This window comes from Salvelinus sp. IW2-2015, linkage group LG20 (genome assembly GCF_002910315.2).
Source record: "Salvelinus sp. IW2-2015 linkage group LG20, ASM291031v2, whole genome shotgun sequence".
Classification (NCBI taxonomy): domain Eukaryota; kingdom Metazoa; phylum Chordata; class Actinopteri; order Salmoniformes; family Salmonidae; genus Salvelinus; species Salvelinus sp. IW2-2015.
In genome coordinates this window covers 34,115,213-34,187,301 of record NC_036860.1, presented here as the reverse complement: position 1 = coordinate 34,187,301, position 72,089 = coordinate 34,115,213, and the positions used below count along the sequence as shown (strand labels likewise).

At 42.3% G+C, this 72,089-nt stretch overlaps 1 protein-coding gene across 1 annotated transcript; it reads left to right on the top strand.

Annotated features, from left to right (window-relative positions):
- Positions 1-19,131: 19,131 nt before the first annotated feature.
- Positions 19,132-70,429, top strand: LOC111982081 (junctional adhesion molecule 3B-like). The gene is made up of 9 exons (XM_024013630.2): positions 19,132-19,238; positions 66,682-66,750; positions 66,923-67,036; positions 67,275-67,427; positions 68,223-68,425; positions 69,083-69,182; positions 69,328-69,451; positions 69,676-69,730; positions 69,829-70,429. Exons 1-9 carry the CDS (start codon positions 19,154-19,156, stop codon positions 69,862-69,864), a joined length of 939 nt encoding a protein of 312 aa, XP_023869398.1. The 5' UTR covers positions 19,132-19,153; the 3' UTR covers positions 69,865-70,429.
- Positions 70,430-72,089: the final 1,660 nt, after the last annotated feature.

Here is a 72,089-nt window from a genome sequence, read left to right as displayed (position 1 = left end):
GACGATTTACGATTAAGACTATCCTACCAACAGGACATTAAAAACTGCAATATCTTATGTTTCACCGAGACGTGGCTGAACGACAACACGGATAACATAGAGCTGGCTGGCTTCTCCGTGCATCTGCAGGACAGAGCAGCTACGTCTGMTAAGACGAMGGGCGGGGTGTGTGTCTATTTCTCAATAACTGTTGGTGCACAATGTCTAAAATTAAAGAAGTCTCGAGGTATTGCTCGCCTGAGGTAGAATACCTCATGATAATCTGTAGACCACACTATCTACCAAGAGAGTTCACATGTATATTATTCYTAGCCATCTATTTACCACCACAAACCGATGCTGGCACTAAGACGGCACTCAACGATCTGTATAAGCCATAAATAAACAAGAAAATGCTCATCCAGAAGTGGGGCTCCTAGTGCCCGGGGACTTTAATGTAGGCAAACTTAAATCCGTTTTTCCTCATTTCTACCAGCATGTCACATGTGCAACCAGAGGGGGAAAAAACTAGACCACCTTTACTCCACACACAGAGACGCATACAAAGCTTTCCCTCGCCCTCCATTTGGCAAATCTGACCATAATTATATCCTCCTGATTCCGGCTGACAAGCAAAAACTAAAGCTGGAAGTACCAGTGATTCGCTCAATACGGAAGTGGTCAGATGATGCGGATGCTTTGCTAGAGGACTGTTTTGTTAGCACAGACTGGAATAGGTTACAGGATTCATCCAATGGCATTGAGGAGTATACCACCTCAGTCTCCGGCTTCATCAATAAGTGCATCGACAACGTCGTCCCCGCAGTGACCATACGTACATATCCCAACCAGAAGCCATGGATTACAGGCAACATCAGTACCATTGGATATGGCAGGGCTTGAAAACTATTACGGACTACAAATGGAAACCCAGCCGCGAGATGACCAGTGACYCGAGCCTACCAGACGAGCTAAATGCCATTTATGCTCGCTTTGAGGTAAGCAACACTGAAGCATGCATGAGAGCAGCAGCTGTTCCGGACACGCTCTCCGTAGCCGAAGTGAGCAAGACCTTTTGCCTAGATGATTACCGACCCGTAGCACACACGTCGGTAGCCATGAAGTGCTTGAAAGGCTGGTCATGGCTCACATCAACACTCATCAACCCTCTACAACCACTGTGATTATTATTATTATTATTATTTGACCCTGCTGGTCATCAATGAATGTTTGAACATTCATGGCCATGTACTGTTATAATCTCAACCCAGCACAGTCAGAAGAGGACTGGCCACCCCTCAGAGCCTAGATCCTCTCTAGGTTTCTTCCTAGGTTCCTGCCTTTCTAGGGAGTTTTTCATTGCCACCGTGTTTCTACATCTGCATTGCTTGCTGTTTGGTGTAATAGGCTGGGTTTCTGTATAGCACTTTGTGACATCGGCTGATGTAAAAAGGGCTTTATAAATACATTTGATTGATTGATTGAGTGGTAGGCCTGATCACGACAARGATGAGACAGCCTATAGGGAGGAGGTCAGCGACCTGGCAGTGTGGTGCCAGGATAACAACCTCTCCCTCTATTTGAGCAAGACAAAGGAGCTGATCGTGGACTACAGGAAAAGGAGGGTCAAACAGGCCCCCATTAATATCGACGTGGCTGAAGTGGAGCTGGTCGAGAGTTTCAAGTTCCTTGGAGTCCACATCACCAACGAACTATCAGGGTCCAAACACACCAAGGCAGTTGTGAAGACTGCACGACAACACCTTTTTCCCCTCAGGAGACTGAAAAGATTTGCCATGGGTCCCCAGATCCTCAAAAAGTTCTACAGCTGCACCATCTAGAGCATRCTGACCGGTTGCATTTTCGCCTGGTATGGCAACTGCTCGGCATCTGACCAGAAGGCGCTACAGAGGGTWGTGCGTACGGCCCAGTACATCACTGGGGCCAAGCTTCCTGACATCCAGGACCTATATACTAGGCAGTGTCAGGAAGGCCCAAAAAATTGTTAAAGACCCCTTTCACCCAAGTCAWAGACTGTTCTCTCTGCTACCGCACGGCAAGTGGTACCGGAGCGCCATGTCTAGGATCGAGAGGCTTCTAAACAGCTTCTACCCCCAAGCCATAAGACTACTGAACAATTAATCAAATGGCCACTTGGACTAAATACATTTACATTTGTTTTTACCGTGCTGCATAGTCACTTTACAAATTACCTCGACTAACTTGTACCCCCGCACATTGACTCGGTATTGGTACCACCTGTATATAGCCTCATTATTGTTATGTAATTTTCTTCTCTTACTTTTTGCTAAATTTTTTATTTATTAACTTTAGTTAATTTAGTAAATATTTTCTTAACTCTACTTCTTGATCTGCGTGGTTGGTTAACGGCTTGTAAGTAAGCATTTCACAGTAAAGTCTACTACACCCYTTGTATTCGGCACATGTGACATAAAAAAAAATACGAACAATTGGAGGAAAACCTGATATGAGAAAGACTCATAAATGGGCCAAAAACATTGGTACAGCTTCTTTTGACACAAGGCAGGATGGTTTGAGGAGGTTATGAGGCTGATTCTCCCTTTATATTTCCTCTCCATMAACATGTTTCCTTCTCCTTAACAGGAACAAGTTTGTCTATCTCTATGGGCGCAGAATGATGTCATGTTTGGCATAAAACGGATTGGGTGATTGTTGGAGACGCTTGAAAAACTCAGAGGAAACTGAGGCCATTTCTCTTATGGCTAGAGAGACAAGATTGCCTTAGTGGGGAACAATCATATTATGGATAGCTAAGTTAAGTGATTTACAGTGTTGCCTTGACCAGATAAAGTGATTCCATCCTGATAGTGTACAGTTAAAGTAATAGGATMGTGACTGATATTTGACACTTTGGTTTGCAGAAAGAATAWATGTGTGACCTGTTGTGATGAGACCAAGTGACCTACAGACTCTGGCAAAAGAAGAAAACACCATCTCATTTAAAGTTCACCCAATACAATGTGTCTTCTCTTTTCATTGAGATAGGCCTAAACTGCCACTATATCAATGAAATTAACTGTAAATAATGCCTCAGCAAAACTCAAATCTCTGACAATATCCCCGAAAAGGAWTTTCTTAATTATAACTTCCAAAGTGTAGCTTAATAGCTAAAAACATCTGTCTGATAATAAGATATATACAAAACACACCTCAAAGACCACTTCCTGAGATCTGTGAAAAACATGTTGTTTCCAATGGAAGGGAAGTTGGAGCTTTCGCTTGTGCCAGTGAGGAAGTCCATGTCGTTAGCCTTCTTGGATAGGTGTCCCTTCAGAAAAGCAGGAACGACTGCACGAGAGAAGGCATACCAAAACAAGGGCATGCCCCCCGTCCCCATCCACCCCATCTGTGCAAACAAACCCCTCAAGGGTTACAGGATGCAAGATACAGCAAAACAGACCCTTACCCAGTAATAAATGCATACATCCGGACAGAATCCAACGGCTGATTATGTGCGGGCAAAGCGCTCGCCTCAGCAGAAAGAAATTAATCACTTGTGTATTAGCCAGACATCTGTTGCCATTATTCAATGAATGTATTCATCAACCAGTTAGGGACCACTGTCCTGACTATCATTACAACAGCATAATTCCTTTAAAAAGCCATTCAGCTAAAATTAGCCACATGGCACTGGCAGTATGTTACAATAAGGAGTGATTTCAGTATGTCATATTATAGTTTAGTGAAGGATAGCATATTAACATGTTAGCATAATGGTTTTYGTAAAGGTGGGCTGATAGCCTACTGAAGTAACTTGACATGGTTGAAAAACGTTACAAAAAATCTGAAAAATAAGATTAAAAAAGCGTATTTCATGAATAGATTATCCCTTTTATCAGCTTTMAAGGTGTTCTGCCTTTTTTCAAGACTTAAAATACTCTTCACGAACACACCATTTATGTAAGATTCTTTCTATTTACGTCTACCAAACAATATATTTTTTTTTGTCAGTACATGGTAGTTACTAAGCCAATAGACAAGTTCAGTGTAACCATAGTGTAGGTACAAATTGTAGTTTGTTTGAGCTCCATTCTATGACTAAGAACACTAACCTTTGTAAGTCGCTCTGGATAAGAGCGTCTGCTAAATGACTTAAATGTAAATGTATATATCCTGTAAGGGCACCCTTGCAACCAGCTTCCTTCCTCTTCTTTCCTGCCTTTTAAAAAAAAACACCACCTGCTCCCCCCTGTTCAGATGACACCTTTATCAATATACTTTCTGTTTCACTAGTTATATATTATTTTGCCTGTTGAAAAGAAGATCCTCCCCTGCTTTTGCTGCGATGAGGATCTCTTGAGTAAGGGTTTGTGGATGTCTGCTGGGGTGATCTTACTCTCTTGGGGGATGGGGGTTCACCCATRCTTTCTCTCCAGGGCCCACCTCGCTGAGCACCTACCCAGAGTGCCATTTGATCAAGTTTTCACAAGTTTTATTAGTCATATGTACAGGATACACATGGTATACACTGTCCAACTAAATGCTTACMTGTAGCTTCCTTCTCGACAACGCAWCAACAATAGGAAKTTCTAAAAGATAAGAATACGAAAACATAAAGTAAATAGCTAAGCTAAAATTTTAGCATGAGTATAATACATGAAAGCACAATTTACAGTCCAATATTTAGACATTTATCAGGAAATGGGGGATTGGGCAGCAGGTGTTTAAATTGTGCAGTATTAGCAATAGTAAGAGACTGGTAGCAGCAGTTGTGATGTTGTTTGTAACATGAATGTGCTGTATATGCACAGTGTGTGTGTGTATGTCTGTGCGTGTCTGAGTGAGAGCATGTGTGCTAAGGTGCGAAGAGTCATTGCAGGTGCTCAGTCCAGTTCAAGTGTTCAGCAGTCTGATGGCTTAGATAGAAACTGTCTCTGAGCCTGTTGGTATCAGACCTCATGCTCCAACACGGTCTCCCCGACGGTAAGAGAGAGACCAGCTCGTGGCTGGGGTTGTGTGGGGTCCTTGATGATGCTGCGGGACTTCCTCAGGCACKGTTTCAACTAGATGTCCTGGATGGGTGTTTTGAGTGCAAATATTTTCGTATTTGATCRGTTTTCTTTTATGTTTGATTGTGTGTGAAGCACTGAAACGCTTCCCCACTATTCACCTCGTGAGCACCTTGTGCCGTGCACCAGTACTTATGATTTATTAAATCAATAATTTATCCATCTCTGGTTTTTGTCTGTTTTGTATTTGGTCTGTTTTTTTTCATCATATGCACCAACAGACAAACAAACAACTAATGGGTGGATTCTATAACAGCTTTTTCTGTTAGTGTACGATCAAATCATGCTCAATGCCTGGATGTTTTAATCAAATCAATTCAAATTGATTTGACACACACACATGGTTAGCAGGTGTTTGCAAGTGTAGCGAATGCTTGTGCTTTAGTTCCGACCATGCAGTTGTAACGGATGTGAAATGGCTAGCTAGTTAGCGGTGGTGCGAGCTAGCAGCCTTTCAGTCGGTTACGTCACTTGCTCTGAAACTTAGAAGTAGTGGTTCCCTTTGCTCTGCAAGGGCGGCCTTTGTGGAGCGTGTGGTAACGATGCTTCGTGGGCGACCGTTGTTGATGTGTGCAGAGGGTCTGGTTCGCTGCCCGAGGTCGGGGCGAGGGGACGTACTAAAATTATACTGTTACACAGTAATATCTAAACAAGTAATATAACCTATCAATTTCACAACAACTACCTTATACAACACAAGTGTAAAGGAATGATACGAATATGTATAAAAATATAAATGAATGAGTGATGGTATAGAACGGCAAAGGCAAGATGCGTAGATGGTATAGAGTACAGTATATACATATGAGATGAGTAATGTAGGGTATTGAAAACATTATATGAGTGGCATTGTTTAAGTGGCTAGTGACACATTTACAATCGATTTTTTCCATATTAAAGTGGCTTGGAGTCTGAGTCAGTAAATAGTGGCAGCAGCTCTCAATGTTAGTGATGGCTGTTCAAACAGCTGATGGCTTGAGATAAGCAAGCTGTTTTTTCAGTCTCTGTCCGCCTTTGGATGCACTGTACTGAATCGCCTTCTGGGAATGATAGCAGGGTGACAGGGCAGTGGCTCGGGTGGTTTGTTGTGCCTTGATGAATCTTTTTTGGCCTTCTGTGACATCGGGGTGTAGGTTGGTTTGCACGGTGATGCGTTGTGCAGACGTCCTACCATCTGGAGAGCTTCTGGTTTATGGCGGAGGCAAGCTGCCGTACCAGGCGGGTGATACAGCACGCCAGGAATGCTCTCGATTGTGCAATCTGTAAAAGTTTGTGAGTGCTTTGTGACAGCGGATTTCTTCCAGCCTCCTGAGTTGAAGAGGCGGCTGCGGCCTTCTTCACACGCTGTCTGTGTGGGTGAACATTTCAGTTTGTCCGTGATGTGTAGGCGAGAACTTAAAACTCTGCCACTGCTCCACTACTGCTCCCTCTGCTGTTTCTGAAGTCACGATCATCCTCCATTTGTTTTGTTGACATTGAGTGGTGAGGTTAATTTTCCTGACACACCTCCGAGGGCCTCACTCTCTGTAGGCGTCTCGTCGTTGTTGGTATACAAGGCCTTTACCATGCAAGTGTCGTGCAAACTTGATGATTGAGTTGGGGCGTGCATGTCCATAGCAGTTGTGGGTGAACAGGGAGTACAGGAGAGGGTCAGAGCCCTTGTGGGCCGCCAGGTTTGAGGATCAGCGGGGTGGAGATGTTGTTACTCCTGACGACCTGGGTGGCCCGTCAGGAGTCCAGGACCAGTTGGCAAGCGGGCGGGGTGAGAACAGGGTTCTCGGCTTAATGACGAGTTTGGAGGTATTGGTCGTTTAAATGTTGAGCTGTAATGTGAACAGCATTCTTACATAGGTATTCTTTGTCAGATGTGGGCAGTATGATGCGATTAGTCGTGTGTGACTATTGAGGGGTAAGAATTGGAGTGGGTTAGGGTGTCAAGGCAGGGTGGAGGTGATATGGTAGTTGATAGTTTTCAAAGCACTTCATGATGACGGACAGTGAGTGTACAGGCGGTAGTCATTTAGCTTCAGTTATTAGCTTTTCTTGGAACAGGGACAATGGTGGATCTTGAAAGCTGTGGTGACAGAGACTGGATAGAGGTTATTGATTGAGATTGTTTGTAAACCAGCCAGCCAGCTGGTCTGCCGATGGCTTGAGGCGCGGCCGGGGATGCGTCTGGGCTGCGCTTGCGAGGGTTACACGGTTTAAATGTTTTACTCACGTGGCGTTCAGTGAAGGAGAGCCGCAGGTTTTGGTAGCAGGCCCGTGTCAGTGGCACTGTATTGTCCTCCAAGGCGATGCAAAATGTGTTTAGCTCTGTCTGGGAGCAAGACATAGTGGTCCTCGGAAGGGTGGTTTTCTTTTTGTAGGTCGTGATTGACTGTGAACAGCCAATACGTCTCGTCTTGAGCGTTGCATTGGACTCTACTTGTTCTTATACTGAAGCTTAGCTTGTTTGATTGCGATTGCGGAGGGGAAGTACACTGTTTGTATTCGGTCATGTTTCCGGTCACCTTGCCCTGATTAAAAGCAGTGGTTCGCACATTCAGTTTTGCGCGAATGCTGCCATCAATCCACGGTTTCTGGTTGGGGAATGTTTTAATAGAGCTGTGGGTACAACATCACCGATGCACTTGTTAATAAAATGAATCAGCGTATTCGTCAATGTTGTTGTTCGCCGCAATGCGGAACATATCCCAGTCCACGTGATCGAAGCAATCTTGAAGCGTGGAATCRGATTGGTCAGACCAGCGTTGAACAGACCTGAGCGCGGGAGCTTCCTGTTTTAGTTTCTGTCTATAGGCTGGGAGCAACAAAATGGAGTCGGGGTCAGCTTTTCCGAAGGGAGGGCGGGGGAGYGCCTTATATGCGTCGTGGAAGTTAGAATAACAGTGGTCTAGGGTTTTGCCAGCCCTGGTAGCACAATCGAGATGCTGATAGAATTTGGGGAGCCTTGTCTTCAGATTAGCCTTGTTAAAATCCCTGGCTACAATAAATGTGGTTTCCAGTTTACATAGAGTCCAATGAAGTTCTTTCAGGGCCGTCGATGTGTCTGCTTGGGGGGGGGATATACACGACTGTGATCATGATCGAAGAGAATTCTCTTGGTAGATAATGCGGTCGGCATTTGATTGTGAGGAATTCTAAGTCAGGTGAACAAAAGGACTTGAGTTCCTGTATGTTGTTATGATCACACCCCGTCTCGTTAATCATAAGGCATACACCCCCGCCCTTCTTCTTACCAGAGAGATGCTTGTTTCTGTCGGCGCGATGCGTGAAGAAACCAGGTAGCTGTACCGACTCAGATAGCGTGTCTCGAGTGAGCCATGTTTCCGTGAAACAAAGAACGTTACAGTCTCGGATGTCTCTCTGGAATGCTACCCTTGCTCGGATTTCGTCTATCTTGTTGTCAAGAGACTGGACATTGGCGAGTAGTATGCTCGGGAGCGGTGCACGATGTGCCCGTCTACGGAGCCTGACCAGAAGACTGCTCCGTCTGCCCCTTCTARGGCGTCGTTGTTTTGGGTCGCCGGCTGGGATCCGATCCATTGTCCTGGGTGGTAGGCCAAACAGAGGATCCGCTTCGGGAAAGTCGTATTCCTGGTCGTAATGTTGGTGAGCTGACGTTGCTCTTATATCCAATAGTTCCTCCCGACTGTATGTAATAAAACCTAAGATTACCTGGGGTAACAATGTCGGCGTCGGAKGTCAAGTGGAATGTGTATTCTCCTATAGTTCTGAACTAATTTATTGTAAGTATTCACCTGGTTAAATAAAGGTTAAATAAAACGAATAAATAAATACATTTGTTAAKGTTACTCACCGTTTTATACACGATTTGCACAATTACAACTTTAGGGTTCCTCTGTTAATCAAGGCACAGCTTCAGCAGCGCAACTAAATAAAACAAATTAGAAAAAAGACATTTGTGAATTCCTACTCTGATGTGTGTAAGGCTTCKACACTTAACAGTAATTTTGTTCGTCAAACTTTAGCAGCGACTTGTGCTTTGTTTCCTCTAAGGTTTGTGCTATATGGGTTTGCTGTGAGTATTTAGTGATAGCAGGGAGAATACCTACAGTGCTATTAAGCACTATGTGCCTGGGAGTTGAGGGWCATTCCAAGTTAAACTGTAATGATAACTGTATGGTAGCATCCTCAATATGCCCGTGACAGATTGCCAGAGCATAATAAGTGATTACTTGCAACACATCGCATCCCCTTAGGAAAGAATTCRCCATTTATTTCATCTGGATTCTCAATCGCTTTCTATTTTTTTCCTCAATCCTTTTACTCCCTTAAGCCAGTTCCAAGTGGAAATTGTAAACGAGCATGAAAGGAGGAAAATATTACAGACCATTTCATCAAAAATATCATTTTCTGGACGCTAGTGTTTTTTRACAACTATTTTCTTTCYGTAACACTTTACTTGACACCCKGCGTCATAATACATTATGACAAGGTCATYACCATGTCATGATATGACATAACAGCTGACATAACTTGTCATAACCTGTCATAATATGGTAATAAATGCACTGTCAACACATATATTTAGAACTATTGTGACATATATTGCATCTATTTATGGCTGTTATGACCCATATAAGAGTGTCAAAACCACAAAACCTACCACACAGGCAAACCTCTCCATTACACCAAGCCAACATGTCAACAGTATGTTTATGATATCTATATATTTGTTTTAAATTGACCATATGAAACTATCATTATAGTTCCGCACAATAATGTCAGACATGCACCTACCCAATGCTCTGTGGCTGAGACTGGGATGAATGCAGAGACAGATTTCAGGCTGAGGACAAGACACCCTCTTTTTGACTGAAGACTGACATAAGGTCATGTACGTGATAGGCCATTCTGCTTATAAACTCAGCAAAAAAAGAAAGTCCTCTCACTGTCAACTGCGTTTATTTTCAGAAAACTTAACATGTGTAAATATTTGTATGAACATAACAAGATTAAAAACTGAGACAAAAACTAAACAAGTTCCACAAACATGTGACGAACAGAAATGGAATAATGTGTCCCTGAACAAACGGTGGGTCAAAACAAAAGTAACAGTCAGTATCTGGTGTGGCCACCAGCTGCATAAGTACTGCAGTGCATCCTCCTCATGGACTGCACCAGATTGCCAGTTCTTGCTGTGAGATGTTACCCACTCTTCCACCAGGCACCTGCAAGTTCCTGGACATTTTGGGGGGAATGGCCCTAGCCCTCACCCTCCGATCAACAGGTCCAGACGTGCTCAATGGGATTGAGATCCGGGCTCTTCGCTGACCATGGCAAAACACTGACATTCCTGTCTTGCAGGAAATCACCACAGAATGAGCAGTATGGCTGTCGCATTGTCATGCTGGAGGTCATGTCAGGATGAGCCTGCAGGAAGGGTATCACATGAGGGAGGAGGATGTCTTCCCTGTAACGCACAGCGTTGAGATTGCTGCAATGACAACAAGCTCTGTGCTGATGATGCTGTGACACACCGCCCAGACCATGACGGACCCTCCACTCCAATCGATCCCGCTCCAGAGTACAGGCCTCGATGTAACACTCATTCCTTCGACGATAAACGCTTGTAGGGCCTGGCCTTGACAGGCAGGCCTACAAGCCCTCAGTCCAGCCTCTCTCAGTCTTTTGTGGACAGTCTGAGCACTGATGGAGGGATTGTGCGTTCCTGGTGTAACTCGGCAGTTGTTGTTGCCATCCTGTACGTGTCTCGCAGGTGTTCGGATGTACCGATCCTGTGCAGGTGTTGTTACACGTGGTTTGCTACTGCAAGGACGATCCGCTGTCCGTCCTGTCTCCCTGTAGCGCTGTCTAGGGCGTCTCACAGTACGGACATTGCAATTTATTGCCCTGACCACATCTGCAGTCCTCATGCCTCCTTGCAGCATGCTTAAGGCACGTTCACGCAGATGAGCAGGGACCCTGGGCATCTTTTTTCTGGTGTTTTTCAGAGTCAGTAGAAAGCCTCTTTAGTCTCCTAAGTTTTCATAACTGTGACCTAAATTGCCTACCATCTGTAAGCTGTTAGTGTCTTAACGACCGTTCCACAGGTGCATGCTCATTAATTGTTTATGGTTCATTGAACAAGCATGGGAAACAGTGTTTAAACCCTTTACAATGAAGATCTGGTGAATTATTTGGATTTTATACGAATTATCTTTGAAGACAGGGTCCTGAAAAAGGGACGTTTCTTTTTTTGCTGAGTTTATGATTATGATGGTCATAATGCTTCTTGACAGTGTCAAAAAGTGTATTTTGTTAGTCCAAGTAAAGTGACACATATGGTCATAATGCTTCTTGACAGTTAAAGTGTATTTTCTAAAAGTTATTTAAAATATGATGAAAAAAATTACTGTAAAGAATTCATTACAACAACAACTAATGATTTAATTAAGAAACAAACTTTCAAACGAAAGGAAAGTTCTTGGCGGGGATTTTTTTTTTTTTTGACTAAACGTGGGTTTTGACACTTATTTAGGAGTCATAACCGGCCATAAAATAACGGAATATATGTTACAACAGGTGTAAAGATATGTGTTATAACAGTGTTATGACCATATTATGACAGGTTAGGATAAGTTATGTCAGTTGTTATGACATATTATGACATGATTATGACCGTGTCATAACGTGTTATGACACTGGGTGTCAAGTAAAGTGTTACCTTTTGTTCTATACGAGATGCCTGAAGATAATTTGGATGACAAAAGCTTTCAGTTGTCCTGTCTATCACATTCTAAATATAACACATGAAACATCAGGGATATAAATACATTGACTGACTTGATACCCTTTTCTTCACCCTTCGCCAATCAAGTGTCACATTGGGCCCTGATTGCGTGCCTGCTTCCCCAGCCCCTTGTGGAGACTGGAGATCCGTCTGAGTACTGAGTGTTGTGACGGTTTTCAGATTTCTCCTTTGAGCGTCCTTGACTCTGATAAAGGCTTCAAATGACGAAAGCCTGTAACGTTCGCACATCAGCAGGGTAATGTAATGGCTTTGCTGCTGAACCCCAAGACCGAGGGGACAAYTGATTTATATATACACTAGATGYATTACAGGGGCCACTGTTTTGAAGCCACTGCACCTCCATCTTGGCACTCCCCCACCGTTGTAAAACATATTTTGGAAGCTATAGAAATGCATTTAMAAATGTCTACATTTGTTTTTGTAATGTTCTATTACAGACACCYTAGTGCATACTTTTAAATTATATTATMTGAGCTAAACATAAAACATTTCCCTAAAAGTATAATTTTTTAAAATTACTAATGTTACTGTCACCACTGCAACAAGAAAATACTTAAYCACCATGGGACCACACAGCCGTCTTACCGCTCAGGAAGGAGACGCATTCTGTCTCCTAGAGATGAACGTACTTTGGTGCGAAAAGTGCAAATCAATCCCAGAACAACAGCAAAGGACCTTGTGAAGATGCTGGAGAAAACMGGTACAAAAGTATCTGTATCCACAGTAAAACGAGTCCTACATCGACATAACCTGAATGTCCGCTCAGCAAGGAAGAAGCCACTGCTCCAAAACCGCCATAAAAAAAGCCAGACTTTGGTTTGCAATTGCACATGGGGACAAATATCATACTTTTCAAGGACAAAATTACATACATTTAAATGAAACACTGTAGAATTCCATTCATTCCTATGGAAGACTGCTTTTCTGAGGAGTGCCAATATGGCTGACCGGTGACTTCAAAGCCTCTCATTGGCCAATACATAGCAATACAGGGTTTATATATATCATTGGAGGGGACAGATATGGCCCTTTTTATTTGATTATACTTTTCCTTTCTCCTTTCCTCTTCTACTGTCTTTGAGGATTTGTTATTCGAAAACGACCATTACTAAGTCTAGGTGTCATCTCTGGGAGCTAATGTTAAGTCTCAGGCGAGGTTACTCACCAAACCAACTCCTTTACACTGGAACTGTTGAATTGATTATGTACACTGAGTGTACAAAACATTAGGAACACACACGTTTTCCATGACAGACTGACCAGGTGAATCCAAGTGAAAACTATAATCCCTTATTGATGTCACCTGTTAKATTCACTTCAATCAGTGTAGATGAAGGGGAGGAGACAGGTTAAAMAAGGATTTTCAAGCCTTGAGACAATTGAGACATGGATTGTGTATGTGTGCCATTCAGAGGGTGAATGGGCAGGACAAAATATTTAAGTGCCTTTGAACGGGGTATGGTAGTAGGTGCCAYGKGCACCGMTTTGAGTATGTCAAGAACTGCAACKCTGCTGGGTTTTTCACACTCAARAMTTTCRCGTGTGTATCAAGAATGGRCCACCACRCAAAGGACATCCAGTCAACTTGACACAACTGTGGGAAGCATTGGAGTCAACATGGGCCAGCATCCCTGTGGAACACGTTTGATACCTTGTAAAGTCCATGCRGGACGAATTGAGGCTGTTCTGAGGGCAATAGGGCGTGGAACTCAATATTAGGAAGGTGTTCCTAATGTTTTATACACTCAGTGTATATAATTATTTGCTCATTTGACATGTGCCTTGAGGGATTTTACAAACTATGATACAAGAGATGTTATCCATCCACCTACAGCAGTGGTATTCAAAGCCGAGGTCACGACTCCTCGGGGGATCTGCAATTGGGTTGCGGTTGAACTGCAGTTGGGTCGCCATTTTTTTTTTAAATGGGTGGAAAATAAATGTTTTTATGAAGAACATGTTGAGTATATACAAAAGTTTTTGAGTAAATTTTATTGAGAAAATGTAACGCTCYTCTTCCTCCTCGTCTGAGGAGGAGCAAGGATCGGACCAAAATGCAGCGTGGTTTGAATACATACTTTTTTTATTATGTAAACGAAGACGGAAAACACTTGATAAACTACAAAACAACAAAACGACGTGAACAGACCTGAACTTGAGAACATAAAACATGAACGCACGAACAGGAACGAACGAAACAGTACCGTGTGGCGAACAAACACAGACACAGCAACAATCACCCACAAACAAACGGTGTGAACAGCCTACCTTAATATGGTTCTCAATCAGAGGAAACGTCAAACACCTGCCCCTGATTGAGAACCATATAAGGCTAATTAACAATGAAACTAAACATAGAAACAAACAACATAGACTGCCCACCCAGCTCACGTCCTGACRAACTAAACACAGCTAAACAAAGGAAAATAAGGTCAGGAACGTGACAGAAAATATATTTATTGATTCCTTTTCATTTTGATAAGAGATGAAAATGCAATGAATTGAAGGTTGTTTGTTGATCCAAAAATTGGTTGTGTCATTAGATTTGGGGTGGGGGTCCCCAGAAATTCTGGTGGAAAAAATGGGTGCCTGGTGAAAAAGTTTGAATACCACTGACATACAGTATGTACAGTATCTACCTGGATGGGTAGCTACCTACCCACCCATCTATCCACTTAAATCTGATATACTCTCCTATATGTCTTTGTGTCAAAGGCATGAATCCAAATCAAATACTGCACTATAGTGGAATACCGTGGAGGCCCTCTTAAAAAGAGATTTAGTCTACAGTGCCATATAGATTATTTGACCGTGGGGACAGAGGACCAGAAGGCTTTTCTCACGTACTGTCTGGTGGTACTTGTGACTGCACTGCCATAAAGAGGACACCTGAGATTCACACAGTTTATAGTGCTAACGGGCCAAGGTCGCAGCGCCGGACCCAAAGAAAATTTCACTGACAGATTCGGTGAACCCAGAGCGTCCGGGTAAAACAGACCAAGGGAGGCAGTTTGTCTTCTGTCTGCAGCGTTTTACAACATGAGAAATGTCACCATAGCAGCAAGTGAGCCAATGCCACTCAGAGTCAAAGGGAAATGTAAACTAAGGGTCTTGTGATACATTAAAACAGCAGTGCACACTGGAAAATGTGATTTAAGATTTATTTGATGAGATCATTTTGCACTTAAAATTGTATCTTTAAATGTCTCTGTTAAAGGGGAAGTGGGCTTGGACATGATGTCAGTGTTATATTGACTTAGCTCCATAACCAGAGGACTGAACCAAAATTGTGGTTCCGATGGCTGTTAGCTGGAGCATGGCGTTGGTTGTGGGGGCAGTAAAACATAGTGAGAATTGATCTGGCAACTGGAGGGCTGTGGGGTTCAGATCCTAACAACAATCCCCTAGCATTGTACCATGGAGTGTTAAACCCCACAACATGCAGTGCAGCTGACCTCGTGCTCCTCTCAACTGTGGGTGAGTGTGTGATGTGTCCTATCTGATAGGCATCTGCTAATGTCCATATTATTGATTACTAGTATTAATATTATTATAAAAAAWWAAAAAAACATATATATATTTTWTTWTTTTWWATTATGAACACAACAAATACAAAAACAGAAATATACAAACAAGAGTACATAAACCTAACAGACAGAGGTATTACATACCAAGATACATTTTCAATTTGTACAAAAACGTTTTACTGTGCGTATTGCTTTTATGTTTTTACATTTACAGATAGAATTTAAATATAATTTTGAAATTATCTTAAATAATGTGAAGAGGGGTTTGTTTTCTGCGCACTTCCTTTTATGGACAAAGAATCTTCCATGAAAAATAAACAAATGAACAATGAAAGTTAAATCAGGGTATTACTAGTATTATTACTTAGATGCAGTTGGAAATGCATAGATCCATGTAACAATCCCTGATGATGGTTGTAACAACGCTGAGTAGTCAAATCTAACCTGACGCATTACACATTTCAACATCAATAGAGAAGATACACTGAGTATACCAAACATTAGGAACACCTTCCTAATTTTGAGTTGCACCCAGCCCATTTTGCCCTCAGAACAGCCTCGATTCGTCAGGGCATTGACTCTACAAGGTGTCGAAAGCGTTCCACAGGAATGCTGGTCCATGTTGACTCCAATGCTTTCCAAAGTTGTGTTAAATTGGCTGGATGTCCTTTGGGTGGTGGACCATTCTTGAAAAACACGGGAAACTGTTGAGCATGAAAAACCCTACAGCGTTGCAGTTCTTGACACAAACCGGTGGGCCTGGCACCTTCCACAATACCTCGTTCAAAGGCACTTCAATATTTTGTCTTTCCCATTCACCCTCTGAATGGCCCACATACGCAATCCATGTCTCAAGGCTTGAAAATCCTTCTTTAACCCGTCTCCTCCCCTTCATCTGCACTGATTGAACTGGATTTAACAAGTGACAGCAATAAGGGATCATAGCTTTCACCTGGGTTCACCTGGTCAGTCTATGTCATGGAAAGAGCAGGTGTTCTAAATGTTTTGTARACTCAGTATATAAACAAAGTACACTGAAAAAAATATAAACGCAACATGTAAAGTGTTGGTCCCGTGTTTTATGAGCTGAAATAAAAGATCCCAGAAAATCTCCATAGGCACAAAAAGCTTATTTCTCACAAATTGGTTTACATCCCTGTTKATGAGCTTTCCTCCTTTGCCAAGATAATCCATCCACGTGAACAAGTGTGGCATATCAAGAAGCTGATTAAACAGCATGATCATTATTACACAGGTGCACCTTGTGCTGGGGACAATAAAAAGRCACTCTAAAATGTGCAGTTTTGTCACACAACAAAATACCACAGATGTCTCAAGTTTTGAGGGAGCGTGCAATTGGCATGCTGACTGCAGTAATATCCACCAGAGCTGTTGCCAGAGAATTGAATGTTAATGTCTCTATCATAAGCCACCCCCAACGTTGTTTTGGAGAATTTGGCAGTACATCTGTAACGGTTTTCTTCCTGGGATGAAGGAGAGGACCAAAACGCAGTGCGGCTAGTGTTCAACATGTTTAATAAAGATAATAACGTGAACACTACAAGCAACAAAACAATAAATGTGAAAACCGAAAACAGTCCTATCTGGTGCAGAACACAAAGACAGAAAACAACCACCCACAAACCCCAACACAAAACAAGCCACCTAAATATGGTTCCCAATCAGAGACAATGACAAACACCTGCCTCTGATTGAGAACCATATCAGGCATACATAGAAATGGACAAACTAGACACACAACATAGAATGCCCACCCAGCTCACGTCCTGACCAACACTAAAACAAGTAAAACACACAAGAACTATGGTCAGAACGTGACAACATCCAACTGGCCTCACAACCGCAGACCACGTGTATGGCGTCATCTGGGCGAGTGGTTTGCTGATGTCAACGTTGTGAACAGGGTGCCCCATGGTGGCGGTGGGGTTATGGTATGGGCAGGCATAAGCTACGGACAACAAACACAATTGCATTTTATCAATGGCAATTTGAATGCACAGAGATACTGTGACAAGATCCTGAGGCCCATTGTGAGGCCCATTTTCTTTAAGGTATCTGTGACCAACTGATGCATATCTGTATTCCCAGTCATGTGAAATCCATAGATTAGGGCCAAATGAATTTATTTAAATTGACTGATTTCTTTTTAAGAACTGTGAATCAGTAAAATCTTTGAAATTGTTGCATGTTGTGTTTATATTCTTGTTCAGTATAAATAGAAAGTGTCTAAACCTTCATGGGAGGACATTCATTGTGAACGTCTTAGATAGCCGCCTCATTTCCCCCTGACCTTGCTGACTGCCACATAAGTGACTTGGAGCAACAGCCACGAGTATATAAAAATAAAATAAATCGGTATATTTAGGGAGGGACCATGCAAGTCAACGTTTCCGTCTGACACGTCCATTCTGCTTAAAACATGCCCTGAAAGAGGAATCCAGGGATAAGAATGATGACCGTGAATACAATATGGACTCAGAGCCAAAAGCTTGGACTTAAAGTGGATGGCAACGAAGAATGTTGTTGTCTTAAGTGCTGAAAGTAAACCTGAGAATTCAGGAAGTCTCTAAATGAGTCAAGGCACCTCTATTATTCAAAAGATAAGAGACACAATGGAAACAAAAGAAGCTGTTACATATTGTTTGTGCGTGTATGGGGTAGGGGGGTTTAAGGGTTACTTTCCTACACTGTACATCAAAAAGCCTGGTGCATTAGGTGCATAATGGGAATGTGTTTTACATTTGAGCGTTATTCACTGCGTGGACCTTGACAACATAGAACACATTAAACTACTAGTAAAATTACCAGTATTGTTCCATTTTCTGTATTACTACCTAGTACTTACATGGTCTGATATTTAAAAACCATACAAACTCATTAGGGAGAAGACACCCTGACAACCCGAAAAGTGTAATGCAATGAATAGTTTTTATACCCTCCAGTTCATCAAAGCAATACACATTTAATCTGATATTGTCGCAATAAAATTGCAAGCAATATATTCGAGGCACATAAATGAGTGTGGATAAAAATCATACTTAAGGTGTTTACACCACAATCCAGACAGTGTTTCCTAGTCCACACACCAACACACACACACACAGAAGCACGCACGCACATACACATGCACACACATTCGCGCAATCCACACACATCCAGTCAAATACTTTCTAGGAGACACTATTCCAATGGTTGGCTTTAGCTATCTAAAAGCAATAACGATTTCATGCAACCTCAATTGAGAGTAACTGGGATAAGTAGCAGATTCTTTCAATCTTGATCTGCTTGATGACACAGCTGTGGTGTTCTACTTAAGCGCAGTTACCACTGACAGGATTAGGCCAGTAAAAAGAGCCTCCAAACAATGCACATTAATCCCGTGTTTACTCTACACACCAGGAATAGTCAACAAAACATCTCTCAGTCATTTGTTTTAAGAAGGATGCCTATTGTTTATTTTTGATTTTTAAGAATGGGATTTGTTTGGATATCTGATAATCATTTTTCTTAAATCATCAATTTGTAATTTGTATCATAATCTCACAGCAGAGTTTGTCAGATATAATATAATGGGTAGAATGGGTAGCCTAATACAGTAGTCCTCAATCACAGCTTCCAGCGTTGTAAAACGTATGGTCCTCCCACGTATTGTCAACCATAAATTCTTGACTGTGTGAGTGATGCTTTTGGTAGCCATGGAAACCTGATTCCCCGAAACCTGATTCACCCCTCCGCCTCTCTCTCCCCGGCCWGTCCTACTCTCTCCATCCACTGAAAAGCTCCTAACTTTGCGCATGTACGGCCAAACTGAACATTGCATCGACTCCAAGATGGCGTTAACACGTCTGGCTTGCATTCTGGTCCTGCTCTCAACTCACTGTAAGTAAATGCATGAGGACCACGCTTGAATTCCCTAGCTCAGATACATTCTGGACGTGACGTTCGCTCTTGTTATTCAGAATTAGCTACTTTGATATTTTCGAACTACAATGTGATCTGCGTTAGGTTATATCCTAAGTGATTCTTCCTGACCTAACTAAACTCAGCAAACTAGCTATAGTCAACCAGCTATCTTGTTATTCGTGGAGGGAATATATTAAATTATAAAGTAAGCAATCGAAGACCAGATGTAAGAAATTGTTTGGTAACGCACGAGGCTCAAGCCTTGTTGGCTCGTTGGAATGTTTGATCCGTCGCGAGCCCGACAGTGCACCGTTATCTGTATGGCATTTGGAGGCATGTCTAGCTTCTCGAACTCTTCAGAGATAGAAACCCCCGCAAACTGCTCTACATACAGTTAGTTATCGACAGCGCATGTTGATTTGCTACAAACTTTACATTATGAAATAGCAAGAAGATATAAAATGTATACATTATTTGAGAGGCGTGTTGTTTCGAGGGGATGAGTCGAGTCCCTTTTGTCCGTCTCCTTACTTTCAAAAGTTGTCAACAATCAATTCAACTCTAACTGTGTTATTGTGTTGAATAAATACGTATTTGATAGTAACATACGTTTGCTCAAACGTTTTTTTTTTACGTGTTTGAATTGTGGTTGATAAAGYTTGTGGTTGATAAAGGTTGTGGTTGTTAGACTGGCAATCTTCAGTGATGCGAGAACGTTTTTTTCCATTCTGGAGTAAAGACAGTCCGCGGGAGGAGCCTGCCTGAAAGCAGCATGCGGCGCGCTTTGCAAGCGTTGAGAACTCATTGAAGATCGGTTCTAAAACGTTGATATGTCACTTTTTATTAGCCATCTCAGATCAAGCGATTTGTCTCTGCACCTTACCAAATTGTGGCGTTTTTTCATGTTTTGATTGGGCTATGTTTCTGAAAGGGTATGATGCAATTTGTTCGCGGAAAAGTGCTCCCTCGTGTTTAGACAATGCATGGTCAGATCCTCCTCGGAAAGAACGTTTAATCATTATGTTGACATTTTAGAATTACGTTTGTATCAACTTTCACAACTGTTGTCATTGATAGGCCTATGCTTAATGAAACAAAATAGAACTCAGAATAAGAAAAATGTAACCAAAACATTTAGAATTGTTCCCAAATGGTTCCTAATAGCTTGTAGCAGGTGTTATAGTATAGCCTATGTCAAATTGATCTTGTGTGTATTGTAATGAGAAGTATAATCACTAAAGTTAATAATAACTAAGTTAAGGCTACTCGCATACACAATAAATAAGACTAGATCATAGCAGGGTCTTATTAAACAGCACCACATGTGATGGACTGGTGGTGCTCATTTGCTTTGAGCAAGGGCTTGGCTTAACTGTTTTCCTGGTGTACTTTAAGCCTGGTTGAACCCTTCATGACGACAGACACACACCAGAAAAGGGGGGCCACAGACCTCAGTCTGCCTTCAGCTCCTCTGATCATCCAAGTGTGTGGATTGGCTTAATTCTGTGTGGATTTAATTAGGAATAGCAAGAAGCCTGCTTCCAAATATGTTGCTGGTGTCTTTCTCTGTTGCTCTGGACTTAGGCCTACTGACAATCTGATTTAGTGTGCTTTAAGTGGTGTATTATTTTACAGCTTATCCAGTTGTTATTGTCTGTAGGCTATATAGTAAGAGCTGGTTAACCCTGATTGTTGTTGGAAATACTGTTGACCACAACTATAGTTCTGAAAGAAAAACATAATTAAACATTTCTGAGGAAAATAACTTTAATCAGCTTTGTACATTTAAACACTTTTTTATTTATTTTTGTTGCTTGAATCTCAAATTAATTAGATCTCTTGCTATGCATATTCTTTTGTTGGTTTTAGGCTAACTCGTCATTGGCTTGTTTGTTCATTGTCAAAGAACTGTTTTGAACTCATGTCACAGTTTATATTTATTTTGAATAGTTATGAGAAATGTAGCTATTGTGTATTTATCCATCACAGATCTTAGAGAGCAGGCTGACATTTCGCTGTTGTTTTACATCAATTTTCCTAAGAAAGGTGTAAGCAGTCAGGACCGCATTTTGCCTGAGAACTCCTGCCAATACTTAGAAGTGCCAAGATATGTGCGAGCTGAACAATGCTCAAAGTGTTTCCAGTCTGAATAAATGTGAAAGAAACATGCATTACAATCTACCATGTATTTCTTAAAAGCATGGTTCTGGCAAATGTCATTTCAGACTTGATAAATGACCTTTTAGCAAATAAGTGGGACATTTATTAGGCTACTCGTGGAGACTTGGCCAACTGAAATGATTGACTCTGGTCCAGTTCTTTTTTTGCTCTATGGCAGCTCACAGTAAGTCTGCTTAAGCCTCATGCCTCTTTGGGTGAGAAGAGAAGTCCCTTATTTGAGGAGATACTGTATGTAAAGAAAAGAAAACGCACACACACACACAGAAACACAATGAAGGATAAGACGTCTGTCTTCTTTGACTTAAGGCGTCCGCGTGCTTTCCAGCCAAAACAGTTCGGAACAGTTCGTGCATATATTATGATGACATTTTGTGATGTTTTGGACTTCGGCAAGGGTTTTTTCGGCGGTTCAGGCACACAGCATTTTTTCTCGAGGCAAATTGAAGACGGTAAGCCGAAGTAAAACCAAAGACGGTAGCCGAAGTCTACGTCCCCCCTTGCCGGTGAATGCTCAAAGGTAGGGATTCTTCAATGAAGTGCCTGTTGTCATTCAACGAGAGACGACTCGTCCTTATGCACATTTTTTTCACTAGAGAAATACTGCACCAGACATCCTAGTCAGATGCAAAATTGCACTACAATTTTTTTATTTAYCTAGGCAAGTCAGTTAYGAACAAATTCTTATTTACAATGAAGCCCTACCCCGGCCAAASCCGGACGACGCTGGGCAAATTGTTCGCCGCCCTATGGGACTCCCAATCACGGCCGGATGTGATGCAGRCTGGATTCGAACCAGATACTGCAGTGAGATGCAGTTTCTTAGACCACTGCGCCACTCGGGAGCCCTTAGATCTCGTCAAAACCGTTAACTCAAGAAATCTGTCATTAATTTTATCTTAGATTAATTCTGGCTATTTTGAAAACGTATACTGGCTACGGTGTCTCAAAATGGACAAACAGTACGATTGCTGCTTTTTTTATTTTTCAAGCAAAGGTCTTTTAAGGAGTATGCGAGCACACTCGTTCGGTTCTGCTAGCCGAGCCCGGCTAGGCACCACCCGAACTGAAGCATGCTGACGCCTTTAAGAACTACAAGCATCCATTTAAACAAGTGCCAGACGACAGGTGCTTTCTTCATTGTCTGAAATGTGTGGCATTACTGGGGTAGGCAGGAGTTAGTGAGCCCCAGGGAAAGTGCTGCTAGTGCTTCCCCCAGGAGGTGCTTGTTATCAGATGCTTCCCTTCCCACCCACAGCTTGTGAGCAAWTGTTTGGAGCACTCCCTAAATGGCATGCTGGACCCTTCCTGGCGAGTCACATCCAYGTTGATATTTTAGTGGAAAGACAGTAAATGGCAGGGAAAAAGGGAATAGCACACTCTGAGAGGAGTTGCTGCCCACTCAGCGCTCGTTTGTTTAAAGAGTTATTCCRAACAGACAAAGCAGTTGTGAGAGAATGGTAGACCCACTGTCCATTTAAACTAGCACGGTATCCATTTTCCTGTAATAAGGCTTGCAGCTTTAGCCTACATTTCTAGTTTGCATGTAAAGCTGTTTACAGTTGACCTATTCTGGGGTTAGGTTTTGACAATCTGAAKTGTCATTTTGAATTATGTGATGTGCACGAAACATGCAGATTCATTTCAGCATTTAGAAGTTACACTCAAGTTGAAGCTAATCCATGGACAACAACAAGACGATAACCGCCCTACAAAGGTCCATGCGTGGGATAAAGGCAGCGCAGCACATACCTCCTACAGTGGAATGGCCTGAAACAGCTGAGCAGGAGTGGGTGGAGGTGTTTGGTGTGAATGCATGGGTGACCAGAAATATCTGTGGCGTCCCTCCCAAACCTCAGACGCCGTATGTTAGCACATATGGCATTCTGAATCAAAAGCATATGGAGGGGGGAAAAAACATTCTAATGTACAGTGAATTACAATACCRCTCCCACTCAACAACAACGTCAGCAAGACAAAACAGCTGATCGTGGACTACAGGAAACGGCGGGCCGAGCATGCTCCACATCAACAGGACTGTAGTGGAGCAGGTCGAGGGCTTCAAGTTCCTCGGTGTCCACATCCCTAAGGAATTAACATGGTCCACACACACCAACACAGTCGTGAAGAAGGCACGACAATGCCTCTTTCCCCCTCAGGAGGCTGAAAAGATTAGTCATGGGACCTAAGATCCTCAAAAAGTTCAACAGCTGCACCATTGAGAGCATCTTGACTGGCTGCATCACCGCTTGTTATGGCAACTGCTTGGCATCCTACCGCAAGGCGCTACAGAGGGTAGTGCATACAGCCCAGTACATCACTGGGTCCGAACTCCCTGCCATTCAGGACCTCTATACCAGGGGGTGTCAGATGAAGGCCCTAAAAATGATCAAATACTCCAGCCACCCAAGTCATAGACTGATCTCTTGCTCCTGCAAGGCAAGTGGTACAACTTCACCAAATCTGGAACCAACAGGACCCTGAACAGCTTCTAGCGCCAAGCCGTAAGACTACTAAATAGTTAACCAAATAGCTACCTGGACAATCTGCATGGACCCCCCCCCCCTTTGCACTAACTATTTTGACTCATCACACACGCTGCTGCTACTGTTTATTATCTATCCTGTTGCCTAGTCACTTTATCCCTACCTATATGTACATATCTACTTCAATTACCTTGTACCCCTGCACATCGACTCGGTACTGGTACCTGTGTATATAGCCAAGTTATTGTTACTCATTGTGTATTTATTCCTCGTATTATTCTCTTTCAAAACTTTTTTTTTTTTAAATGTCTCACTTTAGTGTTGGGGAGGGCCTGTAAGTAATCATTTCACTGTTATTCTACACCTGTTGTTTACGAAGCAAGCATGTGACAAATACAATTAGATTTGATTGACCTGTTTTGTTAAGAGATAGAAGAAACCCCTGCAGATAAATTGGGCTTAAAGAAAATGAAAGGGGAGTTGACTAAGAAAGGAAGCATAACAGTTGTGTTAGCTGAAGGAGTTACACATAAAAGCTGGATAAAAAATGGAATGGTCTTTCATGAGATACAAATCCATATGAACTTCACACAAAGAGCTTGAAAGGTTATTGAAGTCGGCGCAATCATGCTTTAAAAAAAACATCTCCTCTTGGTAAGCAGTGGCAGATGCTGAGGGGAAAGTTGAAAATGACATGCTTACTGTGCTCTCCAGGAATGGCAAGCAGGTACATTCTTCAAATGTCAATAAGACTATCATGTGGAAGAAGCACTGATAAAAAAATAGACCTAGAGCCTGGCTGTATAAGCTGAAAGTACTGGCCAAACTCCACCATGAATATATATATATATACAGTGGGGAGAACAAGTATTTGATACACTGCCGATTTTGCAGGTTTTCCTACTTACAAAGCATGTAGAGGTCTGTAATTTTTATCATAGGTACACTTCAACTGTGAGAGACGGAATCTAAAACAAAAATCCAGAAAATCACATTGTATGATTTTTAAGTAATTAATTTGCATTTTATTGCATGACATAAGTATTTGATACATCAGAAAAGCAGAACTTAATATCTTGGTTACGAAACCTTAGTTTGCAATTACAGAGATCATACTTTTCCTGTAGTTCTTGACCAGGTTTGCACACACTGCAGCAGGGATTTTGGCCACTCCTCCATACAGACCTCTCTCCAGATCCTTCAGGTTTCGGGGCTGTCGCTGGGCAATACGGACTTTCGGCTCCCTCCAAAGATTTTCTATTGGGTTCAGGTCTGGAGACTGGCTAGGCACTCCAGGACCTTGAGATGCTTCTTACGGAGCCACTCCTTAGTTGCCATGGCTGTGTGCTTCGTGTCGTTGTCATGCTGGAAGACCCAGCCACGACCCATCTTCAATGCTCTTACTGGAGGGAAGGGGTTGTTGGCCAAGATCTCGCGATAACATGGCCCATCCATCCTCCCCTCAATACGGTGCAGTCGTGCCTGTCCCCTTTGCAGAAAAGCACCCAAAGAATGATGTTTCCACCTCCATGCTTCACGGTTGGGGATGGTGTCTCTGGGGTGTACTCATACTTCTTCTTCTCAAACACGGCGAGTGGAGTTAGACCAAAAGCTCTATTTTTGTCTCATCAGACACATGACCTTCTCCCATTCCTCCTTGGATCATCCAGATGGTCATTGGCAAACTTCAGACAGGCCTGGACATGCACTGGCTTAAGCAAGGGGGACCTTGCGTGCGCTGCAGGATTTTAATCCATGACGGCGTAGTGTGTTACTAATGGTTTTCTTTGAGACTGTGGTCCCAGCTCTCTCAGGTCATTGACAGGTCCTGCCGTGTAGTTCTGGGCTGATCCTCACTCCTCATGATCATTGATGCCCACGAGGTGAATCTTGCATGGAGCCCCAGACCGAGGGTGATTGACCGTCATCTTGAACTTCTTCCATTTTCTAATAATTGCTCGCAGAGCAGTTGTGTTCATTCTCAACAGCTGCTTGCCTATTGTCCTGTAGCCCATCCAGCCTTGTGCAGGTCTACAATTTAATCCCTGATGTCCTTACACAGCTCTCTGGTCTTGCCATTGTGGGAAGAGGTTGGAGTCTGTTTGATTGAGTGTGTGGACAGGTGTCTTTTATACAGGTAACGAGTTCAAACCAGGTGCAGTTTCTACGGTAATGAGTGGAGAACAGGAAGGGCTTCTTAAAGGAAAACTAACAGGTCTGTGAGAGCCGGAATTCTTACTGGTTGGTAGGTGATCAAATACTTATGTCATGCAATAAAATGCAAATTAATTATTTAAAAATCATACAATGTGATTTTCTGGATTTTTGTTTTAGATTCCGTCTCTCACAGTTGAGTGTTACGCTAACTGATAAAAATTACAGACCTCTACATGCTTTGTAAGTAGGAAAACCTGCAAAATCGGCAGTGTATCAAATACTTGTTCTCCCCACTGTATATACAGTACCAGTCAATAGTTTGGACACACCTACTTTTTCAAGGGTTTTTCTTTATTTTTACTATTTTCTACATTGTGTGCCAAGAGTGTGTAAAGCTGTCATGAAGGTAAAGGGTGGCTACTTTGAAGAATCTCAAATATATTTAGATTTGTTTAACACTTTTTTTMTGGTTCCTAGATGATTCCATATGTGTTATTTCATAGTTTTTATGTCTTCACTATTATTCTACAATGTAGAAAATAGTAAAAATAAAGAAAAACCCTTGAATTAGTAGGTGTGTCCAAACTTGACTGGTACTGTAAGCCTCAATGTAGTTTCATGGAAACATTATTTCTCTTTCTTGCACTTTTGTCTGTCGTGAGATATGTCAACATTAAGTCTGGAAGAGATATTTCCCCTTGTCAATAGCAGGCTGTTTGAGTTACTAAGACATTATTATGCTATGTTTATTCTGTGTCTGCGGGATAATCTCTGAAATTCTCTTAAATCGGCTGTCTGAGCAGTGCTTGGGTGATTTCCTGTTTGGCTATCTGTGGTCGCATGATCCCCAGGGGAGGAAGCACCAGAGGATTTTTACTCCCTGTGTTCAGTCACTGGATTCAGATAGAGCGAGCACATCAACAGGTCAGGAGGAACCGCCATCGATCACACAATGGGATGCTGTCAAATTGGTGAAATTATTACAGAATAATTAATGACAGTGCACAGATAATGAAGTGAATGTTGCTGAAGAACTGCCTGTCTGAAAAGGCAAGGGAAGGCTGAGCTACATGCTGGGAGTTATAGCCAGATAATCGCTTTGGATTCATACTCTATTTACCATACTGTCACAAAGGCAATTACTCTCTCTATAAATAGCCAGGTGCCAGAATCATGAGACACCCTCAGGTGTTTGAACACTGTTTATTCCAAAGCATTAGGCTTGTAATCAAGCAACTCTAAATATATGATTCAACTTGAAACATATGCATAGTGCTGACATCTAAACCATAATAAAACTACAATAGAAACTATTGCAATTTTTCAGGAAATTATTTTTTAATCTTAAATTCTATCTCCAAATTGCTTCTCCTCTTCAAAATTGGAGAATAGATTTGAATCATATTAGAAATTCCCCATGACCAATAAATAATTCATCAAAGACACATTGTCGACAACTGGCTAGCTTCGGCGCCATCATCGCTGCTTTTCTACCCTTCTGAAAATGCAATTTGGCACTTTCAGAGGGAGCGGTGTTAGGTCCCAAAACAAGTCTATCACCAACAGCCAAGCTGACAGTCAAAACACTCTCCTTCCTGTGAATTGCAGGTGTGACGATGACTCCAATCCCTTAGAGCAGAGTTCTTAAGTGTCTTCTATGAAGGGCAGATGACACCAGCATTGTAATAAAAAAAGACATTACAATCATTTTGTTGACCGTAACTAATCCACGCTGAGGCGTTCTCTTGATGTAGTGCCTTACCGAAAAAAGGTCAGTATGCAAGCGCCATGGTTGTACGGCCTCCAGGGAGGGATGTGCAATTCTTGCACTAAGATCTGGCAAAAATGTTTGTGGTCATCCAAAGGGAGTGTTTGGGAGTTTACTGTGACTTCTCTTTATGTTTCTATCCAAGGTAATTGGCCCAGATGCTTTATCCACCCAGTGACACATTTGCCACAAATTATTCATCATCAGGGAGAAATCCTTCCTACGACCATCTCAAGCTCAGGGAGTGTACAGTAGTCCACTGCAGACTACCATGCCATCGCAAATTAGATTTTTGATCAGATAACTCTTTGGTCCCTCAAAGTTTGGTATTACACAGTTCTAGTAATTTTGTCCAGAGGTTCTTATTCACAGAGCTCGACATTCAGGTACAGGCCAGTGGCAACTGAAAGCTACTGGCCCAAATGAAGAAAAAAAACGGGCCCAGTTCAAGATCTGACAGGAAAGCGAATGATGCGTGCATAATTTAAATAGCAGGTGATTTGATTTGCTWGTAGCCTATACATGGTTCATACAAGACATTGGCAAGTCAAATTCAAAGATTTATAACTTTTTAAGGTACTTAATTCTAATTAAATTACCAAATGTATATGAATTGTTGTAATAGCCTATAGGAAAAAAACTCTACAAAATGTATGCAAAAAAGTATGCATTACCACTAGGGTTGCAGAGGGTCGGAAACTTTCCGGGAAATTTTCCGGAAATTTTCCATGGAAAGTTAAGCCCTGGAATTTGAGGAATTTTGCTTAAATTCATTAAAAAAAAGTTAGCTTATAACAGTGATCCTTTTTTTGTGGGATACACATAAGGCAATTCTAGGTCTTGTGGCATATTTTGGTTAAACTATCCCCAATTCAATGGAATTGCAACCCTCTGCATGCAGTTTATTCTTCCATCACATGTGCAGTGTACTCTGCAGTGCACAGCTGATTCTCAAGATCTTGCACACTAATGAGATGCTATTGAGCCCACACTACTACACTGTCTGAGCCAAGGACTACATGCTTTCTGGTAAGTTTTGATTACAATACTGMGTGGGGTGAATATATTTTATGACATGCATGATTTTTTGTTAACTAGTAAATAGTAGCCTACAGCAAAGTGTGTTTAAATCATTTCTACCTTGTTAACKATTTCTGCTAGTTAGTTTTTGCTACCATGTGGGTTTTAGTTTGTTTGAGCCTGCTAACTGAGGAGTGTTAATTCACCGGTTTCCAAACATGTTTCATTTTAAAACATTTCTTTTACAAAGGAGTTGTTTAATCTAACTACTTAACTATTTATCTGTACATGGAATTATATTTTTTTACTTGTTTTTTTTCTTAATCTTTACAGGAAAATGCCACGGGGTGGATGTGTGGAGACATTTCACTGCAGCTAATGTAGAAGGAAAAGCTGTGTACATTTGCAAATACTGTGCCAAATCATATGTGAAGAATGCAACAAAGATGCAGATTCATCTGGCCGAGTACATAAAGTTCCCTCAGAGCTCACAACAAGCAACCTCTGACAAAAGTCCCTCTACTTCTATTCGAGGTGAAAATGATGAATCAGACACCTTATCGATAGCAACAGCTCATGGTCCTCCTGGAGTCAGAAGTTTTTTTGANTCCATCATCCTCCAAATCCCACCAACATCAGCCGCCTCAGAGCGCAACTGGTCCTTGTTTGGGAACACACACACCAAAGCACGCAACAGGCTGACAAATACAAGGGTTGAAAAATTGGTGGCCATCCGGGCAAACTTTTTGCTTTTTGAGCCTGACAACGAGCCATCCTCAACAAGGTAGGAAAGTGACAGTGAAGATGAGGCCTCAGAGTCTGATGTTCAAAAGGTGGACATTGAGGAGGTCCAGGGAGAAGACATGGAAGCCTGAGAGGAAGACAGCCAAGAAACTAAAGCTTTGGTTATCATTTTACAGATGTATGTTGGAAACGTTTTTGGGAGATGCGATGGATCATTCAATATTCATTTTCTTTTGTTGTTCAGTGAAATCATCCCATGTGAAGAGTCAACTCATTTAATTAAAGTTCAATTCGTAACTAAATTAGTTTTTTATTTTTCTATTGGAAGGATTTAATCGTTTGCAATTATGTCTACTTATGATAAGGTAAAATGTTTGTTTCTGTCTCCATATGATATGGTAAATATATCCAATGCAAAAAACATCTACATTTAAACGGTTTTAATATTAATTTGCATATATTTCCGTTAATTCCCATATATTCCCACAGAAAGTTTCCACCTCTGAATATTCCCCAAAATGTGCAACCCTAATTACCACTAAGAATAATGCATGTTTTAATAGGCCTTTCCAATGGCATTATGCATTGACATTCACATTATAAAATATGTAAGAATAAGGTGGGCATTGACTAAAGACATCATGCTCCCGACAAAAACACTAATGAAGTCTGTCCATGGGGTAGCTAGTAGGTCTTGCCATTTGAGATGTTGAAGAGCTATTGAGGGGTTATTGTTTCATGTTTTAAAACGATAAAGCGACCAACAACCGGTTTCCCTTTGCAATGAAACGCCAGCGTTCAATGTTGTCTTGCTTATAATAACCGCACATGGTTTTAGCGCAAAGAAAGCAACAGACTGGTAGAACACCTGTCAATTGAAACACTCATGAAAACTGATAAGAAATGAAAGAATAATTATATTGGTGCAGTAGAACTTCTAAATTGGCTGCCATAACTTGAATACGTTTTTGCAAATAGCAAATAGCCAAGAGGAAATGTCTGATTTTCAAAGTAGGCAATTACATCGTGACTGAATTGCGCATTGCACATATTCAACCAACGGTTTGAACTTTTTAAAAACATGGTTTGCATACCCATTCTTGCCTTACCATTTACTGGTAGAGATCATAACTCCATGCAACAACCAGCTGTTTAAGATCTGCATGCTCTCTCTGCCCGACAGATATAGGCCTACTATATGTGTACGGCGTGCTGGTGATAAATAATCAACAAAAACGAAATGACAGCTTCGGGAATCAGTTTTTTAAATCAATTATATAGCCTAGATTAAAAATAGCATTATTACCATATTGTTTTTACTGGCCCAAGCGGGCCACTGATTGGCCCAGAGTTTCCAAAATCTCCCCGGGCCAGTGGGCAGCCCTGTATATCGAGCCCTGTATTTGGGCAGCTGATATGTAGGCCTACAACTACAGTACAGTTTCCAATTGAATATGGATGCGTTCGTAAATTCACTCTGGTTGTCTACCCCGATTTCAGAGCACTCTCGTCTGAGTGTGCCAGAGTTCAGAATAACTGATGAATTTACGAACCCTCAACACCCGTTGAATATGGCCGGTGTCAGTTAACGTCGGCAAAAAAGCATAATTCAATTGTTGCCAGCAGCACGGTTACAGTCACCAACGCTCTGGATAACATGAAAACACATAAAATGGTGATAACATAAAATGGTCAGAGTGAGATTTTACTCTCATTTGTGTCTGGAAGTAGCTAGCCAACGTTAGCCAGTTGGCTTGACTACCGTTGTGAGCCCAGCACGCTCTGAACGCTCCGAGAGCGAAACGCTCTGAATTTACGAACTGACAATCTGACACCTCTCCGAATTTACGAGCGCACAGAGCACACTCTGCCACTCCAGATTGAATTTACAACACACACTATATTTCACATTATAAACTGGGTGGTTCGAGCCCTGAATGCTGATTGGCTGACAGCCATGGTTTATCAGACCATATACCATGGGTATGACAAAACATGTATTTTTACTGCTCTAATTACATTGGTAACCAGTTTATAATAGCAATAAGGCACCTCTGGGGTTTGTGATATATGGCGATGCGTTGTGCATAAGAACAGCCCTTAGCCGTGGTATATTGGCCATATACCACACCTCCTCGGGCCTTATTGCTTAAATAAAGCCTCTCTCCACTAAATGTTAAAATGATGGTGAGTAGGCGACAGAGAACGGACAAAGCTACAAGAAATTATTAATGATTTGTGTCAAACAAAGGAAGGCCTTAGTAGAATCAATAGCCTTTTTTACTGTTGAAAATCCACCATTAGCATCAGACTTGCAATGTTAATTTAGCTGACTGGTCAGATAGTGTTGGAAGATTGTAACCAGAACATATGGTGACCGGGCATTAGGGCTAACACTTAGGGGCTACAGTATTAACTTGTAAAAAGGATGATTTGATGCGGCAGAGATGCCACAGTGTAACTGAGCAAGTATGACCTCAGTAATTCCTTTGTCCTATTAATGCTCTTAACACGGATACTCTTTATATTACAGTATGCTATTTACCTAGTACTTACTTAGAAATTACATGGTGAAATGGTAATAAATAATCAATAATAGCTATAACTTTGTTTGGTTTATTTGGGATTAATTGAAAAAAGCACCAGCATTTGGGTCCGGGTAATAGTGTTCTGAAGTATTGCTTTATTTGAATTAAGGACCAAAAAGTATTAATTGTCATCGCATAATTTCATTAGTACATACCAGGTAAATATAGACAAACGGGACTAAGTATAGCCAGTAATAATATCTTCACGATGGCTTTCAGCTGACCTAGTCTGGAGCACATCAATTAAAACCTCATCAGTTAAGTYGGGGAAAAAGCCTGAGAAAAGTGTTCGGACAGAGCATGTATACAGTAAATACTTACTGAGAACTGACATGTTTGATTTCCAGCGACATTAATGGCATTTCCTAATCCTGTCAGAATGTATCACAGGGACATAGGCGACCCATGTTTTCAGGTTTGCCATGAGTTGTGCCTGAGAACATAGTAGAAGCCCAGATACAGTATGTACACAGTACAGCTGCCACACGTGTGTGAGTGCATACCTTGGGTAAGTAAGTGCCTGAGATATTTGTCGACATGCCAGAAATTGTTGACGAGTTTGTACCATGGTGGCCCTCGACTGAGCTCCGGTAGAGGGTGTATATTCTGTAGTATTTGCCTGTCAACTATGTTACAGCAAGCTATAGAAAAATAATAACAATTTGGGTCATTTTCATTGTGACAACAGAGCTTTGGCTGACATTTGTCATGGCTGTAACCGGATGCTGGACAAGGCCGCAGCCTCAGAGCTGGAGACAGAGGGTTTAATCATTCATGTGTGAAGCTTGCTTAAGAGTCCATTTTAGTAGCAGAGCATAAATGGGCTGATAAGGGTGCTTGCCTGAACTGGTGATGTTGGCAAGTAAAAAATAAAAAAGACCAACTCATGGAAGTGCACAATCATTTGGATACATTTTCATAAACACTGCTGCATCAGCCAGGGATAAGGAGGGGAAAGAAAAAGCGAATAGGAGAGAAAAAAGTAGACAGCTGTTGTCAAATGTGTCACATTTAGCATTTCCCGATTTTCTAAAGCAAGAAGGTTGTAATTAAACTAAATTGTTCTAATGTGAAATGCAACGGAGACATCCCAAAACGACCACGCTATCTCATCTACCATTTCCTCCTGATAGTCACACTTCCCGAGTTGAACATGTTTACACAATGGTCATGATCAGTGCTTACAAGATGACCTTAAAAGGAGCCACCAAGACCTTGGAAGGGTTTCACACAGGCAGAATAATCAGACAGTATTATTGGAGGGGATTATGCAGCTTAAAAGAGATCCTCACAATGTGGAAAGATACCACAACAAAGATACTGGTACATTCACCATAGATAGCCATGTAAGTTGGACACGAGAAGAGTAACGCTGGAAGGAATTCAAGACCACTAGATGAATGGCAGAGATATAGAAATTACGACTTCTTGTGAGCAAAGCAACATGGGAGGTGAGACAAAGACAGATTCAATTTGTCCCTTTTAAAAKCCCCTTTTTCCTTTGTTGAAGCGCAAAGGCCCACAAACTTTCCCCATAACCTACTTAATTCCAATAGAAGCAACAATAATGCTTTTGAAGTCAGTATTACAATAGATTGTGATAGAAAACATGCCATTTTTGTAATGGCCAAAACCCAAATGATGAATACGAAGCACTAAGCCTAGATGCGGCATTTGTCAAGTCTCCACTGGAATAATATTCCTTTCTAAAAACAATGCTCGAAACCATTGATTGATTATAAGACCRTCTATGCATGAATGCACATTTCACACACACACACAGTCACAATTATCTGCAAGCTGTACAGGATCATTCTGTCATATCCTCCCCATTTCCTTATAGCCTCTGCATGGATTAAAGCTAAGATTAATATAGAACTACTGATTCATCTATCCACCCACTGGTTTCGTTTGCAGACTTTAGTTGCCCTGAATCGCTGACACAGAAAATTGTGTTGTGACTTGTCAGACSCATGTTGAGTCAGTCTGCAGGCCTACATAGGCTTATTCAATCCCAAAATGTCATCAGTTGTGAGATTGTTATTGGTTGAAATAACACCCCTCACTGTGCAAACCCCGATCTTCAAACAAATACTGCCTGCATTGCAAGGTAGCATATTGATAACAAACCATGAAATTAAATAGTTTTGAGAGATATATCCTGACAGTCCTGTCAAATCAGATGAAAGTACTGGAACATCTGGTCAACCTGCACCAAGAGAGTTGTCACGATCAGGAAGTTAAGACACTGAGCTGATAGCAGTAATAGAGAAAGAAAGAGTCAAATGTCTTCAGGGGCTTGACCAGTGTTCTTCATTTCCAGTATGTACTGCTGGTATGATGAAGACGTGGCTTATAGTCTTTCCTGAAAGAACAATGCGAGCACAGCTGTGCGTCTCCTGCAATATTCAACGCATAAAACAGCAGAGAGAAGGAATAGAGCACCCAAATTATTTATTGATTGAATAAATAAGAACGGTAGAAAACACAAGAACAAAAGCATTTTACGCAGGACGAGTTATGTTACTGCTCACACGGGGCCTCAAAGTGTGCCTGTTGGATGAGAAGAGGAAAAACTAAAGTTTCTCACCCCCCCAAAAGTTGAACCGCAGCTTCCTCGGACCCATCCATTCTGTCTATATCCGGTTTGAGCCACAATAAGGATCTTATGGGTTTGTGCATTTTCACCACACTTTCAGAGGGAATCTACAGTATATCTCTTGGCTGACGAGTCCCTTTTAAACAGCCTCCTGTTCAGTGTAATTAATTCCCTGCACTGACGGTCATTCATGCGGAACTAGCCAACCATGCAGTTTTATTTCAGATCATCAACACTCAGGATCATCCCGCATATGTCCGTGGGCAGCATCCCGTGGTTTCAGGGAGAGTGTTAGTGCAATGTTTTGAGACCGACCTCCGTTGCGCTGGGAATGACAGGGCTTGGAAAGCCTCGTGGAAGGCCTTGTGATCAAGCATATATCTACAGGAGGCCCCAGATTTGAGCAATGAAGGTAGTGTAGAGTACTGTATGTACAGTAGGTTAAACATACTGATACCCACTCAATTTGACTGTTTTCCCCTCAGTTTAGCTGGGCGCTTGACTAGAGATCAGGCAGCAGTTGGCCAATCAGTTGGAGACATCACTTATCGGCGGTGAGGCTACTGTAATTGCAGGTGCAAAGAGTCCATCAGAATCTGGACATTCAAATCAAATACAATTTTAATTGTCACATGCTTCGTAAACAACAGGTGTAGACTAACAGGGAAATGCTTACTTACGGGCCCTTCCCAACAATGCATAATACAATATACAAATAAATAATAATATTTGAAAAAATAAATAAAAATAATACTCCGAGCAATATGCAGACCAGTGACACTCCCCAATTACTGGGGATATTCTCCTCAGTGTGACTAATGAGCTTGACCATAATTATTTCCCATTAAAGGGCATTTTTTCCCCTCTCGGTTAGCTGAGTCATGCTACAATGACTCAGCTAGTACTGTAATAATAGGTTAAACTGTATCATTAAAGTGCATCGACAAAGGAATTCTCCATTGCATGAGAAACAGAAGATGAGAACAAGCATAGCAAGAAACCGAGACAGAGACTGGTGATTGCTCTCTTTGGTTCGGAGGTTGGGTTATGAACACACCTCAGCGGTGTACTACACATCTGTATAGTGGATAAATAATGAGGATTACCTGCGGGTTTAGAAAGGTCCAGATCTTTTTTGTGACTCCGTCTTGACATGTAAACACTGCTTAATCTGCCAACTATATCATTCAGTCTTTCAGAGCTTCAGGGAAAGGCATACTGTTTAATTAAAAAGTCCCTGCCAGGCAACTGTGGCAGAATTTCACATTTGTATGCGACTTTAATCTTGATTTTTTCCTCCCTTACGTTTGAGGCTAAACATAAAGGAGGGCTATTGACGGTGGAGCACTTTTGTTTATCAAACAGAACACCACAGAGGACTTACGTTTGAAAAGACCGGCAGGTGACAAAGGTCAACAGCTGTCCTCTATTCTTGCCATGAAAGCACTTCCGTGGCTGACCATTGTGTCCCAACATCCAGGTTACATTGTAACATTGTACACTATGTCTTATTTCCTCTAACGGCACGCGAGTGACTGCATTTCTAGRGTTAAAGCCGGCCATGGAATGGGGGGCACGGAGCGCTCAGCGGTTTTGCTATGCAGCGCATTTATCCAGCATTCCCCATAGAAATCTGTGGGGAATTCCTCCCGAGCAGGTGATGGAAACGGGTACTGTGGGGAGGTCAGTGGTAACATTCCCTGTCCTGCTCCTCAGACGGCCGATGCTAACTATTTCAGTCTGGAGTATGCCTTTGTGTTGTTCTGAAGAACTGCTCACTGGGTCAGTTGCTGGGATTGCTCACCGGGGAATTGCGCACTTTGAAGTCTCAATTCTTTTTTGTTATATGAGAGCCTAGTCTAGTCTGGAAATGTCTGTCTAGTCTGGAAATGGTTCTGAAATAGTCCTGATTTATTAAGTTATGTATCTTATGCTGTGGAATTTGGGAGACTTTAGAGTTGGGAGAGTGGGTGGTAAGAACGCCTTTTCCACCAGAAAAGTCAGAACACAATAATTTTGGGACGTCAATTTGGGCTGTCCCTGAAAAAATAAAAACACTTAACACATTTTTCCATATACTGTATAAACACACCCTATATGTAGGCTACTGAGCTTGTCTGATGCTTTAAGCACTGCGTTCAAAAAATGAAGACACACAAGTTACTAAAGAGGGAGCCAGAGATAAATATAGCCTAAGCAATAAAAAAAAAACTGTTCCTGACCCTCTTCCTCCCGCTTCCCACTGCTGCTGGTCTTTGCAGATTGTGCCATTACTCTCCTGAAATTGCTGGTAATAGGCTATGCCAGCGGTCGGCAACCTTTTCCATTTGGAGTGCCAAGTAATCCTACTGATCTGTGTGCCAGTTATGATTTTAATATGCACATTTTCGTGGAACATGAAGACTTTATTATAAATTAAGTTAAACTACCTCAAAATCAATGTCATGTGGTTAATCAAAATTCTAAATTAAAATTATACAAATCTAAAATGAACTTCTATTGCCATTGCCAATATATAAAAATTCTGAAAGTATTCAGACCCCTTGACTTTTTACACATGTTACGTTATAGCCTTATTCTAAAATTGATTACTTTAAGTGTTTTCCTCATTAATCTACACACACTACCCCATAATGATGAAGCAAAAACAGTTTTTTTGAAATTGAGCTCAGGTGCATCCTGTTTCCATTGATCATCTTTGAGCTGTTTCTACAACTTGATTGGAGTCCACCTGTGGTAAATTCAATTCATTGGACATCATTTGAAAAGGCACACACCCGTCTATATAAGGTCCCATAGTTGACAGTGCATGTCAGAGCAAAAACCAAGCKCAGAGGTCGAAGGAATTGTCCGTAGAGCTCCGYGACAGGATTGTTTCGAGGCACAGATTGGGGAGGGGTACCAAAAAATTCCTGCAGCATTGAAGGTCCCCAAGAACACAGTGGCCTCCATCATTCTTAAYTGGAAGAAGTTTGGAACCACCAAGACTCTACCTAGGGCTGGCTGCTCAGCCAAACTGAGCAATCGGGGGAGAAGGGCCTTGGTCAGAGACGTGAAGGCAGCCCTAGGTAGAGTCTTGGTGGTTCCAAACTTCTTCCACTTAAGAATGATGGAGGCCCCTAAAGGACTCGCAGACCATGAGAAACAATATTCTCTGGTCTGATGAAACCAAGATTGAACTCTTTGGCCTGAATGCCAAGCGTCACGTTTGGAGGAAACCTGGCACTKTCCCTAAGGTGAAGCATGGTGGTGGCGGCATCATGCTGTGGGGATGTTTTTCAGCGGCAGGGACTGGGAGACTAATCAGGGTCGAGTGAAAGATGAACGGAGCAAAGTACAGAGAGATCCTTGATGAAAACCTGCTCCAGAACTCTCAGGACCTCAGACTGAGGTGAAGGTTCACCTTCCAACAGGACAACGATCCTAAGCACACAGCCAAGACAATGTAGGAGAGGCTTCGGGACAAGTCTCTGAATGTCCTTGAACCTGATCGAACATCTCTGGATAGACCTGAAAATAGCTGTGCAGCGACACTCATCCAACCTGACAGAGCTTGAGAGGATCTGCTGAGAAGAATGGGAGAAACTCCCCAAATACAGGTGTGCCAAGCTTGTAGCGTCATACCCAAAAAGAGTCAAAGCTGTAATCGGTGCCAAAGGTGCTTCAACAAAGTACTGAGTAAAAGTTCTGAATACTTATTTAAATGTGACATTTTAGTTGTTTTTTTAAAACACGTTTTTGCTTTGTCATTATGGGGTATTGTGTGTAGATTGAGGAGAAAAAAAACGATTTAATCAATGTTAGAATAAGGCTGTAATGTAACAATGTGGAAAAATTCAAGGGGTCTGAATACTTTCCGAATGCACTGTAAAGCCAACAAATAAAAATATTGCAGACCACAGGTAAATATCCTGATGAAAATAAATATCCTATAAATCATGTTGGCTACACATGGCCTGTCTGCAACAAACTGGAAACATTGTATTAACTTGGTCCTGCCCGAAGCTCATGATCGCAAACTTGCAACATTTTATTAAATATTCTGGGTCCTCAGAGTTTCCCATGCCAGTGAGCTCCGGACAGACAGACACAGCTGTAGGCTATTTTGCGAAATGGATAAAAAGTAATCAGGTAGGCCCCTTTTTATGCTGAGTGGTAATCAAAAGGGAGAGAGCTGGAAAGATTTTTTAAAATCGGCTACGTTGAGGAGCTTTTGTCATGCTCAATGGATGTAAAAACAGACTGTTGACTTGCTGTTTGAGGTGAAGAAAAAATGACTTTGAGAAGCTCTACAGTGATGGTGAGTTAAGACTATCAGCAATAGTATCAGATCTCCAAATGGGCACATTTGTAGGCCTACATTTGCGAGCAGGCCAGGTAGCCTAGTCCTACTTTTAGATGCGTAATCAGGTGCGTGTCCTTAATCAAGATTGACAGGAGCGCTCCAAGCAAAAGCCAATGAATAAATTGAGAACTCCTAAATGAAATGGGGGAAAAAACAAGCGTAGCTTAGGTTCTGCACTCTGCAAACGTGTCCACTCCTACAAMGACCACGATAAAACTGTAAAAATATGTTGAATGCATTTACAGAAWTTACTGTCACCAAATAAATATTGCAGATTAGAAGTTATGTGAATTAACGGTAAATGTACTACTGGTGTGCCAAACCCGTGGCCTCCAATGGATTAGTCCACTCAGACAGGCATGAATCCYACACGTCTCGTGTGCCATCATTTTGTTTTTATACACTTGCCACTGCTCGACTAAAAGAATCTCGACCAACAGTCTATCAACCAAACAATTYACCAGTCGACTAAATGGGGTCAGCTGTAATGTKAATAAACATGAAAATACAAACCCTACTGTAGTGAAGACTATAACATTTACTACATAGAATATAGCAGAGCAATGTATTTGCCTCAGCAAGGCACTTTAAACAGCTTTTTATATGTTGGACAAGGGTATTCACACTAACAAGCGAGGATTATAAAAAGGAACAGTAAACAAATTAACGGGGGAAGTTATGATTGTTGTCATTAGTTGACCTCGCCCTGGGAGGACTTTCTCCCACTGAAAGTCTATGAGTAGAGTGTGGGTGCGTTTTAAAAAGGGACCCTTGTCCCTGTCCACGCTTGTCAAAACTCTGCATCACCTGTGACCGGTTGTCCCCACTGTGTCAAATGCTTTGGGTGACCTCACATTCTACACTCCTCTGCACTAACTGCTTACCAAGGAACAATGAAATAGGCCAGAACTGCTGCCCACAGCATTTCACAAAATATATAACCGTATTTATTGAGTCCAGGTCTACTTCAAATCTGGTAAAAATATATATTCTTAGCTGAAGCAGTATATTACTTGTATGACCGCTGAGTCCCTCAATCGATAGTAGTGATTGTGGACAGCTCTCCACCGGAATAAAAGTGTTGACACTACTATTTTGTCAGTAAACAATAAGTCAAAAAGAAAACAKGCAAAGTCTGAATAGTCTGTATTATGGATGCCTCAGACAATGTTTAGGTAGCCTACATCTTCCAACCTCGCCTCATGCTAGTTGTTTTCAGAGTACAGTCGCTCATAACACTCAATCATTTTCAGGAGTCTATTCATGGGTCATTCATCAAAATGGGTTCTGTTGCCACGACCCATTTTTCACCATTCTACATGGCCAGCATATTTAAAATAACAACTTTTATGAAAAGACTTAACTGGGGTTCTTTTTTACCTACAAATATACAGAGATGCGAACCTTCATCTTTGAGTCATTAAAAAAAAAAGATGTGTGGGGCCTCCCGGGTGGCGCAGTGGTCTAGGGCACTGCATCGCAGCGCTAGCTGCTCCACCAGAGTCTCTGGGTTTGCGCCCAGGCTCTGTCGCAGCCGGCCGCGACCGGGAGGTCCGTGGGGCGACGCACAATTGGCCTAGCGTCGTCCGGGTTAGGGAGGGTTTGGCCGGTAGGGATATCCTTGTCTCATCGCGCTCCAGCGACTCCTGTGGCGGGGCGGGCGCAGTGCGCGCTAACCAAGGGGGCCAGGTGCACGGTGTTTCCTCCGACACATTGGTGCGGCTGGCTTCCGGGTTGGAGGCGCGCTGTGTTAAGAAGCAGTGCAGCTTGGTTGGGTTGTGCTTCGGAGGACGCATGGCTTTCAACCTTCGTCTCTCCCGAGCCCGTACGGGAGTTGTAGCGATGAGACAAGATAGTAATTACTAGCGATTGGATACCACGAAAATTGGGGAGAAAAGGGGGTAAAATAAAAAATTAAAAGAAAGATGTGTAGCACTCACATCTGTAGCCATGAAATGCTTTGGTCATGGCGCACATCATCACCATCATCCCAGACACTCTGGACCCACTCCAATTGGCATATCTCCCAAACAGATCCGCAGATGACGCCATCACTATTGCACTCCACACTGCCTTCTCCCACCTGGATAAGAGGAACACCTATGTGAGAATGCTGGGCACAAACCCACCGTCGCTGGACCAGACAGGACTGGAAAAAAATGGGCACAAACCCACCGTCGCTGGACCAGACTGGACTGGAAAAAAGTGCTCTTCACTGACGAGTCACGGTTTTGTCTCACCAGGGGTGTTGGTCGGATTCGCGTTTATCGTCGAAGGAATGAGCGTTACACCGAGGCCTGTACTCTGGAGCGGGATCGAGGGTGGAGGGTCCGTCATGGTCTGGGGGGGTGTGTCACAGTATCATCAGACAGAGCTTGTTGTCATTGCAGGCAATCTCAACGCTGTGCGTTACAGGGAAGACATCCTCCTCCCTCCTGTGGTACCCTTCCTGCAGGCTCATCCTGACATGACACTCCAGCATGACAATGCCACCAGCCATACTGCTCATTCTGTGCATGATTTCCTGCATGACAGGAATGTCAGTGCTCTGCCACGGCCAGTGAAGAGCCCGGATCTCAATCCCATTGAGCACGTCTGGGACCTGTTGAATCGGAGGGTGAGGGCTAGGGCCATTCCCCCCAGAAATGTCCAGGAATTTGCAGGTGCCTGGGTGGAAGAGTGGGGTAACATCTCACAGCAAGAACTGGCAAATCTGGTGCAGTCCATGATGCAGCTGGTGGCCACACCAGATACTGACTGTTACTTTAGATTTTGACCCCCCCTTTGTTCAGGGACACATTATTCCATTTATGTTCGTCACATGTCTGTGGAACTTGTTCAGTTTGTCTGTTGTTGAATATTGTTATGCTCATACAAATATTTACACGTTAAGTTTTCTGAAAATAAACGCAGTTGACAGTGAGAGGACATTTCTTTTATATATACAGTGGGGAGAACAAGTATTTGATACACTGCCGATTTTGCAGGTTTTCCTACTTACAAAGCATGTAGAGGTCTGTAATTTTTATCATAGGTACACTTAAACTGTGAGAGACGGAATCTAAAACAAAAATCCAGAAAATCACATTGTATGATTTTTAAGTAATTAATTTGCATTTTATTGCATGACTATAAGGTATTTTGATCACCTACCAACCAGTAAGAATTCCCGGCTCTCACAGACCTGTTCGTTTTTCTTTAAGAAGCCCTCCTGTTCTCCACTCATTACCTGTATTAACTGCACCTGTTTGAACTCGTTACCTGTATAAAAGACACCTGTCACACACTCAATCAAACAGACTCCAACCTCTCCACAATGGCCAAGACCAGAGAGCTGTGTAAGGACATCAGGGATCAAATTGTAGACCTGCACGGCTGGGATGGGCTACAGGACAATAGGCAAGCAGCTTGGTGAGAAGGCAACAACTGTTGGCGCAATTATTAGAAAATGGAAGAAGTTCAAGATGACGGTCAATCACCTCGGTCTGGGGCTCCATGCAAGATCTCACCTCGTGGGCATCAATGATCATGAGGAAGGTGAGGGATCAGCCCAGAACTACACGGCAGGACCTGGTCAATGACCTGAAGAGAGCTGGGACCACAGTCTCAAAGAAAACCAATAGTAACACACTACGCCGTCATGGATTAAAATCCTGCAGTGCACGCAAGGTCCCTCTGCTAAGCCAGCGCATGTCCAGGACCGTCTGAAGTTTGCAATGACCATCTGGATTATCCAGAGGAGGAATGGGAGAAGGTCGTGTGGTCTGATGAGACAAAATTGAGTTTGGTCTAAACTCCACTCGCCGTGTTTGGAGGAAGAAGAAGGATGAGTACACCCCAAGAACACCTCCCAACCGTGAAGCATGGAGGTGGAAACATCATTCTTTGGGGATGCTTTTCTGCAAAGGGGACAGGACGACTGCACCGTATTGAGGGGAGGATGGATGGGGCCATGTATCGCGAGATCTTGGCCAACAACCTCTTCCCTAAGTAAGAGCATTGAAGATGGGTCATGGCTGGGTCTTCCAGCATGACAACGACCCGAAACACACAGCCAGGGCAACTAAGGAGTGGTCTGGTAAGAAGCATCTCAAGGTCCCGGAGTGGCTAGCCAGTCTCCAGCTGAACCCAATAGAAAATCTTTGGAGGGAGCTGAAAGTCCGTATTGCCCAGCGACAGCCCCGAAACCTGAAGGATCTGGAGAAGGTCTGTATGGAGGAGGAGTGGGCCAAAATCCCTGCTGCAGTGTGTACAAACCTGGTCAAGAACTACAGGAAACGTATGATCTCTGTAATTGCAAACAAAGGTTTCTGTACCAAATATTAAGTTTTGCTTTTCTGATGTATCAAATACTTATGTCATGCAATAAAATGCTAATTAATTACTTAAAATCATACAATGTGATTTTTTGGATTTTTGTTTTAGATTCCGTCTCTCACAGTTGAAGTGTACCTATGATAAAAATTACAGACCTCTATATGCTTTGTAAGTAGGAAAACCTGCAAAATCGGCAGTGTATCAAATACTTGTTCTCCCCACTGTATATTATATATATATATATATTTTATATAATAATAATCAATAGGGCGTCCCCTTTTTGCTGGGTCTATACCAGGCAGTGTCAGAGGAAGGCCCTAACAATTGTCAACGGCTCCAGCCACCCAAGTCATAGACTGTTCTTTATGCTACTGCAGGGCAGGCGGTACCAATGCACCAAGTCTGGAACCAACAGACCCTGAACAGCTTCTACCCCCAAGCCATAAGATTGCTAAATAGTTAACCAAATAGCTACCTGGACTATCTACATTGACCCTCTTTTGACTCATTACATACGCTGCTGCTACTGTTAACTATCTATCCTGTTGCCTCGTCACTTTACCCCTACCTATATGCACATATGTGTAACCTTTTAGTTATGAACAAATTCTTATTTACAATGAACTGTACCTCAATTACCCTGCACATCGACTTGGTACTGGTACCCAGTGTACTGTATATAGCCAAGTTATCGTTACTCATTGTGTATTTTAATATTTTTCTATTATTTCTCTCTGCATTTATAGGAAGGACATTTCACTGTTAGTCTACACCTGTTGTTTACGAAGCATGTGATAAATAAAAGTTGTTTTAATTCTGTGTAGATATGTCTTGATTAGGGCAGGGAATTGCAAGGGACCTCACGAAAGTGTCACGATACAATATATTGCAATTCTCACTATATGTATTGCGATTCAATACTGGCATTTTTATTGCCATTTGATGTTCCAAACATATTTCTCACTATGTCTGCTGCTGAGAGAGCATGAGAAAAAAGTTTTAATCAGTCAGGGAAATAAAAGTTCTGAAAACATGTTGGCTCACTATTTAAAAAGAAGATGGAGCACATGCTATAGGATGAAACATTTTTGTGGGGGCACAGGTTCAGCCAACTAGCGCTAGTTAATGCTACCTGTACCCAACAATACAATTATCTTTAAGGTTCCTCAGTCGGGCAATGAATTTCCAACAGATTCAAACACAAAGAGCAGGGAGGTTAAATATGCCACGCACATATTGGTAGATGGGTAAAATAAAACAGACATTGAATATCCATTTGTGGTTATTAATTACACTTTGGATGGTGTATCAATACACCCAGTCACTACAAAGATACAGGCGTCCTTCCTAACTTATTTGCTGGAGGTCAATGGTGACTTTAAAACATTTACAGAGTTTAATGGCTGTGATAGGAGAACTGAGGATGGATCAACAACATTGAAGTTACATCACAATATTAACCTACTGGGCAGAGCGAAAAGGAAGTCTGTACAGAATATTTTTTCCCAAAACATGCATATGTTTGCAACATGTGGCAAAGCAATTCACTTTTTCTCCTGAAAACAAAGTGTTATGTTTGGGGCAAATCCAATACAACACATTACTGAGTACCACTCTCCATATTTTCAAGCATAGTGGTGGCTGAATCATGTTATGGGTATGCTTGTAATCGTTAAATACTAGGGAGTTTTTCAGGATAAAACAAATGGAATGCAGCTAAGCACGGGCAAAATCCTAGAGGAAAACCTGGTTCAGTCTGCTTTCCAACAGACACTGGGAGATGAATTCACCTTTCAGCATGACAATAACTTAAAACACAAGTTCAAATCTACACCGGAGTTGCTTACCAAGGAGAATGAATGTTGGCAGAGTTACCGTTTTGACTTAAATCTGCTTGAAAATATATTGCAAGACTTACATGGTTGTCTAGCATTGACCAACAACCAATTTGACAGAGCTTGAATAATTTAAAAAAAGAATAATGGGCAAATATTGTACAATCCAGTTGTGCAAAGCTCTTAGACTTACCCAGAAAGAAAGACTCACAGCTGTAATCGCTGCCAAAAATGATTTGAACATGTATTGACTCAGGGGAGTGTATACTTAAATGTGCAAAAAAACAACAACATGCTTTCAGTTTGTCATTATGGGGTATTGTGTGGAAAAAATATCAATTTAATCCATTTTGATTTAAGACAGTAGCACAACAAAATATGGAATAAGTCAAGCGGTATGAATACTTTCTGATGGCACTGTATTTTATTTAAACAAATTGAGTCGAATATAGACATATCGTCCAAAAATGACATTGCAATATGTAACCGCATCAATTCCCTCACCCCACCCTTCACTATTCTTTATATAGAAGTGCTAGCTCATTTCTTTTAATGCCAGTAAGAATAACATTCTAGAAGGCATACCTTGCAACACACTATCTCATCAAATAAAATGGCTGTTGACAACCATGACATGTCATGAAATCCCTGATATGAAACCAGGGTATGTCATGAAAAAAGAAACAGCTTCACAGAGCTTAACAGTGTCCAGAATAGAGAGATGTATAGGCTATTTATCCATTCAACTAGCCTAACTGTCCAGGCATTTGAAGTTGCTGTCCCACCGCACAAGATGGCTTTTGTTCAGGAGTGCAAACAAAAGGCAATTAATGGGATTGGCTATGGGGGGCGACTGCTGGAGAGGAAGACAGTGGGGGCGACGGGATTTGTGCTTGGGCTGCTGTTCCAGGGCTGATAGCATCTCGATGAGTGGACTGAATGCTACCGGGAGGCCCATTATGGAGACTTCATGAGCTTCCTGCTGCCTTCTCACAGACTCTGCCCTGTGAACACCATGATTGTGTGGCTAAAGAGTTCATTCAGTAAGTGACCATCTCTGGCTGTGCTACAATGTGTTTCAGCCATTGTTACATTGTCCAATAGAAAACTGTCCTGTTCCACTCACTTCCAACAGGATCTAAGCCTACGTAGTAAATAACTTCCATTGGGAAACACAGAGAGATGAATAGATGAAGTCAAACCACTTTGCTAGATTTAGATATGTAGGTTGTGAAAAGTCTCAGTTTTGTGAAAAGCTCAAGCGAGCCAGTGAAGTCTGGCCAATGGCCTTGTCCCCAGAGGCAGTGTCACACGGGATGCTCTGTCAACTCAGCCCTTTTTCAGTGTACAGCGAGCATCCTTTGGACGAGGAAGTGAGGCGGATTAAGGCTTTTGCCCCCACTAAATCAACACGTCTCTGCTAGCAGTGTGGTGTTATTATTCAGCTGTCAGACAAGCCTTAGCTCACCGGTGTCTGCTGCATACATCGGCTTGCACTCTCAACAATGGCCGCTTATCGCTGTAGCTCGGGCCAATGTGGCCGAACCTACCCCAGTGTATCGGGCCAAATAGGCCATTACGACGTAAACTAAACGCTGAGGCGACATTCCGGAAACTCACGCATTGGTATCTCTTTATGCTCGTGAGGAATTATTAAGGAGTTGTATCATGTTGATGGAAAGCTTCACGAAAGAGTTATTACCGCAGGTATAGAGTTGAAGGATGAGAAGTACATGTGGGGGGTTGTGCATATGTCTGTGGGAGCTGGGATTATTATAGGAGGATGTTATACATATGTAGCTCTTACTCTCAGGGACTGACCAGAGATTTAACCACAATAGTATTATCTATCTGTGTATGAACACTGTCAGGGGTTATGGAGTGAACAAGCAACACTCATGTTTCAACCCCATTTGCTTGAGTTTATATTTCAAAATGTCATCACAATCACATTTCTTGACCATAATATTTGGCCCAGAAACCTATTTAATCCCACAAAAAGCTATTTTCCCTTTCTCGACAAAGCATAGACATTTATTTTCATTGCAATTGGAAAAGCTGGGGTGGAAATTACATTCCTAATTAGGATTTAGGAAAAGGTCAGTCTGCTTGGACTAGAATGTGAGGCATTTGCAGCGAGCAGGGCAGATGCCATCTGTGCAGAGTGCTGTGAGCAGCTAATTCTGGCACCCGAGAGCAACACGATTTAACACAGATTTTTGCTGTAGGAGCTTCGCTTCGAGCATGGGATTGACTCTGTCCCCTGCCAAAACTCTGATGAGCTGAATTAGGCCCATGGATCTCTTAAGCCCCTACCACGGTCTGAGGGAGCTCCCCAATTTATTTTGACGTCCGAAATGTGTGGCGTGTCAGATTGTAAGCACTGGAGTGCTACATCAGGGGCGCCGTTCACTCAATTTGCCTTGACAGAAGGTGTTTTCAGCATCTTACACGGGCCAGCCGGGGGTTGAAAAATCAGCCACCAATTGATCTTAAGGGAGAATGGTCAAGGCTTCCCCAGCTGCCCGTAAAACATCAGGAGATGCAGTGCTGCTATGCTTACTTGAGAGTGCAACCATTTAGCGAACTATGGGGGCCACTATAGCTGCAAGGCTTCTCAAACGCTAACCTGTTCTCACCCTACCAGACCCGCTAGCTCTGATTGTCCACCACATCACCACTAACCTGCACTTAATGTACAGTATTGACTCCAGAACAGGCTATGCACAACCCATATAGCATGGTGGCTTCACTTTATGCACAGCAGAATGTCGCACTGACGCACCTCTCCTCTCCATTCTCACTTTCATACCCACTAAAATGTGCATGACTTTATAATGCTTCCTGTGTAAATGTGCCTGGATATAAATATGTAGATTAGCAGTTCCAAGCTTAGATTATTTTACCTGTTATCAGAACACCGTATCATAATTCTATTGATGTTATCAGACTTATAGCACTGGCTGTTTTGAATTTCATGTTGCCCTTGGCAAGTACGAAGAGATTACCTAACATGCTGACCAGACCGGATACGTCGCAAAATAAATTTAGAAATCCATGTTATTCAATTATTGCGCCAACGAGCGTCTGCGACGCCAAGGGCTAAATTAGAACTCATTCCTATTTCTGACGCAGATCGTGCTGCAAGTCCTGCCTCTCCCATCTCCTCATTGGTTTATAGAAGCAGGTACCCACGTGCCATCTCCTCATTGGTTATACCCACGTGGGTGATTGAAAGACGAACTGTTTTGCCGGTAGTCGTTGTAATACAATGAAAGTTTAGATGGATCACCATATAAGTTAAACGATGAAAAAGCCTGGAAGGAGGAGAGATGACTAGAAACAATTCGGTTGGCCGTTTTATGTGTGGATTAATTGTCGGAGTAGAGGTCCTTGTGCATTTCAGGTAAAATAACAACTCAATGTTTATATCCCAGGACAAATTAGCTAGCAACAGCAAGCTAGCTAAATAGGACAAATTAACGTTAGCTAAAAAGTGCAAGCTAACTAGCTAAATTGCCATACATGTTCAATGCTTTTTGACCTGTCCCAAAATTAATGTCATTGGTTCAGAGTTTGTTTTGATATTTTAACCTGCGTGTCGTGATCGCGTCTGGTGTAGGGAGGCAAAATACATTTATGCACGATGGCGCACGCGCGCAGCCGGTTTGGGTTCCGTGTAAGAGGTAGTAATATAAACAGTATGCTTGCCATTTAATACAACACAGGGAATAGACTACAGTGCATTCGGAAAGTATTCAGACCCCTTTACTTTTTCCACATTTTCTTACGTTACAGCCTTATTCTAAAATGGATTGTATAGATTTTTTCCCCCTCATCAATCTACACACAATACCCCATAACGACAAAGKAAAAACAGGTTTTTAGAAATGTTTCCAAGTGTATATAAAGAAAAACTTATATCACATGTTTTAAATGTTTCCTTATTAATTACAAATAAAAAACAGATATCACATTTCTTGGGTATGACTCTACAAGCTTGGCACACCTGTATTTGGGGAGTTTCTACAATTCTTCTCTGCAGATCCTCTCAAGCTCAGTCAGGTTGGATGGGGAGCGTCGCTGCACGGCTATTGTCAAGTCTATCCAGAGATGTTCGATCGGGTTCAAGTCCGGGCACTAGCGCAGCCACTCAAGGACATTCAGAGACTCCCGAAGCAACTCCAGTGTTGTCTTGGCTGTGTGCTTAGGTACGTTGTCGTGTTGGAAGGTGAACCATTGCCCCAGTCTGAGGTCCTGAGTGTTCTGGAGCAGGTTTTCGTCAAAGGATCTCTCTGTACTTTGCTCCGTTCATCTTTCCCTCGATCCTGACTAGTCTCCCAATCCCTGCCACTGGAAAAACATCCCCACAGCATGATGCTGCCACCACCATGCTTCACCGTAGGGATGGGGCCAGGTTTCCTCCAGACGAAACCTGAATGCCAAGCGTCACATCAGACCAGAGAATCTTGTTTCTCATGGTCTGAGTGTCTTTAGGTGCCTTTTGGCAAATTCCAAGAGGGCTGTCATGTGCCTTTTACTGAGGCGTGGCATCCGTCTGGCCACTCTACCATAAAGGCCTGAATGGTGGAGCACTGCAGAGATCATTGTCATTCTGGAAGGTTCTCCCATCTCCACAGAGGAACTCTGGAGCTCTGTCAGAGTGACCATCGGGTTCTTGGTCACCTTCCTGACCAAGGCTCTTCTCCCCCGCTTGGTCGGGTGGCCAGCTCTACGAAGAGTCTTGGTGGTTCCAAACTTCTTCCGTTTAAGAATGATGGAGGCCACTGTGTTCTTGYGGACCTTCAATGTTGCAGAYATTTTTTAGTACCCTTCCCCAGATCTGTGCCTCWACACAATCCTGTCGTTGAGCTCTACGGACAACTCCTTTGTCCTCATGGCTTGTTTTCTGTGAGACCTTTATATAGACAGCTGTGTGCCTTTCCAAATCATGTCCAATCAATTGAATTTACCACAGGTGGACTCCAATCAAGAAACATCTCAAGGATGATCAATGGAAACAGGATGCACCTGAGCTCAATTTCGAGTCTCATAGCAAAGCTTTTGAATACTTTGTAAAGGTCTGTTTTCACTTTGTCGTGTGTGTGTGTGTGTGTGTGTGTGTGTGTGTGTGTGTGTGTGTGTGTGTGTGTGTGTGTAGATTTTATTTAATCAATTTTAGAATGAGGCTGTAACGTAACAAAATGTGGAAAAAGTCAAGGGGTCTGAATAATTTACGAATGCACTGTAGGTAGCACACAGTATGACATTTTTCTCTGTAGCTCAGCGGAATAGTTTATGGAGAAAAGTAAGGATAAATGCTGGTAATTGTGAGTAGGACTGATGTCTGACTGTAAAGTCTGTACAGACGGGTCTGTTTGGTGCAGATAAGTGAGATGCAACATACTGTGAATCAAGTGCCTGTTTCTTTACGTCTAGGGAATATTGAGTGTTGAGATCTGATATCATATTAAGTCAAGAGGAATAAAGAGTGCATTAAATTATCACAACATGATTACATTCTTAACAACCTTGAATTTAACATAAATATTTCATATCTTTATAGGAGTTAATGCAGCAATGTTTCTGTTAAATAACTTTACACATTTGTAAATCTGGTCAGGCATATTTTGTTCCAGAGAGATCTCTGGAKCTCTTATTTCAGTTAGGCCTGTAGGCTGGGGGATGCAAGTTTTAGTTATGCTTTTCTACTGGGTAAAGCTGGAATGCCATTATTCCTGGCACACAATAGCCATCAACAATTGTTCAGTTGAATTTATCATTCACTCACTCCTACTGCCTAAAACGGTGTCACAAAACAATGGTTTCAATTGGCATGCACGAYGGCCTGGACCATGTGAACCACCAGTAGGACACCAAACAAGAGCACTATTTTAATCCAGGAACAAGATTTTATCATGCATAGACGCTGCACATGACTCGATGAATGAGGGTGGCAATATTCTCCTCAAAGACCATTCAGAAATTATTTAGTTAATAATTCAATTGAATAGGAAATTTTAGAGCACCTGACATCCTGTATTCTAATGTTAAGCGAGTGCAGATCACAACTGGTATGGCTGCGCGACCAAAGGTGAAGAGTGACGTTTTGTGGACCAGCCCTGTCAGTTAGTAACTACTCAGCTGGAGGACAAAGTGATAGCGGCTAGATGAAAACGCTGATGCAAAGTGACATGTTCCCAGGCATTCGGTGACACCGTCGCCCCCTAACCCCTCCACTCTCTCATTGGTTCTAGTCAGGCCCACTCTTTGACCTGCGTAGATCAAGAGGACCCCTCCCTGCCGTAAAAGCACAGGGGGCTGCCCTGAAGCGGGGCTTATCGCAGCCACACATGCAAATGCAGAATAAATGAATGCGCAAAGAGCCCTTCCGGGTAAAACTGAACTCTGCCAGAGTCGACCTGGAGAAGATGGAATGTAAATGAGCTTACTACTGATTACCAACCACATCTTCTGAGACCATTATACACACACACACACACACACAGTGTACACCGTTTCTTCTCAGCAGTAGGTATCTTACTGGATATAGCATGTTATACAACGGGTGGGTCTAATCCTGGATGCTGATTGGTTAAAACTGCATTCCAGCCGGTGTCTATTCCACAAGTTACCACCGGCTAAATCTATGATGTTGAAATGCCTATTTATTCTGTTCCATCTCACTGGCACTGCGCAATCCACTGTCTCATCAGCCCAGCCAGGCACTTTATAAACTTGATCTCCACTATAAAAAGCATCGAGACATTATCTCCCATTTCTTTTACACTAGCATTACACAGCTGAGACTTGGATAAACTTCGCTGTCTGTCTCTCCGACATTTGCAACTTTGTTTCAATATTGAAATTCGATATCCAGCTGTCCCATAGTAATAAACATGTCAGGAGTCCGGACAAAACAGACAGGCAGGCAGCTTTTCTCAGACAGTCGAAATCATGAATCAGCTGGCATAATTTTTATGGATATATACAGGTAAAACGAAATGAAATGCAGCTAGTTTGCTGTCTTTCCAGCTTTAGTTTTAAGTGTGTTGTTGGCTAGTTCCTCTAAACAACAGTGTTCTGACAAGAGAGTACATTTTCTATGCCAGGCGAATTCGTGCATCATTAGCTCATTATGGATACATCTGAATAAATGTCACTAAAAACAGCTTAAACAAACACAAAATGCAGCTACTTACTACTGTTTTTCTGGCTGCACAGTTTGATGTGACTAAGTTAGCCGTAGTTGGCTAGCTAGCAAGCAAAGGATAAGAATGTTGCCAGCCAGTATGTCAATAGGACATTTAGAAAGAACGACTGAGCTTCGAGGGCATTATCATTCACTCCTACTGCCCAAAATACAGAACAAAAAGACTTAATGACTGGGTGATAGAACAAACGACCAGCCGGCTTAGGTAGCAAATTTAGATTTGTGTCAGGACTATATGGGGCGGCAGGTAGCCTAGTGGTTAGCGCGATCGAATCCCCAAGCTGACAAAGTAAAAATCTGTCGTTCTGCCCCTGAACAAGGCAGTTAACCCACTGTTCCTAGGCCGTCATTGAAAATAAGAATTTGTTCTTAACTGACTTGCCTAGTTAAATAAAGATAAAATAAATAAATATCTTGTCGAAGGATTAAATAGTATGAATAAATTCATCAAAATTATGTTTTTAATGGAAATATGTTTAACCCCTTGTATGGCACGGTTTGCAACAACACCCATGACAATATGTCCTCCAAACTCTGACTTCTTGGGCATTATCACTTAAATATTGCATATACAATTGAAGTTTGCTGCTTTCTTGCACTGTTACAACGCTCAGCCCTCCTCTCCCATATCAAGCCTGGTGACATTTGCTCGGCAGCTGAAGGACTCCGAGATATTTTCTTTGAGAGGCTTGCGTTATCTTTGCTTGAACTGCACTATATTTAGTCGCAATGGAATGAGGGAAGACCACAAAGCCCATGTACATTTCCGAACTCGGAATTTGATTGCCTGTATGCATTACCATTGAATCCTTTTATGACAAGAGTTAACATTCCTCCAGTGACTGTTTCAATCATCATATAGATGCAACCAATGTGACGTCATTCCCTGATCTGGTATCCACTATCAACCCCAGCATCCTGGATACAAAAGGACTTTCCGCCGGTGCCATATTTAGCCTGTTCAGTTATTACTCAGTACTGAAAAGAGAGAGGAAAACAGCAATGGCAAGGCAAGTCTAGCGACAACCTGTGATTCGAGGAAATGAGGCACAAAGATGATGTGTGAATCTTAGCGTACTATCACAACATATTGTGCAATCACAGCATAACAATAGTGGTCAAATGTTAAAGTTGCCTAGGTTTAATTACACTGAACAAATTAGGCCCTAATCTATGGATTTCACATGACTGGCATCTGTTGGTCACAGATTTTCTTTTAAATGTAGGGGCGTGGATCAGAAAACTACTCAGTATCTGGTGTGACCACCATTTGCCTCATGCAGCATGGCACATCAGCTGCATCCGCTGCCATTATCATGCTGAAACATGAGGTGATGGGATGAATGACACGACAATGGGCATAAGGATCTTGTCACGTTATCTCTGTGCATTCAAATTGCCATCGATAAAATGCAATTGTGTTAGTTGTCCGTAGCTTGTCTGCCCATAACATAACCCCACCTAGACCATGGGGCACTCTGTTCACAACGTTGACATCAGCAAACCACTTGCCCACACAACGCCATACACGCTGTCTGCCATCTGCCCGGTACAGCTGAAACCGCTATTCATCCGTGAAGGGCACACTTCTCCAACGTGCCAGTGGCCATTGAAGGTGAACATTTGCCCACTGAAAATGATTACGACGCCAAACTGCAGTCAGGTCGAAATCCTGGTGAGGACGACGAGCAAGCAGATGACCTTCCCTGAGACAGTTTGTGCAGAAATTCTTTGGTTGTGCAAACACAGTTTCATCAGCTGTCCGGGTGACTGGTCTCAGACGATCCCGCAGGTGAAGAAGACAGATCTGGAGGTCCTGGACTGGCGTGGTTACATGTGGTCTGCGGTTGTGAGGCTGGTTGGATGTACTGCCAAATTCTCTAAAACAATGTTGGAGGCGGCTTATGGTAAAGAAATTCATATTCAATTCTCTGGCAATAGCTCTGGTGGACATTCCTGCAGTCAGCATGCCAGTTGCACGTTCCCTCAACTTGAGACATCTGTGGCATTTAGTTGTGGGACAGAACTGCACCTTTTAGAGTAGCCTTTTATTGTCCCAAGCACAAGGTGCACCTGTGTAATGATCATGCTGTTTAATCAGCTTCTTGATATGCCACACCTGTCAGGTGGGTGATTATCTTGACAAAGGATATATGCTCACTAACAGGGATGTAAACACATGTGTATATAATTGGAGAGAAATAAGCTTTTGGAAAATTTCTGGTATCTTTTATTTTAGCTCACGAAACATGGGACCAACACTTTACATGTTGCGTTTATATTTTTGTTCATTGTATTTCATTGCCGCCTACGCGCAGATGCTTATATTGCTCCTCGGGTTTCATCTGTGCCCATCTGTGACAGCAGACAAACCTTTCATTTCAGAATATCTTGTCAGAGCTCAAGCTTGGAAGATGAACAGATGGATCCAGTGTTTGATTGAAACCAGAGGTTATTTGTATCATCCAATAAGAACAGAAGTGGCACTTTACGAAAGCAAATGGTGGGCGATTTTGCTTATCGTCCAAGAAACTAGATGAAAATTCAACTAAATACCGCTGGTAATGGTCTTAGTAGGCCCACGGTGGTAATCTTCACTTCTTATATAAAGAGGCTTCAGTGTGCCCTCGCCACTATGTATCCCCACAACAATGTTAAACTGTGTTGGACCTGAAGCATAAAAATAGGGGTGAGAGGGGATAACAAAGTTGACCGGTCAAGTCAGCTGTCAAGAGTGACCTCCACTGAGGAACTGGAGGTCACTGACACTGCTGGATGACCTCAGCTGTGACAACACAACCTGCGGTCACTCGGCCTGCAAGCTTTGCCCTAAAAACCGGTCCCTGCTATTGTTGTTGTTATTTTCACTGAAGACTTGAGGTCAGATTGTCACATTTCTACTAAGGACTTACCACCAGTGTTTTCCCCAAAAGGCTCAGACTTTTCTGTTTCCATCTATGTTTCCATCTTATGGGCCATTGCTCCAGCGGACCTGGTCTAACCTGTGGCCAAGCCCAGGCTACTGGTACTTTTCAGCTGGGATTTACATAATTGGCTAACTGTGAACATGGGTTAACAACACCTTCCACGGTTAACACTTTCTCACAAACAACTGTCTTGATGATGCAGTGGTTTTTGAATCTGCTCTTCACAAGTCCTCAGTGTCAGCCCTAGCTATATGGAAACACAGTTCCCAAAAAATAACACTGCATTAACATAAGCACTGGTGCTGTAATGGAAAACCCCCATTTAGCCACTTTCCCCCAGCTCATAAAAAAGGTGGGCCACCARGAGCAGGGTTGGGTAGGTTACTTTCTAAATGTAATCTGTTAGTTACTAGTTGCTGTCCAAACTGTATTTTTTTCTTAATTTTTTCTTTAACCTTTTATTTAACTAGGCAAGTCAGTTAATGAACAAATTCTTTACAATGACGGCCTAGGAACAGTGGGTTAACTGCCTTCTTCAGGGGCAGAACGACAGATTTTTACCTTGTGTAGTAATCAGTAAGTAATGTAACTTTTGGATTACCCAAACTCAGTAATGTAATCTGATTACTTTCCCCACAAGAGGCAGGAAAGAACACAAATTATCCATCAAACACATTTGACTTGTGGTCAGATTCCCTCAGGTGGAACAAACTTAAACTTGCACCTTTTTTCAATGCTTAATTTAAAGTCATTGAGAAAACAGAAATATGTCATAATGTCTTTTTTCGCAAACATTCTTTATGAATTTAAAAGTATCTGTTATCTGATTACAATGCTTTTTTTCTGGTAACATATGAAATTTACAGTTGTTTTGTAATCAGATTACATGTAAGAGATTAACTGTATTCAGTTACTCCCCAACCCTGACAACCAGAGCTCCTGGTTACTGGTGGGGGAAGGGAWAGAGGTCCAGGAATTTGCATGCTTTGGTATAGAAACTGTGGAAACTGGAACATGCTTTGTTTTGGGGTCAGTGCTAATCCTTTCTTAGAAAGGAGTTTATTCTATATGGAATATAAATGTCAATTCATGAATTCATTAGTCTGGCTGAGTCCAGACACAGTGTATATATTTGCAGCTAAGCTAAGTGGGAATTGGCATCTCATAGGGGTAAAACAAATCAGATCTGTATTTTTGAGAGAAAGCAAAGCATGCCAGTGAGATTATATTTTTATTTTAGTTCTGTTGAACACTATCCTGTCTAACAGTATTGTGAACGCATTTGGTTTTAGTGGGTAAAAGTAACTCAAAAACACAATGTGGTTTAGCCTGCACATTTCATGAAGAGCATAGAAACATATTCTATTCTAATTTACAATGAAAGGGACTCCAAAATGACACAATACATTATTTACCATTCATTTCTATTGGGCACAAAATAATCTGAAACACAAGCTAAACAAACAGCAAATGCATCCAACAAATTTGGAGATTCCCCAGCTTGATGTAGTCATTGCGTGCTATGAATATGGGACCAAATACTTAACTTTTTACTACACATATAAGTGAATTGTGTCCTAATACTTTTGGTCCCCTAAAATGGGGGAACTATGACCAACTCAGTGGCCTTGTGGTTAGTGTCCACCCTGAGATTGGAAGGTTGTGAGTTCGATCCGGCCGAATCATACCAAAGACTGTAAAAATGGGATCCGATGCGAACCAGATGCATCTCTGGGACCCGATGCGTCTCTGCTTGGCACGCAGCTTTAAGGAGATAGATTGGGGGTCCTGTCTAGGGGGTGTACTTGTACTTCAAGCTGCCTCACACTACAGAAACCGGAGATAGGCTCCTGCTCCTATGAGCCATTCCAGCTCGCACACGCCAAGGCTTGTGCAAGGCTACTTACTTCTGTACAAAAAGTGGTTCAACGATTCAACCGATATGGATGAAAATACCCTCTGTAAATTTCTCACTCATTATTATTCACGATTCATTCAGCATTATCCATAATCAGTCTACACTTCAACCTCATAATAATTGTATCATTTCAAATCCAAAGTGCTGGAGTACAGAGCCAAAACAACAAAAAATGTGTCACTGTCCCAATACTTTTGTAGTTCACTGTATGTGGTGACAAAAACTGTAACCTAGTTTTGCTTGCAAAGATAAATATTTACTATCTTTGTAGGCATTCCAAGTGTTCACATAGCCTCCCTCGGCTATGAGTTAAACTCTCTGCAGGCCAAGACACTGTGGAGGTACAGAAGTGCAGTTACCCGAGTGGCTGAATTGGAGAATGTGTGACCTTATCCACACCTTGGCCAACGGGCAGCCATGCTGAACTTTTAAGAGCAGTAGAGGGAGAAGAGAGCTTAAGTCTTGAGGAGTGTTGTACTGGACAGTATTTCTTAGCACTGGGGTAGAGCCTAGTTTAACACAATCCACATATGGAGTGGAAGTTGCAGAGCACAGAAACACATCCCATCGCTAACTAAGGAGGATAATGAATTGCTCTGTGGGCACCACTTGCTCAGCGAACGCACAGCCTCCTCCTCCTGGGGGAACTGAATCAATGGAGCAGTTTAAAAATAACGAGGAATATTATCCGCTTTACGTGCTGTTGAATGTTCACTGAGGAGATGTGTCAAATTACTAATCACGTGTTTGTGTGCATTACACAAAAAAATATTTGAAGACAGCAACTAGAAGATACTTTGCAAACTAGGTACTTTAATGTCTGTGGTTTTCAAAGGGGCATGGGAGTATCTTGCTGAGGTGCTAGGCAGCGTTGTCACTTGGGGATTTAACTGGGAAGCTTAATTGGAACCCTCCATTTATGACTTCACACTCCTCTATAATGTTGTTTTACTACCATAAGGGGAAATATTTGTGCAATTCCCAATAGAAAAACACCATAGAAAGCTAGGATCCAATTCACATCCTTTCTATAGTCTTCAGTTCAATCACCATCGCTCCATGTCATCTGCATGTATAATTCGAAATTAAGCTAAGGGATGGCTTTTTTCTCCAGTTGCTCTGCTATTGTTTTATTCAGCACTGCTAAGCCTGGGATTTTATCAGGGCATTACACTAAGATTACCAAGAAGAACCAGCCTTCCCTCTTGAGGAGGGCGAGGGATATTAAAAAACATTCATGTAAATTGCCAGATCGCACACAGCTGTGCCCTGCCAGGAAGACGGGAAAGAGAGAAGGAAAGACAGGGTAATATAGGTCACAGAGCACCTTTGTGGTTTGAGGGCTTAAACTACACACACAAAAGGCACACACACTGCAAAGATCTGTCCGTCCACTGTATATGAACCCAGTGGGAAACACTAGAGCAGCCTCTCAGGCGCAGGTGTCAGGGGCTGCGTCATGGCACTGGGAAGAGTCTCTCCCAGAGCAAGGCGGAGAGAGAATAGACAGGAAGACAGAGGCGTCATAGGGCAGGATGTGGCAGACAGGGGAAGAGAGACGGGAGATACCTGTCCCACAGCGCACAGTCATCACTTCCTCATTGCCGCCTAGACTCCGAATGCTTTACTGGCCACTGCCGCCGATCCGCTAATGCCCCCATCAGGAAAGCTCCATCTGTTGCTGTGCAAACGCTAAGGYGGATGTCATTGTTAAGAGGATGTATGTTCAAGCAAGGGCCCGGCCTGCTGGATCCGTTCTATCTCTMGTATTGTTCAGCTAGCCTCGCCTGCCAAACCAGGGAAATGATTAGGAATTCAGACTTCCTGCCTGCAGACTAGACTATTTTGTGTGTAAATTACCAAACGTCGGGASTCGTCGGGGACAGTATATTTTCACAYTATTATTTAGTATGTTGTTTTAAAAGCTGCCTTCTGTACTCCCAAAGAGTGTGTTGTGGCTTTAAAATTATGCTCTGGATGTAGATGGGAATTTAATGTTATTCCTTTTGACTGGGGTTTTTGAAGTTTTTTCCTGGACAGTTGTTTCTAGGCCAGACCTCACAACCTTTTATRGGAGTTTCAAGCTAACTTAAGCACCAAATATGCACTAATACTGTCTTATTTACAGCCTTAGCTAGCCTTTTAGCCAGTAAAAACAAAAATAAAGCTGTTTGGTGAAATCAAYMACAAAATACTATTGTGCTTAGTAATATATTTAGGCAAGCTGATATGGGTTTATTGTCTTAAAGATGGAAGCAAAATAGTGGATGCAAAATAGCCCCAWAACTTCAAAGATTCACCACTACTTGAAAGGAAGGACTATGAGTAATCCTTTAGTGTAAGCCTTTGAAACTTTAATGTTCCCCACATTGCTAATGTTAATGGCTATGAATCTTTAATAACAGCATTTTGGGCTTTGTCTCTTGAGATGTGATCCATTTCATACAGTTCTAGTTCAGACAAACAACAAAAGTTAGGCCATGAGAGGAAAAAGTTKTTCAGTTTGCCTTTTAAAAAACCCACAAGCATTAGAAGTGACAAGGCATAAAAGCAGTATAAAATACAGTATTTTGTTAATACTGTAACAATGCTTGACTGAAAAGCTAATTTACTATGTTTCTAAARTGAAACATCAAATTGTTTTGTCAAAGCCTGAAACATATTCACATATTCCTCTATTCCAGAATATCAAGGGACAAGAAGACATGCCCTTGGTTATGAAAATAGAGCTCRTTGGCCATGCACACCAGTGGTGGGTTTAGCGTCGAAAGAAGGATGCATATCCAAAAAGGAACCTCATACCTACTGTAWAATATAGAAGGGGWAAGGGGATACCTAGTCAGTTGCACAACTGAATGATTTCAAACAAAATATATCTTCCATATTTAACCCAACCCCTCTGAATCTCTGAAGGGGGGCTGCCTTAATCGACATCCACGTCATAGTCACCCAGGGAYCAGTTGTTGTGGGGGTCAACTGCCTTGCTCTAGGGCAGAACGGAAGGTTTTTCCAACTTGCCAGCTCGGGGATTTGAACAAGCAACTAACCGCTAGGCTACCTTTCCATCGCTCCCACTCCTGAACTTTAGCAATGGATCGAAATTTACATAATGGTTACCTGGAGGAAAATGGAGGAGGGTCATGCTTTTTCAATTTCAGTCAAGGGAAGGGTTAAGTATGTTTTAAACCTAGTCCAGGGGAGGGTCATGTCATTTGTCATTGATTCCATTTCTGTATTTTTCAGTGTTTTAGAATTAGTTGCTTATTAAGTTTCAAGTTTTAATGTCACATGCACAGTAAAATGTGTTTCTTGCAAACTCAAAACCCAACAGTGCAATAATCAATAACAATGTATTACTAGAAAAAAACATGAGAAATAAGATTAAGAAATATGAAATACTTTATTGTGTATTTAAGTAAGCATACTATATACAGGAAATATTAAAAAAGTCAGGTCCAATACCATATTTACATGTGCAGGGATACTGGAGTGATGGAGATAGATATGTACAGGGGTAAAAAGACTAGGCAACAATATAGAAGAGAAACAGAGTACCAGCAGCTAGTATGTGAATGGATGTGCGGGTGTGTAGAGTCAGTATAAACGTATGTACATATTATGTGTGAGTGAGAAAATTATGGAGTGAGTGTGTGTGTGTGTGTGTGTGTGTTGGAGTGACAGTGTGTGTGTGTGTGTGTGTGTACCTCTTGCCGTGCTGCAGCAGATATAATAGTCTTATGGCTTGGGTGGTTGGTTTCTTTGACAATTTTCTGGGCCTTCTAGAGGTCCTGGATGGCAGGGAGCTCGGCCCCAGTGATGTTATGGGCTGTAAGCACAACCCTCTGTCGCGCCATGTGATGGAGGGCGGTGCTATTTCCATACCAAGCAGTGATGCAGCCAGTCAATGTGCTCTCAATGGTACATCTATAGAACCTTTTGAGGATTTGAGGCCCCATGCCAATTTGTTTCAACCTCCCGAGGGGGAAGAGGCACRGTCGCACCTTCACGACTGTGCGTGTGTGTTTGGACCATTTTAAGTCTTCAGTGATTTGAACACAGAGGAACTTGAAGCTGTCTACCTGCTCCACTGCTGCCCCGTCGCTCCCACCCACAATCAGCTCCTTGGTCTTGCTGACGTTGAGGGATAGGTTGTTGCTCCGGCACCATACTGCCAGGTCATTGACCTCCCTGTAGGCTGACTCGTCTTCGCCGGTGATCAGGCCTATCACCGTCGTTTCATCAGTGAACTTGATAATGAAGTRGTGCGTGGCCACACAATCGTGGGTGAAGGGGACTGGGCACACACCCCTGTGGGGCCCCTGTGTTAAGGGTCAGCGTGGCGGAGGTGACGTTGCCTACCCTCACCTTCTGGCGTCTGCCTGGCAGGAAGTCCAGTATCCAGTTGCAGAGGGAGGTGTTCAGACCCAGAGTCCTAAGCTTGGTCATGAGCTTGGAGGGGACAATGGTGTAGTCAATGAACAGCATTCTCACATAGGTATTGCTCGTATCTAAGTGTGTGAGGGCAGTGTGAAAAGCAATTGAGATTGCGTCATCAATGGATCTGTTGGGGCAGTATGCAAATTGGAGTGCGTCTAGGGTGGCTGGGATGGTGGTGTTATTATGTTCCATAACCAGCCTTTCAAAGCACTTCATTATTACAGAACTGAGAACTACAGGYCGGTAGTCATTGTGGCATGAAGCCTTAGAGTTCTTAGGAACAGGAATGATTGTGGTCATCTTAAAACATGTGGAGATTACAGACTGTGACCAGGAGAGGTTAAAAATTACCGTGAATARGCCTGCCAGCTATTCTGCGCATGCTCTGAGAACGCTCCCTGGAATACCGTCGGGGTCCCCGGCCTTGCGGGTGTTGACCTGATTTTAAAGACTCTTCTCACATCGGCCTCAGAGATGTCAAGATCACCCAATCCTTTGGGTCGTTGACAGCCCTCACACCTGGCTCGATAGTTGTTGTCAAAGCATGCATACAATGCATTGAGTTCATCTGGTAGAGAGGCATCGTTAGGCAGATCATGGTTGGGTATTCCTTGGTAATCCGTAATGGACTGTAGCCCCTGCCACGTGGCTATATTAGGCCATATATCGATGTGTGAGTTTGTCTGGTAGAGAGGCATCGTTGGGCAGATCACGGTTGGGTTTCTTTGTAATCCGTAATGGACTGTAGCCKCTGCCACATTCGGCTATATATTGATGTGTGCCCGATGCCACCCCTCATCTCTGATTCTCCACTGTGCACACAATATCATGTGCACCTATAGGCTATTTAGTGTGTTCTCAATCAAATGATCCATAGCCTATAGGCTATAGTTTACAAAGTCCATGCTCGGAGAAGCAAAGTTATATTTCTAACATAGATGCTGTGACGGTGTAAATACAAGTAGGCTGCATTTAACACTGCAATGAATATTCCAACCCTGAGCCTCGACCTGCTCTGATCTTGCTGATAAAAAAAGAAATGTGTGTCCTGTCTAACCAACGGCTGTGCTGTGTAGGCCTAGGGTGGCAGTTCAGGAGGAGAGTCAAAGGCTTCTTACAATTTTGTTGTTGTTGATTAGGTCTAGTCCCAAAAAATGCACTATCTTGCGCCGGGACTAGCCTATGTTCTGTTCAGTTTGAGAAAGAGAGCACGAAGATGAGGACTGGAGGTGAACTTTGATAGCTTACTACTTTAATTGATTTTATTCAACAACAATTTGTTTCTTGCTCAGGATGTATTCATCAGAGTTATTGACCTCACAATAAGCCAGATCCGAGTAGCCTAACCTGCATTGTGGTGCTGAAACTTGAAGCAGCAGCCGCAGCAAAAWRKAATGGGAAATGGACAGCTGATGGTGTTGAATGTAGGCAAATTCCAGTAGGCATTCATTTAAACCGTCTTCATTTGAATTAGACTTTACTAACAGCAAGAGGGCTTTGTGTTGGAGCCTATTTCTWKCTATTTAAAAAATAAGAGGTAGGCCTACCAGTTTGACAGACGAAATGAGGCTATAAGCTGCTATATCCATAGATTTGTAGGTGCTACACTCACCTTGCACTCTTTAAATAGCCTACCTCTGTGTCATTGACGGGCTGTTAAGTTAAAACCAAGACTTGAATTGAGGGGCTATGAGAGGGTATGCCATATTAAATAAAATGGCAAAAAGCACAGGCCTACCCCTTGTTAACTAAACATTTTGAAGAAAATAAAATGGATCAGATTATATAAACTGATCTATAACAGTGCTTTTTGGTCGGCGATGCTTTACGCTAGAAACAAGTTGTAAAATACTGGGAAAGATGTGACTCTGATGGATATGGTTTTCATTGTTTAATTTTCTTTGACATTCAGAGGCTGAGCTACAACCTTTAACCGAGGAAACAAAAAATAGACTTTGCTTGAGAAGTAATCTAATTCTGTCACTATCAATTGATTAAGCTATTCACTTTCGGTACAATATAATGTTTTTGTTTAAACCCAGACAAGTGTTTACCGAAAAGCTGTGACCTTTTTTTGTTAGGTTAAGCCACAGAAGAAGAGTAGCCAGCAGTTAAAGCTTACATTTTTCTGCGTTGGTCGGCCTAGGGTGGAAAGGTAGGCCTAACTTTTGAAAGTACCATGCTCAGATAAAAATGTTTACAAACAGGGACAGGTTCGTTGCAAACAATACACACTGATTTGACATTGCAGAAATATGATAAGATAAACACATAGGCCTATTGCTCTGTCCATCCTTAGCCTGCACTTTCAGTAATTTGTGTGGTATTAAAAAATATTCTCCCAATATGTAAAATGAAGTACAAATGCGTGAAATGTTTCTAAAAGGCCATTTTTTTCTCTGACCTGGAAATACGATGATAGATTCATGCAATGTTTTTACCATYAAGGCGATCTTTCCACCCCTACTCTTGTCCACAGTGGTATGCCAACCTACAACCTTCTGGCCCGTGCTATCAAAATTCCTGTATTGCCATGTAATGCTGACAGGACGAAGAACAGTTTCTAAAACTGCATATCTAAGGCTCTGTCTGGTCTGTCCAAGTAGTGAGGGTAAACGGATCACTCCCTTACTACATCTCATTAATTGTTTAATCTTATATTGATGTACGAGGGCGGATAATCACCTTTTTCAAAACGCGGGACAATGTATAGCATGGTGTTTAAACTGACGACATAAGGTAAAKAAGCTGTGATCTAGTAATGATCTCAGAGACATTAGGGTAAGCAGCTTACCCTGTCTGCTTTAGAAGGCAACCCCAGACAGCTCCCTCAACCATGCATGCATTGGATAGTGCATTGGATAGCAGGGAACTGGTATGATACCAAAGCAAGCTGACCTTGACTTAGTAGATAGTGGGTGAGTGTCACAGAAAATACACCTACTTTAATGCCTGGGTGTGAGTAGAATTTCCTGGGGAATGSTCTACCAAAGGATCCGTGACCTTACGCTTTCAGAAAGACTTGTCTCTTCAGGTCACCGACTCGCCTTACTGTGTGAAAGAACCGTGTGGTGCTTTGCTAATTCACTGTGTCAGCAGAGGCATGGTGAACTCTAAAACAGTAAAAGGCTCTAAATGGGCTCCTGTCTTTTTAATGGATTGGGGGGCTTAGGCCTCTAGCTACTTGAGCCTAAGCTTTAGTCTCAGGGAGACTATTCATGGGTGTATGACTGGGTTGGGATGCATGTGTGGGAGTATGGCCTTTCTGTGTGATTCTGCAGTGCACACTGCAAAAAGTGAAATCTAAATCAAGCCTAAATATCTTATAGAGTGATAATTCATTTATTAAAATGTGTGGTTTTTTTTCATACCAAGCTAAATTATCTACTATCATTGGCAGATAATTGTGCTTATTTTAACCTAAAAAAGGCCAGCAACAAACCAGTGTCTCTACGTTTGGTAAAAAACAATAATGTTAAAAAGTTCTATATCATCATAAGTTAAAACATTTAAAAAACTGTGATTTTCAAACACTATGAGATTCACGGTGATGTGGGGAGCAAGAAAATACCCTCCCTCTGGCTAGAAACTTGTTGCAGGTTTTGAAAATCATTTAAAAAAAACTTTTAATCCCACCCTGTGATGTCACAGAGAAGCATTTTTTTGGACTCTTTATCTTTTTAACCACAGATCATAGAAACACGGCGTTTTCACATATGTAGACACTGGTTTGGTGCTGGAAATAATGAATATGAGGTTGAAAAGTGATGGGGTTCCAAGTAATTTATCTTATTTAAAGACAAGACGATTTAAGGTAAAATATCTTGAAATACATGTAAGATAAATTACTTGCAASTCCATCACTTTTCAACCTCATATTCATTATTTCCAGCACCAAACCAGTGTCTACATATGTGAAAATGGTGTGGATTTTTTTCGTTAAAATAAGTGKAATTATCTGCCATTGATGTTAGATAATTTAGTTTGGTCAGAAGAAAACGCATTTAAGATTGCTTAGATTTGACTTTTTACAGTACATCCCTCTGTCACAGACCAAAGCGGCGTGTTTCCAGGGCACTCATGGCCCATTACTGCTACATGGGCACATGTGTCAGGCGCAGAGAGAGAGAGAGAAAGAAAGAGAGGGGTCGGGCAGGCGGCTAGGCTGCCACTGGCACGGGAGAGCTCGCACCGAGAAGGACACGCATCTCCCTGCACAATTACCCACCGTGCGCAGAAACTGAGCTCGCCTTGCATATGCCCGCATTGGTTCGCCCCGCCAGACTAAAAATGGAAGATAACAGATCCAGGTCATGGTACGCTGGAAAGAATGAGGAATGCGTCTGGGTGGGGTGGTAGACTGGGAGCAAGGGGATGGAGTGGTTTGATGTTAATTGAGTTTCTGGAATTTTGGATGAACTGACTGGGTAGAAACATCCCTAATGCAGGCATAACAGCCATAACAGCATCTCCTGGGTACCTGACTGGGTAGAAACATCCCTAATGCAGGCATAACAGCATAACAGCATCTCCCTGCACAATTACCCACCGTGCGCAGAAACTGAGCTCGCCTTGCATATGCCCGCATTGGTTCGCCCCGCCAGACTAAAAATGGAAGATAACAGATCCAGGTCATGGTACGCTGGAAAGAATGAGGAATGCGTCTGGGTGGGGTGGTAGACTGGGAGCAAGGGGATGGAGTGGTTTGATGTTAATTGAGTTTCTGGAATTTTGGATGAACTGACTGGGTAGAAACATCCCTAATGCAGGCATAACAGCCAGCTGACATACCACAGCCCTGCAAACAGCCACCAATGGACATTGCACGTGTGTGTAATAGKAAAGTTTGGCAGTAAGGCTCATGTTGCTTCCTTTCCTGTTTTGCAGGCTACTTCAACGTATTAGCAGTAATACTGAAAACAACGAATGATGCGCCATGGGCCAACGAGTTTGAATGTAAGAGCCAATAGAAATGTCGTAATGTATACACCAACATGACAATCAGTTACAGACATTTCCTGCTTGATCTTGACATGACACTAAGGAACCCGAACTAGATAACATCTATCCTTTGCTTCTTCCTTTAAAAAAAACCTTAAATCTAATTCCCTCTTGTCTCCTCTGGCAGCTATCGAATTGTCCTGTTTGATAGAGTCCATCTCCACAAAAAGCCCTAGAATCGAATGGAAGAAAATTAAGGATGGAGAGCCCAGTTATGTCTACTTTGAGAAGAAAATCTCAGGTAACGCAGACTCAATGGAGTGCTTTGTCGTAATGGCATCTTCACTAATTTCTCCAACATCAATATCAAAGTGACAAAACCAAAAATGGTTCAAAATCACCCCCCAAAAATGTTAAAATCCTCTTACAGACACAAACAACTTGGACTAATGAGGGAATGACATTCTGTTTTATACTCATCATCAATTATGCCTGTATTAAATCAATGGCAACTTAAAGCATGTTTTTTATTCCTGCAGGAGATTTGGAGGGCAGAGCAAGGATCAGAGAGCCTGCGACATTGGTGATAACCAACGCCACAAGATCAGACTCAGCCAGTTATCGTTGCGAGGTCAGCGACCAGACTGACTTTAGATCCTTTGATGAGATTTTGATCAACCTCGTCATAAGAGGTAGGTCTATCATCCCACCCAGCCGCATTTCTTCACATCTGCTCAACACATCATCACCAGCTTTTTTGTACCAGAAGCACATCATTAGTTGTATTACTACAGTAAACTGTGGTATAATATTGAAACCAGAACAAATTCAAGACTATACACCCACACGAAGATGCATCACCTTGTGGCTATGACTGAAATGGCATGTTTGGGGAAGGAAGCATTGCCGCTATCTCTGTGAAATTGCATGTTTGCCATCAGTCATTTGCGTTGCAATTATTTAATGCATCTCATCATTTCACTGCTAAAATGTTTGCCGTTAGTCTTAAACCTTGAAGCTTTGAAAGTTGCTATGAAACATAACATACAAAACACAATGAACAGAACACAATGACCCTAAAACAGCCATATCAGTTTACAGGAACTCGTTTTTCCTCTGTTTTACTAAAACGGAGCTGCATTAGTGGTTACAACTATCGATGCTGTAAGCTGAAACCGTGTTTTAGGTCACGCCAACTTTTTGGCACACGTACTGTATGAGGATGCTTTTTGACTGGCCCGTCCCTGGCCGAAAGGCGTGTTCTGGGCTATATGGGGAAACCTCTGAAACTGCATCTCCGCTAAATCGCAGTGCTAAAGATGGAAAGTGTTGGCAGGGTTTGGCACGGGACAAAAAACACATACCCACCCTCCGAGATCATTCATTGGCCTAGTAACTATAATTCKGTGTGTATCATGGGCTATGCTGTTTTTGACACAATCAGATGCTGAATGTTGCCATTGCTAAATGTGTGATTGTGTCCACAGTGAAGCCAGTGGTGCCGAAATGTGCCGTCCCCAAATCGGTGCCTGTAGGGACGGCGGCAGAGCTGCGATGCGTGGAGGATCAGGGTTTCCCCAAGTCTCAGTACCAATGGTTCCGCAACAAGGAGGAAATCCCAGATGACCCCAAGACCAGCCCTAAGTTCATCAACTCCTCCTACACGATCAACGCCGAAACAGGCACCCTGGTGAGTGTGCGTTTGTGTGCAGTGACTGGGAGGGAAGGGGCCACTGTAGTGCAGGGCGAGGCTGCGGGGGTGGTGGCCATGCCCCCAGCGGTAGGGGCAGATATTTTGGGGTGACAGTTGATGGTGTGAGGGGGCTTGAGCCATTATGGGAATCTGCTGTCCTCATTGGCACATTCCTGAACTCCCTCTCCCCTGCTCAGCCAGATAGTCAGTGGCTCGGCCCCTTCACTCCACTCAACCTTTACACTGGCTTCTAAAGGTTGGCCTGGCTGTCACTGACATACTTTACTTCCAGGGAGTCACAACCCTACTACTGTTCATATTGGCCGCTTGTCTTTGAAGACCACCAGCACATGCTTCCAAATCTGCTTTTCATATCCAACTGAAAGCCAACTAATTAGTAACAGGACTAGAATTAGAGGACAAGACCGTCATTAACGTGGGTTAAAATCCGATGGGAGACAGCATACAACGAGAACTGAAGGGATATCTGAACAGTAAAGCAACTCATTTTGGGGACAGTTCCACCCCCAATGTAATTCAAATTGAACCTCGTTATAAGCCTGCACTTTCCCACATGCAGTAAATACACCAGAATGAAAGGACTCCGGTTATACGGAGTGTAATTGAGACTTGCTGTTGGTTTTTCCTCTGCAGAAATTCAGTGCTGTCAGAATGAACGACTCAGCAGAGTACTTCTGCCGAGCAAAGAACGACGCGGGTCACTCAGAGTGTGGACCGCAGACGATGGAAATCTGTAAGTCTGTCTGACAGCTGACAAATTTGTACACAAGACACATGTTGTTTGTTGAAGCATGTCATTCCAGTAGTCCGGGTATTCATTTCATAAAGAGACAGTTGAAGGTATCTCAACGTCAATTCTTCATGTTGTTTTTCCCCAGATGATATCAATATTGCCAGGATCATCCTGGGAGTGCTGGTGGTGGTGCTATTGTGCATAACAGTGGGCCTCTGCTTTGCGTACAAGCGTGGTTACTTCGCCAGCCAGAAACAGACTGGAAACAAGTGAGTGAAACCTCCCATTGAGCGGCAATAGGGATGGGTCATGGCTCATTGAGGTTTAACATTTTCCAATTTAGACTTTATGAACAAGCTTGACTTCACAACTTGACCTGGTTAACTTACGGCCCAAGGTTTTAGAACATGCATGGAACAATTCTTTCTAGAAATGGTGTTGTTTTTGCAACAGCATAAATGCCTTCTGATCATGTCTCCATTGTGTTTCACAGTTACAAAGCACCAGCCAAAGGAGAAGGAGTGGACTACGTCAGAACCGAGGACGAGGTGCGTAAAGAAAAACTACGATTTTTTTTTWACTAAAAAAAAGTTCAACTAGGCAGTCCTTTAAACTTTAGCTTACTTGCTCTTCCTTTTTATTCCAGGGTGACTTCCGACACAAATCTTCGTTTGTCATCTGAAGAGGAAGACGAAGGGCATGGAAGTGAAAGGTGTGGTACTTTGGACTGAACTCATTAAGTGTGTGAGATGACCAGTGAGCTGCCACAGTACGTGCCTTGAGCTCTCAGCATGTCTGAAATGATTCAAGTTTGCCAAAGGTAACAAGTTTTCACATCTATATAGAACTGTTAACCATCGTTACAGATACAGACAAGTTTTGAAACCAACTTGTTGACCGTTTATCACCAATCAACTTATTTTGCTAAATTATGGAGTTAAGTTACAGTTATTGCATGTTTTAAAAGGTTTTTAACATCATCTGCTGGAGAAAAAAAAAACATTTATGTAAGATCTTCTGCCAGGAGGAGAAAAAGTATTTAGCTAAGTTCTGAAGTAAATATAACATAACACATTTCTACTGTAAACATTTGCTTCAAAAACCTTTGTCATTTAGAACTTTTTTTTTTCTACCAGCAAAATGTCAGACTATTTTTGATGGAATATATTTTGAAATGCCTATAGATAAAGGTTTACTTTTTTAAATATTTGTAAAATACTGTTTTTTTTATTTGGTTTTGGGGAAAATATAAGTTTCAACCACTCAGTATTCAGCTGTAAACAATCACCTTTCCTGATCTAAAATCTAATTACAAAACCTAGCTGTTATTTACAAGCCCTTTCTTTAAAACCTACAATTTAGTTGTAAATACACAGTGAAAGATGTATTCCAATACATGTTCTGTGGTTGGGGCTAGCTAAGCCAAATACTAACTGCCAATCACATTTCCTCCAATCCAAAGATCATGAGGTTCCATCTATCCAGTGTTGAAAATTTTCCTTTAATTTCTCCAATGCTGGAGGTTTGCATTGAAGTCATGTAAAGGTTCAAGCTTTTCAAGTGTTCACATGTTTAATTTATTGATTACATTTTCTGAACCAGACTCATGTAACACCCATCTCAGGCCAGGTACAAATCCTCTGAGAATTCTTAAACTGTATGTCTATGAATAATAAAACTCACTTCTAATATTCTGACATGTGCGGTGGATTTTAATTTACAAAAATAAACACAGAAAATATTAGATAGGACATCGAGTGTGTTCAGTATGGACAGAAGAGACAATGAAAAATAAACAACTATTGCTGGATTTGTCTTGTTTTATTATTGAGTGGGGACTGCAAGTTCCATTCCCTTGACACGAGTTCTGAAAATACAAGAGAATAATCAGGTGAAACATTCGACCCATTACAATGGTTTAACGCTTTACAATTTTTACTTACTGCTGATCAGGTGACATCTTCCCCAGTCTTTGAACCTGTGAAGAAAGAAAAGTCAAACGAAACACATTATCACAATGTTCTTTTGACCAAATGGCATCTGTCGAAAGATCAAAATGTGGCATACCTGTTCTCCAGTCACTGAAGATGGTGCTGACTCCTTTCCCGAATGTAACTTAGTTTATGTTACCTGAGTAACATGTAACAAGGATATTATGTTGGGAAATTAGCTTTTTGGTCTTTAAAGTTAGACATAAGGTTAGCAGTTTGGTTAGGATCAAGTGTAGGGTTCCGCATTAGGTTAGCAGCTTTTAAGATAGTAGCACTTCTAGCTTTGGAGCTTAGTGCCAACTGATGACTTTAGTGACTGGGAAATAGCCACCTCCGGACACTGTTCTTGGTGGGATTTATCATGGGGCTGCCAGCCATTGATTTGTGGCTCAATGGCAGCACTCTTCTCTCTACATTAAGGACCTTTCATTTAGTCAGTAAATTGTTGACAGTACCTGAAAACACCATCAGTGGTAATGTTACTATGTAAATCTTGGTGAGGCAAACTTTTTTTTTCATCACCAATGCATGCCAGCAAAGCCACAACACAACACTAGACTATACATTAATTGCGCTATAATGGTGACAAACGGTGTCCACAAACTTAGGGCCTACACAAAGCTGTCCCGACAGTAGAGCTTTCTTTTCAGCACCATGGAGTGAATCCTTACCACCGCTACACCTGGCTATCAGCGGAGCCTTGTCTGGCAACGAAACAGTTCATTCAGCCTCATTTACTGCATATAAGGGGCATATAAGCAGACAATTAAAAATCTTACAATATTCGATGATTGCATTTCTCAAACAGGCTGTAGGCTACATGTGCACCACCCAGTCAGAACAGTAGGCTAAGTTATGAGGGGGGAAGGGACCAAGTTATTAGGGTGAGGCACATGGGCTACTAACAGCTTACTAC

What these genes read in the sequence shown, in the direction of transcription:
- LOC111982081 (XM_024013630.2), top strand. Translation starts at nt 19,154, where the DNA reads ATGTACGGCCAAACTGAACATTGCATCGACTCCAAGATGGCGTTAACA. An exon ending in GATCAACCTCGTCATAAGAG is followed by an intron (nt 67,428 to 68,222) that starts GTAGGTCTATCA and finishes TTGTGTCCACAG; the next exon opens with TGAAGCCAGTGGTGCCGAAA. An exon ending in ACGCCGAAACAGGCACCCTG is followed by an intron (nt 68,426 to 69,082) that starts GTGAGTGTGCGT and finishes TTTCCTCTGCAG; the next exon opens with AAATTCAGTGCTGTCAGAAT.